This window comes from Rattus norvegicus, chromosome 4 (genome assembly GCF_036323735.1).
Source record: "Rattus norvegicus strain BN/NHsdMcwi chromosome 4, GRCr8, whole genome shotgun sequence".
Classification (NCBI taxonomy): domain Eukaryota; kingdom Metazoa; phylum Chordata; class Mammalia; order Rodentia; family Muridae; genus Rattus; species Rattus norvegicus.
The window spans coordinates 89,163,624-89,235,712 of NC_086022.1; the positions used below are offsets into that span (position 1 = coordinate 89,163,624).

The window sequence follows — 72,089 nt, forward strand, 5'->3', positions numbered from 1 at the left end:
GGTCATACCTGTGGTTCCAAGGCTCAAGTTTGCTCGTGGGGTACTGCCTAAGTCCTCTCCGCTGTGGCAGCAACCGGGAAAATCTGTGCCGCTCCTTCCGGGAGCCTCAGTGCACCAGGGTTTCAGATGACGTTTGGTGTTTTCCTCTGGCGCCTGGATGTGCACAGAGTGCAGTCTCTTCTGGTTTCCCAGGCGTGTCCGCCTGTCTGAAGGTTCAGCTCTCCCTCCCACGGGATTTGGTTGCAGAGAACTGTTTATCCGGTCTGTTTCCTTCAGGTTCCGGCAGTGTCTCAGGCGCAGGGGTCCTGCCGCTCCCGGGCCCTCCCCTATGGGAACCCAGAGGCCTTATACAGTTGCCTCTTGGGCCAGGGATGTGGGCAGGGGTGGGCAGTGTTGGTGGTCTCCTCCGCTCTGCAGCCTCAGGAGTGCCCACCTGATCAGGCGGTGAGGTCTCTCTCCCACGGGGTTTGGGAGCAGGGAGCTGCTGCGGTCCGGGATCCGCCGGTGTGGGACTTCCGGTAAACACAGGAAGTGCCCGGCCTTAGAGGAATTTTGCCTCTGTGTGTCCTGAGTTCACCAGGCAGGTTTCTTGCAGGGGAAAAGTTGGTCCTACCTGCAGTTCCAAGGCTCAAGTTTGCTCGTGGGGTACTGCCTAAGTCCTCTCCGCTGTGGCAGCAACCGGGAAGATCTGCGCCGCTCTTTCCAGGAGCCTCCGTGCACCAGGGTTCCAGATGGCGTTTGGTGTTTTCCTCTGGCGCCTGGATGTGCACAGAGTGCAGTCTCTTCTGGTTTCCCAGGCGTGTCTGCCTCTCTGAAGGTTCAGCTCTCCCTCCCACGGGATTTGGGTGCAGAGAACTGTTTATCCGGTCTGTTTCCTTCAGGTTCCGGCAGTGTCTCAGGCGCAGGGGTCCTGCCGCTCCCGGGCCCTCCCCTACGGGAACCCAGAGGCCTTATACAGTTGCCTCTTGGGCCAGGGATGTGGGCAGGGGTGGGCAGTGTTGGTGGTCTCCTCCGCTCTGCAGCCTCAGGAGTGCCCACTTGATCAGGCGGTGAGGTCTCTCTCCCACGGGGTTTGGGAGCAGAGAGCTGCTGCCATGTCTTAAGTCTTAAAGCAACTACAGGAAAATAACTAAAAATGATTATAATAATTATTAAAGGAGGGGGCTGGTGATATGACTCAGTTGGTGGGGTGCTTCCCTAGCATGCAGAAAGCCATAGGTTTGATTCTCAGCAGCACATGAAGTCAGGTGTGGTGGCCCATATATGCTAACCCAGTACTCAACACATGGTAGTAGGAGAATCAAAAGTGCAAGTCCATCCTAGGCTACAAAGCTGAAAGCTAGCCTGGGTTACAGAATACCATCTCCCCACTACAAAAAATTAACATACTATGCTAGAGCCTTGAATTATGACTAGCTTGATGTAGACAGCTGGTGGGTGGACAGTTTGGGGAAAGGGAATACTTGCTCAACTTTGTTTCTTAAACCATTCTAGCATGCAAGCAAATCCCAAAATATTCTTCCTGTGTAGTTCAACATAAGAAGTGTCATAAATTCAAATGGTGGCCTCTGTAAATGAGCCAAGGGAAACATCGGTCTCTGTATAGGATAGCTTCCCTGGTGGGCTGGCGTCCCTGGGGAGCTTTGGTTATTTACCGAGCACCTACATGTCTGTTGGAAGCTTTTCCTGACTCTTCCTTGCAGCTCTCAAGGTGAGATGTATGAATATTCTGTCTCAAAGAGTTGTTATCATATGTGAACACTGAGGTGGGGCCATCCTTAGCTGGACTGGGATGGATGACAAATCCCCCACCACAAACTTTCTCCAGTTCAAGCTTTCCTTTGTCCTCGCTGTATGTGCTGGAGACACTTTGCAGGAGACAGTGGCCTCTGAGGATCTCTGGAATTATGGGTAGAATGGAGGAATGCTGAGTATGGGGCGGTGGGTGGGACTCAGGGGTAGAGAGCTTTCCTAAGCATGCAAAAGGCACTGGGTTACAGCCCTAGCACTAAATTTGGGCATCTCCAGGCCAGATACCAGACAAGCTTCCAATGGTAATTGCTAAAATTACAGACTGAAAGGCTGGAAACAAGGACTCTGCTACTCTTTCTGACCAGCATGTACATGCCTGTCATTTTCTAGGTTTTCCTCCTTTCTGTCTGTTTTTGTTTCTTTCCCAGTGCACCCTGGGCATGCCCACTTTCATTTTCACTTTCTGGTTCTGTGACATAAACAGTCTTAGGTAAAAGATCATTCTATATTCTCAACATGTGAGTAAGTATGAGTACACGTGACAATTATTCACTCTTGCTGCTTATCATGACTGCTTATATATTTGGGGGAAAGGGTCAAAGGGGATGTTTATTTCAGAGGCTTTTCTGGAGATTAGATAAGCAAGATAAGATTAGGAATTCATTCAGGTCACGGGGTACTAAGAATCACATAAAACAATATTCTGAACTGGCTTCTCCTGTTTTCATGGTTACTGAGGAGAAAGGAGAGGATACAGAATCCATGCCCATCTCAGTAAATCTCTAGTGGACACTCTGAAGAGGGAGACAGAAAATTTGAAACATGTCCCAATATATTTTCTGCTGTCTTATGGACAGGCAGATGTCACTGAAGGTTCCTCTAGACTGTGTCCTCGACAACCTTAAGGAAGAGCTGCCTGCTGTAAATATAAACCGCAGTATTAAAAAAGTGACCTTTAGTGGGAAATATCATAGAGGTAGAATGTCCCCTCCCCTGCTAGCTGATTCTGCCATGGGTTGAGAGTTAAATGGACTGGTTTCTTACTGGTGTGGGTCCCTGTGTTTCCTAAACCCTTGTCAGTCTCTATCAAGTATCATTAATAAGGGAGTCACTCTCAGAGAAGCTCCCAGAGGCAACAAAGTGGGGAGCATTCGGTATAGAAAGTCAGACTGCTGTGTGGTGAACCCCTGGGTGATTCTCCTTTTAGTCTTTCTTCTCATGGTTGGGAGGGAGGGTATGACATCTAGTTCTACAGCTGTTGATTGTTTCAGCCTTAAACCTTCAATCTCGTGGTATTATAGTGAGCTGTAATAGCAAAGATGGATATCAAGATCCAGTTGAAAAATGGGCAGTGTTAGAGGTAACGGTGACATAAATGCAGGTTCATCACATGAAACCTTGCATGAACATGCTTTATCTGGTAACACTAGACTCATATACACAGATCACCGATATGCCAGAAATTATTTCCTCCAAAGGCCTCTAGCTTGCCATCACTCCCTCTAGGCATCAGAGTCTAGGGAATGCAGTGGGCACCAGAGGCAAACCTGTGATGACGAGCCATGCGTGTTAGCTGTGGGTAGTAGTAATGAGCTGGTAGGTCTGGCTGGATTTTTAGAGGTTTAATGGAAAGTTTGAGAGTCTCTTAAAGACTATAGGACCATTCATGTGATCTGTGGTTACGGTCATCTGCGGCTGAAGAATCACCTTTGATTAAGAGACAGAAAATGTGGTACATCTACACAATGGAATATTACTCAGCTATCAAAAACAACGAGTTTATGAAATTCGTAGGCAAATGGTTGGAACTGGAAAATATCATCCTGAGTGAGGTAACCCAATCACAGAAAAACACACATGGTATGCACTCATTGATAAGTGGCTATTAGCTCAAATGCTTGAATTACCCTAGATGCCTAGAACAAATGAAACTCAAGACGGATGATCAAAATGTGAATGCTTCACTCCTTCTTTAAAAGGGGAACAAGAATACCCTTGGCAGGGAAGAGGGAGGCAAAGATTAAAACAGAGACTGAAGGAACACCCATTCAGAGCCTGCCCCACATGTGGCCCATACATATACAGCCACCCAATTAGACAAGATGGATGAAGCAAAGAAGTGCAGACCGACAGGAGCCGGATGTAGATCGCTCCTGAGAGTCACAGCCAGAATACAGCAAATACAGAGGCGAATGCCAGCAGCAAACCACTGAACTGAGAATAGGACCCCCGTTGAAGGAATCAGAGAAAGAACTGGAAGAGCTTGAAGGGGCTCGAGACCCCATATGTACAACAATGCCAAGCAACCAGAGCTTCCAGGGACTAAGCCACTACCTAAAGACTATACATGGACTGACCCTGGACTCTGACCTCATAGGTAGCAATGAATATCCTAGTAAGAGCACCAGTGAAAGGGGAAGCCCTGGGTCCTGCTAAGACTGAACTCCCAGTGAACTAGACTGTTCGGGGGAGGGCGGCAATGGGGGGAGGGTTGGGAGGGGAACACCCATAAGGAAGGGGAGGGGGAGGGGGATGTTTGCCCGGAAACCGGGAAAGGGAATAACACTCGAAATGTATATAAGAAATACTCAAGTTAATAAAGAGAGAGAGAGAGAGAGAGAGAGAGAGAGAGAGAGAGAGAGAGAGAGAGACAGGAGCCACCAAAGTGAAACCTTTGCTTTAGAGGCAATAGGCACTAGTCAATTGGTGCTGAAGAATCAGCTGTGATTGTTAAGGGAGCAACACCATTGAGATGAATTTTCTGGGAGGTATTTCCTAAGAGTCAGCACACAGAGACTATGGTCCAGAGGGGACCATGGACCGCACTTTGTATTGGCAGCTGAAGACCGTAATATATAAAGTTCCCACTTGGCAGTAGTTTGGGTGGCATAAAAGCCAAAGAAAATCCAGGGCTGTGGGATGACTGCCGAGTACATCATCACTTGTGGGGCAGAGCTAACTTGAGTCTATGAGACAAGCTTTGGGTACTGTGGAGGGCAGTGCCAGGGAAATGGAGTTGCCCAAGTCTTTTAGAGCCATAAGACTGTGAGTTAGTCCCCAATATTAAAACTAGGTTTTTGTTGTTGTTGTTGTTGTTGCGGGTTTTTTGTTTTGTTTTGGTTTGGTTTGTTTGTGATCAGATGATTTCTGAAAATGACCACTTCTGAATTAGTAGGCGAATGGGTCCCAGAATGAAGCAGGTAACTCTTGGCTACTGGGCTAACTGGGCATCTAGCCATCTTCTTTCAGCATCTAGCTCTATCTCCAATTCTGTGACTGATTAGTAGATCATCTGAGGCTGGAGCAGAGAAGCACCCCTTCCCCAATAGGTTTGGATTTCTCTCAGAGAGTGTATGATTTAAGATTAACTAACGGAGGGCATTGGGAGTGACAGGGAACTGAACCATCGGTAAGATGTGAAATGCCACTACTCAGTCCAGCTTCTTCTTAGAACTCTTTTCTACTGACAGACTAAAAATGCCCATCTAGTGGACTAGGAGATGAGGGTAAGAAAAGGGCAACCCTGACTTGAAATTTTTCTGTCTTCACTCCTTCATCTTGTGGCAGATGAAACTAACTCATTCTAAGATTATATCCAAGTCACCATGCAGCAGCCTTCAAAGTCAGGGAATTCCTGACTTTCTTTTTTTTGGAGTCAAGGCCTCAGTATCTCCTGGAATACTTCCTTGAAGGAATTTGTACCTACCTGTAGCCACACAGCCTTCTTGTTAGCAGAGCCGAAAGAAAAGAAAACACATTTTTGCCTCCTTTTGCAGGCACATATGTGCTGATTTAGAATACAGGCTACCACATGGTTAGTCACCTCACATCTAGACATAACCTCAGGTTGTACATTAGAAAGACAGAGATATTTGTTGACTTATTCCTCCTTGATCACATGTGCTCACTGCCACTCAGCCATAAACTTATAAAGTTTGGACTCTAAAAGACAAGCATATAGGACCCAGAGGGGTTGAGGACACCACAAGAACAGGACTCACAGAATCAACTAAGCAACACTCATGCTCATAGGTGCTAACAGAGACTGAAGCAGAAAGCATGGACCCTGTATGGGTCTGAGCTAGGTCCTCTGCATATACCTTATGGTTGTATATTATGGTATCCTTGTGGGATTGCCAACAGTAGGAGTGGGGGGTGTCTCTGAATCTTTTCCTTGATCATAGGACCCTTTTTCTCCAACTGGGCTATCTCATCCAGCCTTAATATAAGGGTTGTGTCTAATCTTCCTATAACTTGTTAAGCAAGGTTCAGTTGATATCTCTGGGAGACTTGCTCTATTTCTGGCAGTGGAGAAGAGAAAAGGAGGAGGAGTGGGGGGAGAAAAAGTAAAGGAGTGGATCCTGGATGGAGAGAGAAGGTGGAGAGGAATGGAAGGAGGGAGGGAGGGGAAACTGTTGTTGGGATGTAATGTATGGGAGATTAAAAAAAAAGTATGAACAAAGAAGGAAGAAGGAAGGGGAGGATAGAAGGAAGGAAGGAAGGAAAGAAGGAAGAATAAAAGAAAAAGCTTTGTCATGAGTTGCCAAGTGGGTGCTGGAAATTGAATCCAGGACTCTGGGGGAGCAGCCAATGCTCTTAGGCACTGAGCAATCTCACACTTAAAACTGGTTAAAAGGATACATTTGATTTTATATGGCTATATCATTACATACATATTTGTGTGCTTTGTGTGTATGAAAAGCCAACTCTGCCAGTTTTCAACTCACCAACTGAGATGGTTGGTATATGCTTAGCCCAGGGAGTGGCACTATTAGGAAGTACAACTTTGAAGTAGGCATGTCACAGTAGGCTTGGGCTTTAATATCCTCCTCCTAGCTGCCTGGAAGCCAATCTTTTCTTATTTGCCTTCCAAATAAGATGTAGAACTCAGTTCCTCCTATACCATGCCTGCCTGGATACTGCCATGCTCCACCCTTGATGATAATGTTCTGAACCTCTGAACATGTAAGCCAGCCCCAGTTAAATGTCGTCCTTTAAGAAATAAAGAAAGAGGGGTTGGGGATTTAGCTCAGTGGTAGAGCACTTGCTTAGCAAGCGCAAGGCCCTGGGTTCGGTCCCCAGCTCTGAAAAAAGAAAAGAAAAAAAAGAAATAAATAAATAAATTAAAGACCTCTTAGAATTTAATGAAAATGAAGGTAAAACATACCCAAAATTATGGGACACAATGAAAGCTGTGCTAAGAGGAAAACTCATAGCTCTGACTGCCGGCAGAAAGAAACAGGAGAGGGCATACATCAGCAGTTTAACAGCGCACCTAAAAGCTCTAGAACAAAAAGAAGCAAATACAACCAAGAGGAGTAGAAGGCAGGTAATAATCAAACTCTGGGCTGAAATCAAGCAAGTAGAAACAGAAAGGATGATACAAAAAAATCAACAAAACCTAGAGCGGGTTCTTTGAAAAAATCAACAAGATAGATAAACCCTTAGTCAGACTAACAGAGGGCACAGAGAGTGTGTCCAAATTAACAAAATCAGAAATGAAATGGGACACATAACAACAGAATTTGAGGAAATTAAAAAACTCATCAGATCCTACTACAGAAGCCGATATTCAACAAAACTTGAAAATCTGGAGGAAATGAACAATTTTCTAGACAAATACCAAGTACCAAAATTAAATCAGGAACAGATAAACCATCTAAACAACCCCATAACTCCTAAAGAAATAAAAGCAGTCATTAAAAGTCTCCCAACCAAAAAGAGCCCAGGACTAGTTGGGTTTAGTGCAGAATTCCATCAGACTTCCATAGAAGACCTCATACCAACACTGTCCAAACTATTCCACAAAATAGAAACAGATGGAGCACTAACAAATTCCTTCTACATAGCCACAATTACTCTTATACCTAAACCAGACAAAGACACAACAAAGAAAGAGAAGTTCAGACAAATTTCCCTTATGAATATCAACATAAAAATACTCAATAAAATGCTTGCAAACCCAATCCAAGAACACAGCAAAACGATTATCTATCATGGTCATGTAGGCTTCATCCCAGGGATGCAGGGATGGTTCAATATATGGAAATCCATCAACATAATCCACTATATAAACAAAGTCGAAGATAAAAACCACATGATCATTTCATTAGATGTTGAGAAAGCATGTGACAAAATTCAAAACCTCTTCGTGATAAAAGTCCTGGAAAGAACAGGAATTCAAGACTCATACCTAAAAATAGTAAAAGCCATATACAGCAAACCAGTAGCTAACAATAAACTAAATGGAAAGAAACTTGAAGCAATCGCACTAAAATCAGGGACTAGGCAAGTCTGCCCACTCTCTCCCTACTTATTCAATATAGTTCTTGAAGTCCTAGCCAGAGCAATCAGTCAACAAAAGGAGGTCAAAGGGATACAAATTGGAAAGGAAAAAGTCAAAATATCACTATTTGCAGATGATATGATAGTATACTTAAGTGACCCCAAAAGTTCCACCAGAGAACTACTAAGCCTGATAAACAACATCAAAGTGGCTGAGTATAAAATTAATTCAAACAAATCAGTAACCTTTCTCTACTCAAAGGATAAGCAGGCTGAGAAAGAAATTAGAGAAATGACACCCTTCATAATACTCCAAAATAATATAAAATATCTAGGTATGACTTTAACCAAGCAAGTGAAAGATCTGTATGATAAGAACTTCAACTCTGAAGAAAGAAATTGAAAAAGATCTCAGAATATGGAAAGATCTCCCATGCTCTTGGATTGGCAGGATTAATATAGTAAAAATGGTCATTTTAACAAAAGCAATCTGCAGATTCAATGCAATCTCCATCAAAATTCCAATTTAATTCTTCATAGAGTTAGAAAGAAAAATTTGCAAATTCATTTGGAATAACAAAAAACTCAGGATAGCTAAAACTATCCTCAACAATAAAAGTACTTCTGGGGGAATCACCATCCTTGACCTCATGCAGTATTACAGAGCAATAGTAATAAAAATTGTATGGTATTGGTACAGAGACAGGCATATAGATAAATGGAACAGAATTGAAGACCCAGAAATGAACCCACATACCTATCGTCACTTGATCTTTGACAAAGGAGCCAAAACTGCCCAATGGAAAAAGATAGAATTTTCAACAAACGGCACTGCTTCAATTGGAGAGCAGCATGTAGAAGAGTACAAATCGATCCATTCTTGTTGCCCTACACAAAGCTTAAGTCCAAGTGGATTTGGGACCTCCACATCAAACAAGATACACTCAAACGAATAGAAGAAAAAGTGGGGAAGAGTCTTGAATACATGGGCACAGGGGAAAATTTCCTGAACAAAACATCAATGGCTTATGCTCTAAGATCAAGAATCAACAAATAGGACCTCTTAAAACTACAAAGTTTCTGTAAGGCAAAGGACACTGTTGTTAGGACAAAATGGCAACCAATGGATTGGGAAAAGATCTTTACCAATCCTACAACTGATAGAGGGCTTATATCCAAAATATACAAAGAACTCAAGAAGTTAGACTCCAGAGAGCCAAATAACCCTATTAAAAATGGGGTCCAGAGCTAAACAAAGAATTCACAGCTGAGGAATATCGAATGGCTGAGAAGCACCTAAAGAAATGTTCAAAATCCTTAGTCATCAGAGAAATGCAAATCAAAACAACCCTGAGATTTCACCTCACACCAGTGAGAATGGCTAAGATCAAAACTCAGATGACAGCAGATGCTGGTGAGAATGTGGAGAAGGAGGAACACTCCTCCATAGCTGGTGGTATTTCAAACTAGTACAACCATTCTGGAAATAAGTCTGGAGGTTCCTCAGAAAAATTGGACATTGCACTACCTGAGGACCGAGCTATACCTCTCTTGGGCATATACCCAAAAGATGCTCCAACATACAACCTAGACACATGCTCCACTATGTTCATAGCAGCCTTATTTATAATAGCCAGAAGCTGGAAAGAACCCAGATGCCCTTCAACAGAGGAATGGATACAGAAAATGTGGTACATCTACACAATGGAGTATTACTCAGCTATGAAAAGCAATGACTTCATGAAATTCATAGGCAAATCGATGGACCTAGAAAATATCATCCTGAATGTGGTAACCCAATCACAGAAAAACACACATGGTATGTGCTCGATGATAAGTGGATATTAGCGAAAAATTTCGAATTATCCAAGATGCAGTTCACAGACCACATGAAGCTCAAGAAGAAGGATGACCAAAATGTGGATGCTACACTCTTTCAGAGCCTGCCCCACATGTGGCCCATAAATATATCCAGCCACCAAAAGTAGATAGGATTGACAAAGCTAAAAAGTGCATCTTGACAGGAACCAGATACAGATGTCACCTGAGAGACACAGCCAGAACATGTCAAATAAAGAGGCAAATGCTCACAGCAAACCATTGAACTGAGAAAGGGATCTCCATTGGTGGAATTAGAGAAAGGATTGAAAGAGCTGAAGGGGCTTGCAACCCCATAAGAACAACAAGCCAACCAACCAGCGTTCCCAGGGACTAAACCACTATCCAAAGAATATACATGAACTGACCCGGGGTTCCAACTGCATAAGTAGCAGAGGATAGCCTTGTTGTGGCACCAGTGGAAGGGAAAGCCCTTGGTCCTACCAAGGTTGGATCCCCAGTGCGGGGGAATGTCAGGGGTAGTTATAAGGGAGGTAGTGGGGGACACCCTTATGGGGGAGGGGGAGGGGATAGGGGGCTTATGGACAGGAAATCAGGAAAGGGATTAACATTTGAAATATAAATAAAGAAATATATCCAATAATAAAAAAACAGAGATAGGTGAATTGTAAATATATATGTGCATTGAATATTGATGTACTTGGTTTTATAAAACAAGCACCAGTGAACTGAAAGATAAAATATCAAGACAAACAAACCAATAAATAAACCAGAATACTATTACAGATCGAACAGCCTTAAATATCTACAGCTGCAGTTCTCAACCTGTGGGTTTTTAGGGGTTGAATGACTCTTATCCAGGAGTTTATAGTGCTGTATCTCAAATTCTAAAAAAAGTAACAAGTCAAACTCCAAATTAGTAGAAAAAATAATAAAATATCAAAGATAAAATTAGTGAAATGGAGCCTAAAATATCAATGGACCAATGAAAGATTTAGTTCTTCGAAAAGATAAACAAGATTGAAAAACTCTTAGTCAAATTAACCAAATGAAAGGAACTCTGGCAGGTGGCACAGAACTAAAACCCCATTTCTGTATAGGCTGGAAAGACTGTCATGAATTTGGGTCTGACCTGGGCTACATAGTATCCCAGTAGATCCTCACATAGACACACTAAAAAGTGGATTCCTCATTCTGGAATGGAGAGAGCCTCAGGGCCATGCTGTCTGACCACCTGGTGTACATGCAGGGGCTGGCATGCAGATATCCCAAGGATTTGGTTTAACGTCGTTTTCACTGTTCAGAGTCTACTTGGACTGCTATCTGTTCATCCATCTATTTATCTATCCAGACTTAGCCTTGTACTTTGCCTTCAGTCATTGGATCATATGCCTCACCTTTATGACTTCCAGAGTCCTGCACCTTACCATTCCAGTTTGACTCAACCCTAAAACCAATCACAACCTTGTGACCCTGCAGCCAAGCTCTGTTTTGAAGCTGCTCTCCAAGTGGATTACTTAACATCTTATCTAAACACCACAGTGAGTTTCTGTATCAGTTCTCTATCTCTGCCTTCAATACAACCTGTTTGAAGTGTGATGCAATGCATTTAACCTCTGTAACCATTCTGCATCTCCATGCACACATATTTATATGTCCAATTGCTGTGTAATGTTTAGTGTGTGATCTGAAGGTTAAAATTAATAATTAAGATTGGAACTAAAAGAGCCTGTGGTTGCCAGTGGCTATTTTTTTTCAAGGAAAACTGTAACTACTTTGACCAATTGCAGCCAGGAAAGCCAATGTGGGTGTGAATTTATTTTTAGTCAATCAATTTTGTCATGGCAGATTAACATAAACATGTCCATCTATGATTTTAACATAGCAAACTCATAAAAAGACAAATGAATTATTGTTTTACATGTTCCAATCCAAACACAGATATATATACATATATATATATATATATATATATTGAGAGAGAGAGAGAGAGAGAAAGAAAGAAAGGAAGGAAGAAAGGAAGAAATAAATAAATAAATAAATAAATAAATAAATAAATAAATAAGTTTCTGTAGAGGGACCAGTTCTCCTCCTGCAACATACTCCAGAAAGTCACTGTCTTCCAAAGCAATGTGTCTCTCTCTAAAAGTACTTAGACAAGATCTAGGGTTGTTACCGAGAACTTATCTTTGGAAGTCGGAAGTTCCCAGGGCCTCAGGAAGTGTGGCACTTACCCTGTGAACTCCTGTAGAAATCTGTGAAACTTTAACTTGGCAGCTTCCTGCTTTAGACTCTCCTCGGTGGCAACTACACTATTTTTTTTCTGTTTGTTTTCAGCAAATTTCTATAATTTACTTCCTGGGGAAAATATTTATTCTTCTCTTGAAGTTGTTTTATCTTTTAGACAATAGTAACTAGTGTGCCCAGTCTATTATTATGTGCTAATAAAGGAGTAATGAGCATATCCATTCATGTCCACAAAATTCTAACAAAAAAGCTACATGAAGCCAATGCCTCTTAGCAAGTCAAGACTAAGGTCTTTCTGTTAATATGTGTACTTCAGTTAGGAGACCAAAATAAAACTCAGTATGCATCTTCATAGTTTTATGCCCCAGAATGTGTGTGTGTGTGTGTGTGTGTGTGTGTGTGTGTGTGTGTGTGTTTGTGTTGGGGGAGTGGAACAGTGCTTAAGAATAGAAATGATTGTGCTCCCTTCGGCAGCACATATACTAAAATTGGAATGATACAGAGAAGATTAGTATGGCCCCTGGGCAAGGATGACACACAAATTCGTGAAGCGTTCCATTTTTTTACAGATTCGGAAAAGATCTTTACCAATCCTACAACTGATAAAGGGCTTATATCTAAAATATAAAAAGAAATCACGAAGTTAAACTGCAGGAAGACAAATAACCCTATTAAAAAATGGGATTCAGAGCTAAACAAAGAATTCACAGCTGAGGAATGCCGAATGACTGAGAAACACCTAAAGAAATGTTCAACATCTTTAGTCATAAGGGAAATGCAAATCAAAACAACCCTGAGATTTCACCTCACACCAGTGAGAATGGCTAAGATCAAAAACTCAGGTGACAGCAGATGCTGGCGAGGATATGGAGAAAGAGGAACACTCCTCCATTGCTGGTGGGATTGCAGACTGGTACAACCATTCTGGAAATCAGTATGGAGGTTCCTCAGAAAATTGGACATTGAACTACCTGAGGACCCAGCTATACCTCTCTTGGGCATATACCCAAAAGATGCCCCAACATATAACAGAGACACGTGCTCCACTATGTTCATCGCAGCCTTATTTATAATAGCCAGAAGCTGGAAAGAACCCAGATGCCCTTCAACAGAGGAATGGATACAGAAAATGTGGTACATCTACACAATGGAATATTACTCAGCTATCAAAAACAATGCCTTTATGAAATTCATAGGCAAATGGAGGGAACTGGAAAATATCATCCTGAGTGAGGTAACCCAATCACAGAAAAACACACATGGTATGCACTCATTGATAAGTGGATATTAGCCCAAATGCTCGAATTACCCCCGATCCACAGAACACATGAAACTCAAGAAGGGTGACAAAAACACGAATGCCTCACTCCTTCTTTAAAAGGGGAACAAGAAAACCCTTGGAAGTAAATAGGGAGGCAAAGTTTAGAACAGAGGCAGAAGGAACACCCATTCAGAGCCTGCCCCACATGTGGCCCATACATATACAGCCACCAAACTAGATAAGATGGATGAAGCAAAGAAGTGCAGGCTGACAGGAACCGGATGTAGATCTCTCCCGAGAGACACAGCCAGAATACAGCAAATACATAGGCGAACGCCAGCAGCAAACCACTGAACTAGGAACGGGACCCCTGTTGAAGGAATCAGAGAAAGGACTGGAAGAGCTGAAGGGGCTTGAGACCCCATATGAGCAACAATGCCAATCAAGCAGAGCTTCCAGGGACTAAGCCACTACCCGAAGACTATATATGGACTGACCCTGGGCTCCAACTGCATAGGTAGCAATGAATAGCCTAGTAAGAGCACCAGTGGAAGGGGAAGCCCTTGATCCTGCCAAGGCTGGACCCCCAGTGAACAGGATTGTTGTGGGGAGGGTGGTAATGGGGGGAGGATGGGGAGGGGAACACCCACATAGAAGGGGAGGGGGAGGGGCTAGGGGGATGTTGGCATGGAAACCTGGAAAGGGAATAACATTTGAAAAGTAAATAAGAAATACCCAATTTAATAAAGATGGGGGAAAAAAGGATAGAAATGATTATAAACTACAGATTCATTTTTTATTTTTATATTATCTCATAGTAAGAAATTTCCTTATATATGATAAACATGTAAAAAACAAATCTGTGATATATGAGTGAGAACATTTAACTGAAAAAGTAGAGGCAAGTTTATGGGTCTGTGACATAGTTAACATAGAGTACTTACCAGGAATTTATGAGGCCCTCTATTTATCATAGACACACAAAAGCAAACTAAAGACAGGCTGTATTGCGTGTGTGTTCAAGACAGATAGTGACTCAGCAAGCTATTTCATAAAACTGAACTGAATGACCAACAGGCAATTTTCAAATAATTCCATGACTTTTAAAACATTTTCTTAAAAACATTAAAATGCCATTAGTGTATGTTGTCTTCAGCAATATGGTCTTATCATCACGGTTTAGATGCTAACCAAGAGCAATGACAAGAATTTATAGTATCTGAGGGTTTAATGGAACCTTACTGGTCAACAACTCCAAAAGGGGTAACTCATTCTTAGCACTGGGCTTTTGTCTGTTAGCTTGTAGTGTCTATTAGGGACACTGCTGCTCAGAAGGGGTATTAACCACTTTGAAAACAGCATGAACCTGGAAGAATGAACCCTAAAAATGAAGCAGACTAAAGTCTCATGCAATTAACCACCTTTATTCGAGGCATCGGACAATTTATACTATCAGGGTTAAGAGGAGTCACAGGAGTAAAGTGTGCAATCATATGGACAAGCTGCATCTGACAAAAACATGTTTTTCCATAGATACATATAAACAAACAACAATAGTCACTTGTAATGAATAATCTGAAGTAAACTTACTCCTATCCACTACACTTGGGAGAGCATGGTTCCAATGAGGAACATATTTTAAGAACAATTCCATGTTTTAAAGAAACTGAGGTCACAAGACTCTTGTTTTTTGTTTTTTTTTTTTTTTTTTGGAGTTTTCTCACAAGCACTCAGAATTCTTCCAATATAGCGCTCGCTCTCTCTCTCTCTCTCTCTCTCTCTCTCTCTCTCTCTCTCTCTCTCCCTCCCTCCCTCCCTCTCCCCCCCCCTCTCTCTCTCTGTGTGTATGTGTGTGTGTGTGTGTGTGTGTGTGTGTGTGTGTGTGTTAGAAACTTTAGGCACTCACCCGCAAACTCCCATTCTTACTGGCTGGTGTTAGAAGGTCCCATGCATAGTGTTGTAGGAAAAAAGTATTCATCCATTTTACCCAGCTATGAACCCCAAGAGCTGCAATAATGACTGGCCTGGCAAGACATTGCCAGTCGTGCAATAGTGGACAAAACATGGGAGTAACCAACTACTTTCTAATTGTATTTGAGGCCTGCTCCACAAAATGAAATCCATACCTGACACTATTATCAAGGTCCAGAACCTGTAGCTAGATAGATCTTAGATCTTTGGGGAAAATACACTACTGTTAATCTGCTAAATGGACATAGTATTCAACTTAATTTAAATGAAAGTCTTTTACCCATAGATTAATGCATTTCTCAATCCTTATCAGAGAATCTTTTTTTCTCCCAATAGATGATGATTATCACAAAAACCCACAATTAGTCAAGGTGCAGAGAATAAGAGACTGCAGAATATTTAGCCACACATTGAACATTTAGGTTACTCCTCCCCCTCCCCAGGCTTATGGATTCTTCTGGAAGATAGGGAAGAAAGAGTATAAGAGCCAAAGTTGACTACAAGAAAACAGTGATTTCTGGACATAGGAGGGTAGTTGTACCTATGAATTCACAGTGATTTTTGACAAAATGAGTAAGAACTATGCAAGCTCAAGCCAGACGAAATCCCTGCATCAGAAGAGGTCATCTCCAAATCCCACCCCTAACTGAGGAGCTGTTAGCAGCTGATAGCTGCCTGTATAGAATGAGTCAGTTTTATTGTATGGTCGATCACTCGTGGATCAACCAACCATATACTTCAGTGCAAGGTCATACATCTAAAGGTATATGGGTAGCACACATTGAATTTGATTTTTTTCTTTAAAGGATGCAAATTTAGGTGGGTAGGGAAGGGGAAGTGAATCAAGGAAGAGGTGAATATCAAAACTCACCTCATAAAATACTCAAAAGCTAATAAAGTATCACTAATAGCAGGAAAATTTATAAAGAATTTAAAATATTAGAAGATTAAAAATTAAGGGATGGGTAGTGAGAAAATATTTGGTGAAAGCAGGACCTCCCAGTCTAAGAACAATTTCCCCATTCCTTACAATCTGGACTATATATGTTTTCTATGCTTTGGTGAATTTCTGTGCCCCTTTCTAAATACAGATTATAAAAACTCCCAACATGTTTTTACTGCACACTCATTATAGTGAAATAGGTCTAATCATAGTCATCCTTAAATGAAATTCTTTGCTGGTGGCATTTTTTCAAGAGATGTTTATTCTCTTCATCACAAGCATTTCACTTATTTATGTTGATAAGCTGAGCTTTTTCCTTGGATCTTTCAAATGGTGATAGTGTCCATATTCCCATAATCAGCTATTCTATCAATTCACAATATTTGTTTTAATTCTACTTCCAGAATCATCATCTTTTTTATGTCTTTGCTCTGTTTTCATCTTTGGTAACCAATTTTTTTATTCAATAATTAATTTTTGTTAAATGTCATGTGTTAATTACAGGTACTCAAGGAGGTAACTTCTCACTTTCTGTGAGAATGTTAGATATCCAGTGACAGTCAACAGCACAGAGATAGTAATATTACCACTGGTCCAAGTGAGTAATGATTTGTAAATTATAGAACCAGTGGAGTGTGGAGTTTGCCCTTTGTGCTTTTATTATTGTGCTAATAATCTATGATAAACTCCAAACTGTTGGTGAGGGCAGAGGGACTGAAATGCTTAGCAACTGAGGATGATCCACATATGGTATGTAGTTAATGGTTTATAACTAAAGATCTAGGAATGGAGTTTGTTCTTTGTGCTATTATTCAAAACAAATATATTCTGAGAATTTAGAATTGAGTTCTGTTGTTGTTCGGTTCAATTGTGTTGTGCTTTATATAACTGTTGATACAAAAACAGCCAAAACAGAATAAAATAAAGTTCATTCTAGATGAGTATGAATGATCGTGGCCTGGGAACACAGATTCAGATTACTATGTTCATAGTACTATTCAAGTATTACATTACAGTGTGATTGAAATAATACACTCAAGAAACTTATAGATCACCATGCTTATTAAGCAAATTAACAGTAAACTGAGCTCACTGACCAAGCAGGCTAGCGGCTCAGAAAGGCAAGGTACCATAGGGTTTTTAAAGTCAAAAGTCTGAGATCACATCATGTGGACTTAGGCTGAGGGGTGGTGTTCACAAAGGACCCTTTCCCAGTAGAGAGGGAGGAGACCTTTGATCTATAAAACACTTTACAAGAATCCTTTTGCAGAAGCTAGGAGACCATTTGTTTATATGTAGGATGAGGCTGGGGCTGGGGCTGGGGAATAGGGTTGAGGGTAACGTGACATTTCCTAAGCCACTTTATCTTAACAGTTTCATTAAGTTTTTATAGTAATAGAACACAGAAGGTCATGAATAAAAATACCTTTAAAATACATGAGTTCAATTCTCAGCAACTACATGGTGACTCACAATCATCTATAGTGGGATCCTATACTCTCTTCTGGTATGTCTGAAGACAACTACACTGTACTCATATGAAATAAAGATATTTCAAAAATTCAATGACTTTTTAAAAAATACATGAGTGGAAATGAGGCAAAATTAGAAGATAGGAAATTACAGGGACATAAGAGGAATATTTCCAGAGAGAAGGTCTGGTTTCCCCTGTCCTACTCCAATTTACTGGCTAAAATTGGCTACAGAAGCAATGCGTGCTTTCCAAAACATACCTTTTTTATGTTGTGTAAGATATACTCTTTGAACAATGTTAAAAGGGTGTGTGTTGGAGGGTGAAGGTTGTTTTTAATAACCTTTAGAGATGTAACTTGGGAGTAACCAGTATTCTAGATTATAAAGCCACTTAATAATGTCTCTTCCTGGAGTAGTTTATGACCACCTTGTTGAGATCTCCTTCCTCATTCTTGAAGGGTTGATGACCTAAAAGGTTCAGATGAACTGAAGCTCTAGACAGGAAAATTGACGTCACTGATAATATTTGTGGGTTGATAGGTTCTGGAACACTTCTGACTGGAGGACCAACAAAACCTCTTTGAGTGGTGTCTGCTACTTTCTAGACTGCTGGGTAACTGACTTGCAGGTGGAATCTTCTATCTCAACCCTTTTCAGTCTAATAAATACCTACTCCCTATTTCCCCACTTGATCCATTCTGCTTGGTCTCAACTTCCTTATAGAGACTGCAGTCCCTGCTCCAGCTGTTAGGCTACCGACATGGAGACTGAGCAGTACATCTGCTACATTTGTGCTGGGGGCCTCGGTCCAGCTCCTATGTATGCTCTTTGGTTGGTGGTTCAATCTCTGTTACCTCCCAAGCGTCCAGCGTAGATGAGCAAGTTGGTCTTCCCGTGGAGTTTCTATCTCCTTTGGCCTTTGGGCCTTTGATCTTTCCCCCAGCTCTTCCATAAGAGTGCCCAACCTCTGTCCAATATTCGGCTGTAGATCTCTGTATCTGTTTCAGTCAACTGCTGGGTGGAGCCTCTCAGAAGACAACCATGCCTCCTGTCGCTAGTCCATCATGTCCTCGCATTTCTTTTAGACAGGACAAATTTTGGGTTGAAAACTTTGTTTGTGGGTTGATGTTCTTATTCCTCAACTGGGGGTTCCTGCCTCACTCACTACAGGAGGCGGGCTCTTCAGGTTCCATATCCGCACTAGTATGTGTCTCAGCTAAAGTTACCCAAATTGACTCCTGGAATCCACTTCCATCCCAGGTCTCTGGAACTTCCTAGAGATTCACCACCATCAACTGCAGATTTCGATTCATTCTCCTGGTCCTCCGGTCCTTTCTCCAGCCTCTCCCCACTCCTGATCCTGAAACACACACTCTTTCCCCTTTCCATCCCTTCTTCCACCCAATTCCATCCCTCCCTATGCTCCCTATGAGAATGTGATTACCCCTTCTAAATGAGACTTAAGCATACTCCCTTGGGCCTTCCTTCTTGTTTAGTGTCTTTGGGTCTGTGGACTCTATTGGAGTATCTCACTTTTTATTCTATTAGATTTAGTGTATCTGATTGCATAATGGAGTCCTTGGTCCATTTGGAATTGAGCTTTGTGTAGGGTGATAAAAATGAATGTATTTGCATTCTTGTACATGCAGACATCCAGTTGACCAGCACCATTTGTTGAAGATGCTTTCTTTTATCCATTGTATGGTTTTGGCTTCTTTGTCAAAAATCACCTCTTTGTAGGTGTGTGGGTTTATTTCTGGGTGTTCGATTCAATTCCATTGATCAACCTGTCCGTTTCTATACAAATATCATGCAGTTTTTATCACTCTTGCTTTATAGTACAGCTTGAGATCATAGATGGTGATTTCCCCAGACATTCTTTTATTGTTCAGTATTGTTTTGGCTAATTTGGGCTTTTTGTTTTTCCATATGAAGTTGAGAATTGCTCTTTCAAAGTCTATAAAAAATTGGGTTGGAATTTTGATGGGACTTGTATGGACTCATGATTTTTGGTGAAAAATGGTCATTTTCACTATGTTAATCTTACTGATCCATGACCATGAGAGATCTTTTTTTAAAGATTTGTTTATTATTTTATGTATATAAGTACACGGTAGCTAATTTCAGACACATCAGAAGAGGGCATTGGATCCCATTAGAGATAGTTGTGAGCCACCATATGGTTGCTGGGAATTGAACTCAGGACCTCTGGAAGAGCCTCTTAACCACTGAGCCACCTCTCCAGCCCAACCATGGGAGATCTTTCTCTATTCTGATATCTTTTTCAATTTCTTTCTTCAGGGACTTGAAGTTCTTGCCATACAGGGGTTTTGCTTGCTTTGTTAGAGTTACACCAAGATATTTTATATTAGTTGTAGCTATTGTGAAGGGTGTTGTTTTTTTAATTTCTTTCTCAGTCTGTTTATCATTCGTATAAAGGAGGGCAACTGAGTTCTTTGAATTAATTTTATATCCAGCAATTTTGTTGAAAGTGTTTATCAGCTGTAGGAGTTCTCCAGTAGAATTTTGGGTATCACTTATGTATACTATGACATCATACTCCAATAGTGATACTTTGACTGCTTCCTTTCCAGATTGTATCCTCTTGGTTTCCTTTTGTTGACTTATTGCTTGTTAGAACTTCAAGGACTATACTGAATAGATTGGAAGAGAGTGGACAGCCTTTTCTTGTCCCTGATATAGTAGGATTGCTTTAAGTTTCTCTCTATTTAATTTGATATTGGCTGTTGGTTTGTGGCGGTATATTGCTTTTCTTATGTTTAGGTATGTATTTTATGTCCCTGATTTCGCCGAGGCTTTTAACATGAAGAGGTGTTAGATGTTGCCAAAGGCTTTCTCAGCATCTAAAGAGATGATCTTGCGGGTTTTTTCTCCCACTTTGTTTTTATAACTTGATTATGTTGAGAGATTTTCATATATTGAACTATTCCTTAATTCCTGGGATGAAGCCTACTTGATCTTGGTGAATGTTTTTGATATGTTCTTTTATTTGGTTTGCAACTATTTTATTGAATATTTACTCAATGTTCATAAAATGAATTGGTTTGAAATACTCTTTCTTGAGTTTTTGCATGGTCTAGGTTATCAGGGTTGCGGTGGCTTCATAGAATGAGTTTGGCGGTGTTCCTTCTGTTTCTATTTTGTAGAATTATTTGAGGAATATTGGAATTAGCTGTTCTTTGAAAGTCTGGTAGATTTCTGATTTAAAGCTACCTAGCCCTCGGTTTAGTTTGGTTGTGAGGCATTTAATGGCTGTTGCTATTTCCTTAAGGGTTATAGGACAGTTTAGTTTACCTGACATTGATTTAACTTTGGTAAGTGGTGTCTGTCTAGAAAATCATCCATTTCATTTAGATTTTTCAAATTTTCTGGAGTACAGGCTTTGAAGTAAATAATGGTTTTTTGAATTTCCTCAGTTTCTGTTTTAATGTCTCCCTTTTCATTTGTTAATTTGTATATTTTTCTCTGTGCCTTTTAGTTTGGCTAAAGGTTTGTATGTTTTGTTGATTTTTTCTCAAAGAACTAGCTCTTGGTTATGTTGATTCTTTGTATTGTTCTCTTTGTTTCTAATTGACTTCAGCCCTGAGTTTGACATTATTTCTTGTCATCTACCTCTCCAGTGGACCAGTGGATTTGGTCTTCTTCTTCTTCTTCTTCTTCTTCTTCTTCTTCTTCTTCTTCTTCTTCTTCTTCTTCTTCTTCTTCTTCTTCTTCTCCTTCTTTTTCTTCCTCCTCCTCCTCCTCCTCCTCCTCCTCTTCCTCCTCCTCCTCCTCCTCCTCCTCCTCCTCCTCCTCCTCCTCCTCCTCCTCCTTCTAGAGCTTTTACATGTGCTGCTAAGGTACTAGTATGAGATCTCTCCAATTTCCTTCCTTCCTTCCTTCCTTCCTTCTTTCTATCTTTCTATCTTTCCTTCTTTCTTTCTTTTTTTATTTTGTAACACTTTATTAAGAAGGAACCTATGTCAGCACTGCTATGTAAACAAGAACAAAGATCAAGGAACACATCAGGGATCATGTAGACAGTAATATACATTGTCCTTTATATAATCAATGTATAATAGTTAAGGAAACTTTAATCCTTATTAAGCAAACATTTTTGCAGACATTGCCTTCTCTTTATCTTTCTGTGTCTTTATCATTTATTTGGCTTTAAGCAATTTTGCCTGGATAGCTTTATCTCCTGGGGCATCTCCTGTGCCTTCTTAAGATCAGCCAATGCTTGTTCATATTTTAATCCTTGCCATCCTTGCGCTTTTCAGTATAGTGTTTTACTATTTGAAAGGTCCATTTCAAGAGCCTTCAAGCAACTGTCGATTGCCCCCTGCCAATTTGACATCTTCAATTTACAAGACCAATATTCAGCACACAACTTAAGGTTATGGGTTGCAGTCTGGATAGATCTGCTTTCTCAATAACAGCCTTTGAACTATCCACGTAACTTAAAACCTTCGCAAATTTTTTAATAGTCATCTCCAGTTCTGAGACATGAAAAAGTATTTCCAGTGTTTTTTAAGTCTTCAGATAATAATAAAATTTTATCTACATCTTTTAAATCTATATCTGCATCCTTGGGGAAATCTGGATGATTATTACCAGAGCCATCTTTGGGGACTATTCCCCAGTCATCCCCTTCTTTCAATTCTCTACATTCTGCAATAACACACAGTTTGGCAGGTTTTTCACCATTCACTTCTACATTTTCAAGCATCCTGGCCACACCTAGTCCTTTTATTACTTGACCAAATACCACATGTTTGCCATCCAAATAAGGAGTTGGGACTGTTGTGATAAAGAACTGAGAACCATTTATATTGGGGCCTGCATTTGCCATGCTCTGCAAACCCTCCTGATAATGCTTATAATGAAAATTTTCATCTTCAAATTTTTCACCATAAATACTTTCTCCACCTGTCCCGTTCTGATTTGAGAAGTCTCCACTCTGAATCATAAATTTCTTAATAATTTGGTGGAAAGGACATCCTTTAAAATGGACAGGTTTCCTAGTTGTTGGTCCAGTGCCTTTTATCCTGTAAACAGTGCACGGAACTTTTCTACAGTTTTGGGAATATCAGCAAACAATTCTAAAACAATTCGTCCAACCGGATCCCCACCAATGTCCACGTCCAAGAAGACTCGAGGGTTATTGGAATTGGAGGGTTTGACTGCTGGGGATGGATGGGACATCTTCACTGCAGAAGCTGGAAAGTGGGACACAAATGCCCCATGTGCGAGAGGGGCTCAAACTCTACTGCACCTCTACATTATAGGCTGGTGACACCTCCGATTTCTTTCTGAAGGCATTTAGTGCTATGAACTTTCCTCTTAGCACTGCTTTCCATTTCCATCAACCCCTGTGTTTAAGACCTCTGACAAACATGCTCTTAAACAAACAACAACTCAGTCTAATGGTAGCTCATACTAAAATCCTTTTCTATTGTAAAACAGAAATCTAGCTTTACCTTAGTGGAATTCTTTCATCAGGGATGGGGAGGTGAGGTGGGGGGCAGATTGCTTTTCAGATTGCTGTGTTCCACACTGTGTACAGGTATTTTTTGTTTTTGTTTTTATTTTGTTTTGGTTTTTGGTTTTGTTTTTTTTGTTTTGTTTTTTTTTTTTTTTTTGCTGTGATCTGATTCAACAATAGTGCATTGATTAATTGTAGCCTTGAATAAAGCGGAAGCAAACACTGAGCCTTACCATACACTTTAAATACTGTTGGTGGTTGTGCCCACTTTGGCAGAATAATGACAGCAAGAACAAAAGCCCCAGCCTCCTGGTCCTTCTAGATAACAGTTAAGCACTTCCTGAGAAGAAGAGTAAAGTCTCTGCCTGGGTCCGGGTCCTTGATCCAGGAAATCTTTAGCTACTTCTCAATTGTCCTGGAAGGTTATCTTCAACACTGGGATAAACCAAGAGCTGTACATAGCAAGATAATGTATGTTAGGGATTATCTTGAACAGCCTTGACCAAATCCAGAAGAAGGCTTCTCATGTTTGATATGGGGTTTTTTTTGTTGTTTTTGTTTGTTTGTTTGTTTGTTTTTGTTTTTTTGGTCAAGTGGTCCTTGGCTCTTTGAAGGAGCATTGTTAGCATAATGAGAAGAGTTTATTTAAACTATATATGTATGTTAATACACAGAATTATGCATGTTGTAGAATTTTTATAGGCAAGTAACTATTAGTATGATAGCTTATGACTTTTGCCAAATCCTTATTGTTATTTTATCCCTCTGTCTCTTTTTTCTGTATTTACCTCCCTGACTAAAGGGCCTCTCTTTTCCCATTTCCATATTCGGGTCACTTATACTGTGCTATTCTCCTCTCCACTGCTTCCCTTCCTGCTCCCCTGCAATGGTCCCCTTTGATTTTCCTACTTCTACAGTTACTGAAGCATCCTCACATCTGAAGTCTTGGAATTATGAGCCTCCAGTATGAGACAATATGTGATGCTTGACTTTCTGGATTTGGGTTACCTCATTCAATGTGACCTTTTCAGCCCATTTACCTGATAAATGCATGATTTCACTTTTCTTCACAGCTGAACAGCATTCCATGGTGAACATGTACAACATTTTTATTGTCCATTCGATGATTAAAGGGCATTTCTATTTCCTAGCTATTGTGAATAAAGCAGCATTGAACGTGACTGAGCACTTTGGATAGGATGTCAAGTAAGTCCCTTAGGCATATGTTAAGAAGTGCTTGGGGCTGGAGAGACAGCCCAGTGGTTAAGAGTGCTCACTGCTCTAGCAGAGGACCCAGGTTTCATTCCCAACACCCACACTGTATCTCACAATTGCTGTAACTTCAGTTCCAGGGCATCTGACATTCTCTTCTGGTCTCCACTGGCCACATGCACGAAGTAAATATCAACACACACACACACACACACACACACACACACACACACACACACACTAAATACATCCTTTAAAAAAAAAGAAAGTGCTACCAGTGAGTCATCTGATAGCTTCATTTCTAGACTTTCGGTGATTCTCCACATTGATTTACAGATCTGCAATACCATCAACATGAATGAGGGCTCCCTTTTCCCCTACACCCCTTCCAGCATTTGATGTCAGCTGTTTGGATTATCTTTTTCCATTGTGATAGGGGTAAGATGAAATCTCCAAGGTGTTTTAATTTTCATTTCCTAATTGCTAGGGATGATTGGAAAATTTTTGAGAGCCTTTTCCTCCCGTTGCTTTTGAGAGCTCTCTGATAGGTGCCAGGCCCATTTTCTTAATGAACCACTTGGTTTTTTATTTTTTAATTTATTGTTTGTTTGTTTTATTTGTTTTTAAGCTCTTTATGCATTCTAGCTAATCCTCTGTCAGATAGAGAGCTGACCAAGATTCTGTCCCATTCCGCGGGTTTCCTCTTTATTGGGTTGATTGTTCTTTATCTGTGCAGAACTTTGTAGATTTATGAAGTCCCACTTGTCAATTATTGGCCTTAGATCTTGGGCAAAGGGAGTCCTAGTCAGAAAGCCCATTTCCATGTCTGTATCTGCTTATGATTCCTTTAGTTTCAATGTTTCAGGTTTCACATTTAGGTCTTTGATTTATTTGGAGACTTTGTGCAGTGATAGATACAGATCTAACTTTATTTTTCTGCATATGGATATCCAGTTTCCCCAGCACAATTTGTTAAAGATTTTGTCTGTTTATAGGTTATGTTTAGCAACTTTGTCAGATATTAAACAGCTGACGTTACATGTATTCGTTTTGGGATTTTGATCTTATTCCATTGGTCTACACATCTAGTTTTGTGTACCATATTGTTTTTATTCCTATGGTTGTATAATATATCTTAATATTGGGAATGAGAAACACAGGTGATGGGAGAAACTCAAATCTGTAAGCTGACTCTATCTTGAGCCTGCTTGTCCACCTTTTGAACCCTGATTAATAAAAATACCAGGAAGAAACTGCCCTGAACCCGAGCCAAAGAAAAAGTGCCTAAAATTACAGAGGTTATAGATCTCTTGCTCAAAGTGTCCGAAGTCATCACTGACCAATCCCTGTGCACCCAGGATACCCCTTGCCAAATAAGGTAACTGCTAGGCTAGACATCCTCCCCGCAATTCCCTGCTTAAACTAATATAAATCCCTGCCTATTTGAGGCTTCTGGCTCTCAGCACTGATCTGCTCCATTGGAGGAGTCTGGGGGTCCAGGCTTAAGTTCTTTGCTTTTGCATACATATTTGAACTCCTGGTGGTTTTTGGGAACCATGAAAACTGGGTGCAACAGGAATGGTAAACCTCCAGCATTGTTGTTCTTGTTCAGGATTGTTTTGGCTATCTGAGGTCTTTTGTAACTCTACAGTCAGCCTGTGTCTTTGGATCAGAGAATTGAAGACAATTGTCATAGTTGATGTTCTATTGCTGTGAAGAGACAAGATGGAACTCTCATAAAGGCAAACGTTTAGTTGGGGTGGACTTAGCGGTTCAGAGGTTTAGTCCATTATCATCATGGTGGGAACTGTGGCAGCAGGCAGACAAACATGAGGCTGGAGAAGGAGAGAGAGTTCTAAATCTGGATCAGCAGGCAGCAGGAAGAGAGAGACAGACGTGTTGTGCCTCCTTTGCAAGCCCCCAAAGCCAACCAGGAACCGACTCTGGTACAATCACATTACAGTCTCTTTATTACAGTTACATCAGGGTCAAATTCCACTGACCCACGGGACAGTTTGGTGAAGCTCTCAGCGGAACAAGGTTTTATAAGAAATGGGAGCGAGTGAGAGGGTGTCCATTCTGGCAAGCATCTAATGAATGACTATTGTAAGCCAACCGGTGGGTGCTCTGAAGCAAGATCGTATGTAATCACAAATGGTCTGAAAGTACATCTGGAACGATCAGACTCATCTTTGATTATCTGTTGCTAGGAAGTAGCTAGAGAATAACTCTGGCCAGGGACAAACTCTGAGGTTCTTCCTGATACTTGGGTGCTATTTCGGTTCAGCGGCCAGTTCGTTTATGTTTTTGTTTTTTTTGTTTTTGTTTTTGTTTTTTTTAAATGGAGCGTGGTCCCAAGCTGGAGTAGGTATTTAAAACCTCAGAGCTCACCCTTGTTACAGGATATTTGATTATTGTACATAGAAAACCGAATTGTTAACAAAATATAAAGCTTAAACAGATGAAAGATGCAGTTAAGCATGTCCTGAAGAGAAGCAGTTGAGGTGTGCCTCTAAAAGCCTCCATATATAAGAATGCTAAAGAATGAAACGTTCTGGGCGACTCCCATCTGTAATGAGATCTGTTGCCCTCTTCTGGTGTGAATAATTCTAAAAAAAGAAAGATATCATGTGGATTTCAATTGCATTAAAAAGAATGAAAAGTTCCTGCCCAAGGTAAGGTGCTTGGGAGAAGTCCTGTCTATGATCTAAGGCAAAGTCAGTTGGATAGCCTTGAGCTACCCCACTGTAAACTTGAAATGGTTCATCCTTACTTGGCTTGGAGTCCTGTGCCCCATGATGGTGACATGGTTTAGCCTGCCAAAGGTGTAGGCAAGCTAGAGATTTCTTTGATAAGCAATTAGTTTGGCTTGGAAAAGCCTTCATGGAAGAGATAGGGGTTTTCTCTTTGGGCTTTCAGGAACAATAGAGAAGCAGCTGGCTGGACACAGGTCTAGGAAAGAGAGCTAAGGAGCCCTCTTAGGTTTGGAGGAGCTCAAGGACAATGTGACTAGCTAGCTCAGTAGGACGATAGCTAGCAGTTCAGTTGTAGCATCATCGGGCTTACAGAAGATATTTTATATATAGTTAAGAAAACACGGGGTTGGGGATTTAGCTCAGTGGTGGAGCGCTTGCCTAGGAAGCGCAAGGCCCTGGGTTCAGTCCCCAGCTCTGAAAAAAAGAACCAAAAGAAAAAAGAAAATAAAGTTACCTCACCAAGCTAGCATGTTTTTGCATCAGTCTTTGCCTCCCATGTCTTTATTGGTGTAAATATTAGTCAAAATTTAAAGGGATAAATATTATACACCCCTCAGTGGCATACTTCCCCCAACAAGGCCATACCTTCTAATGGTGCCACTCACTGGTGACCAACCATTCAAATCTATGAGCCTGTGGGGATCATTCCTAATTCAAATATCACACCATTGGTACTTATGACTGAAATGTGTATGTTAATTGTGGTCATGGTGTTGTTGATATTTGGTGGTGTTGGTGGATGGTATTTTGTGTTTTAACAATTATGGCTTTGTATTTCTTTCCAGGGTGTCTCTGTTATGCTCAGTCGCTCTTCAGCCTCAAATACTGCTTTCTTTGTCTCCTTCAGGTCTTGTTGGTTGGATAAACAACTTTAAGGTTGTGTGTATCATGAAAAGTTTTTCTTTCTTCTTTATTTAAGGCAGATGGTTTTGCTGGATATAGTCTAGGTCATCTGCGATTGTCTTCTAAGATTTGGAATGCATTGTTCTAGGCTCCTTTACCCTGCAAAGTTTCCATCAAACTGTTATTCTGATGGGTTTTCTCTTCACATGTGACTTGGGTTATTTCTATTGCCACTTTCAATTTACTTTGTTTATTGTGTATGCTTAGTGTTTTAACTGTGGTATGTCACGGGAAGTTTCTTTTCTGGTCTTGTTTATTTGATGTTCTTTGTGCTTCCTGTTTCTGTATAGGTTTATCTTTCCTTCTACAACCCTTTTGAAGAGCTTGTCTCTACCTTTCACTTGGGACTCTTCTTTCTTATCTAGGCCTATAAATTGTGATAATTTCTCTACTGGTGAGCCAATTCAAGACAGATTACATATACATACATATATACATATATATATATATATATATATATATAGTATATAGTATATAATCACTGGCCCCGAGGAAGAAGGTAAGGGAAGTCACCATGGGAAGAGAGATGAGAGGGATGAGGGAGAGAGAGAGAGAGAGAGAGAGAGAGAGAGAGAGAGAGAGCATAAAGAGGGGAAGAGGAGATAAAAAGAGAGCAAAATATTTGGATATATAGGGAAGCCCGTCTGGGGAAAGGCATCCCTGCCCTTAGCTGGAAAGTTCAGGGTTGGGGCAGGGTATAAGGTAGGGACTGGGAAATGCTGGGAGAACCTGAAGGCCATGTCTGCTTTGGTATGTGAAATATGTCCCAAGGTCTAAAACAAACTAATTGATGTTTTTTCAATTCATTGTGTCCCTTTATATTCCTTTCCTGTTTTTGTTGTTGTTGTTGTTGTTGTTGCTTTTTGTTGGGTTTTTTGTTGGTTTTTTATCTATTTATTTATTTATTTATTTATTTACTTACTTACTTACTTACTTACTTTTTGCTTTTTAACTTTTTATGTTCCTTGCTTATTTGGTCTAGATTTTCCACTTTATCTCCTGATATTCTGTCTTCTGCTCGACTCAACTTGTAAGGCACTCCTTTAAGTTTTCTAGTTGAGTTACTGGATTTTCAATTCTATCTTCAGTTGGGTTTGAGCCGTCGTTCATGTTTCTACCTCTGACTGACTGTCTCCTCAAGTCTTGGGTTTTCTTCACTACTTGCATCAGCTTTATATCTGTGTTCTCCTGGGCATCACACAGAAATGTATCCCTAAGCTTTTTCTTGTTAATTTCACGGAGATGGTTTTATGTATCTTCTTTAAATCCATTGATTTCTTTGATGAAATGTTTGATTGTTCTTTTAAATTCTGTTTCCTAGAGTTCATCTAGGTAATTCTTATTGACAAGACTAGTAGGTGCCCTGAGGCCTTACATGATTGTTGCTTTCTTCTCCATCCAATGCATGGCTCCAAAGAGCCCCTTCCCTTTCCTGCAGTCTCTTTTTTCTCCTAGGACCCAGAAGTTCCTCCTGTCCCTTCCCTCCAGCAATTGGCTCTAGGCCTTCTTTACTGACACAATCAATAACCAATTAGGGAACCAGATTTAATTATTAGCTCCTCCCCTACATCACTATATTTTCATGCAATACACTAAGACAGGAAGTTTCTTTTGCTGTCTATTTGGTGTTTCAATGTCTCTTGTATCTTTAATAGGAATCTCTTCCCTTCCTTTCATTTTGGGAATTTTCTCCTATGATTTTTAAAAAATACCTCTGTGCCTTTGACCTGAATTTCCTTCTCTTCTTCTATACCTGTGATTTCTGTTTGTTCTTTTTTTAATTTTTTTAAATTGCATATTTTTTATTTATATTTCAAACGTTATTCCCTTTCCTGGTTTCATATCCATAGGCCCCATATTGCATCTCCCCTCCCCCTTCTTCTGTGAGGGTGTTCCCCCTCCCCAACCACCTTCCTGCCTCCCACCCTGACATTCCCCTACACTGGGGGTGTCCAGTCTTGACCAAGGGCTTATCCTCCCATTGGTGCCCAACAAGGCCATCCTCTGCTACAGATGAGACTGGAGCCATGGGTCTGTCGATGTATAGTCTTTGGGCAGAAGTTTATGGGAGCACTGGTTGCTTGATACTGTTCTAATGGGATTGCAAGCCCTTTAGAGCTCCTTCAATCCTTTCTCTAACTCCTCCAATGGGGACCCTATTGTCAGTTCAACGGTTTGCTGCTGGCATTTCCCTCTGTATTTGTCATGCTCTGGCTGAGCCTCTCAGGAGACAGCTATATCAGCCTCCTGTCAGCATGCACTGCTTGGCTTCATGAATATTGTCTATGCTAATACTGCCAATTCATCAGCATGGGAGATCTTTCCATCTTCTGAGGTTATTGTCAATTTCTTTCTCCAGAAAGAAGGAGTTCTTGTCATACAGATCTTTCACTTGCTTGGTTAGAGTCACCCCAAGATATTTTATATTATTTGTGACTATTGGGAAGGGTATCATTTCCCTAATTTCTTTCTCAGCCTGTTTATCCTTTGAGTAGAGGAAGGCAGCTGATTTGTTTGAGTTAATTTTATACCCAGCCACTTTGCTGAAGTTGTTTATTAGGCTTAGTAGTTCTCTGGTGGAACGTTTTGGGGTCAGTTTAGTATACTATCATATCATCTGCAAATAGTGATTTTTTTTTTTTACTTCTTCCTTTACAATTTGTATCCCTTTGATCTCCTTTTGTTTTCTGATTGCTCTGGCTAGGACTTTGAGTACTATATTGATTATGTAGGGAGAGAGTGGGCAGCCTTGTGTGTCCCTGATTTTAGTGGGATTGCTTCAAGTTTCTCTCCATTTTGTTTGATGTTGGCTGTCTATTTGTTTGTTGTTTGTTTGCTGTCTATTGCTTTTACTATGTTTAGGTATGGGCCTTGAAATCCTGATCTTTTGAAGACTTTTAACATGAAGGGGTATTGAATTTTGTCAAATCCTTTTTCAGAATCTAGTGAGATTATAATGTGTTTTTTTCTTTGAATTGTTTACATAGTGAATTACTTTGATGGATTTTCACATTAAACTATCCCTGCATTCCTGGGATGACACCTAATTGATCATGATGGATGATCGTTTTGATGTGTTCTTGGATTCAGTTTGCAAGAATTTTCTTGAGTATTTTTACATCAATATTCATAAGGGAAATTGGTCTGAAGTTCTATTTCTTTGTTGGATCTTTGTGTGGCTTAGCACACAAAGTTATAAGCACAATTGGTATATTCCTTCTGTTTCTGTTTTGTGGAATATTTTGGACCATATTGGTATTAGGTATTTGAAATTCTGATAGAATTCAGTACTAAATTCATCTGGTCCTGGCCGCCTCCTCCTCCTCCTCCTCCTCCTCCTCCTCCTCCTCCTCCTCCTCCTCCTCCTCCTCCTCCTCCTTCTTTTTGGTTGGGAGACTTTCAATAACTGCTTTTATTTCTTTAGGAGTTATGGGATTGTTTAGATGGTTTATCTGACCTTGATTTAACTTTGGTACCTGGTATCTGTTTAGAAAATGTCCATTTCATCCAGATTGTCCAGTTTTGATGAACAAAGGCTTTTGTAGTAGGATCTAAAGTAGGATCTAAAGATTTTTTTTTTTAATTTCCTCAGATTCTGTTGTTATGTCTCCCTTTTCATTTCTGATTTTTTAATTTGGATACACTCACTGTGACCTCTGGTTAGTCTGTCTAGGGGTTTATCTTTCTTATTGTTTTTCTCAAAGAACGAGCTTCTCATTTTGTTGATTCTTTGTATAGTCCTTTTTGTTTCTACTTGGTCAATTTCAGCCCTTGAGTTTGATTATTTCCTGCCTTCTCCTCCTCTTTGGTGTATTTGCTTCTTTTTGTTCTGGAGCTTTTAGGTGTGCTGTCAAGCCATCTCTCCAGTTTCTTTTTGGAGGCACTCAGGGCTATGAGTTTTCCTCTTAGCACTTTTGTTCACTGTATCTCATAAGTTTGGGTATGTTGTGCCTTCATTTTCATTACATTCTAAAAAGTCTTTAATTTCTTTCTTTATTCCTTCCCTCACCAAATTATCATTGATTAAGTATTGGTCATTTTTCATGTGTTTGTGGGCTTTCTGTCATTTCTGTTGTTATTGAATACCAGCCTTAGTCTGTGGTTATCTGATAGGATGCACGGGAGTATTTCAACCTTCTTGTATCTGTTGAAGCCTATTTTGGGACCAATTATATGGTCAATTTTGAAGAAGGTACCATGAGGTGCTGAGAAAAAAGATATATTCTTCTGTTTTAGGATGAAATGTTCTATCAATATTTGTTAAATCCGTTTAGTTCATAACTTTTGTTAGTTTCTCTATGTTTCTGTTTAGTTTCTGTTTCCATGATCTGTCCATTGATGAGAATGGGGTGTCGAAATCTCCTACTATTATTGTGTGAGGTGCAATGTGTGCTTTGAGCTTTAGTAAGGTTTCTTTTATGTATGTAGATACCCTTGCATTTGGAGCATAGATATTCAGTATTGAGAGTTCATCTTGGTGGGTTTTTTCTTTGGTGAATATAAAGTGTCCTTCATTATCTTTTTTGATAAGTTTTGGTTGCAAGTTGATTTTGTTCAATGTTAGAATGGCTACTCCAGCTTGTTTCTTGGGAACATTTGCTTGGAAAGTTGTTTTCCGGCCTTCTATCAGAGATACTGTCTGTCTTTGTCGCTATGTTTTCTGTAGGCAACAAAATGCTGGGTCCTCTTTATGTATCCAGTCTGTTACTCTTTATCTTTTTATTGTGTAATTGAGTCCATTGATATTAACAGATATTAAGGAATATTGATTGTTGTTTCCTGTTATTTTTGTTGTTAGAGGTGGAATTATGTTTGTGTGGCTCTCTTCTTTAGGGTTTGTTGCAAGGAGATTACTTTCTTGTTTTCTCTAGGGTGTAGTTTCCCTCCTTGTGTTGTTTACCATCTATTATCCTTTGTAGCACTGGGTTTGTGGAAACATATTGTATAAATTTGGTTTTGTCATGGAATATCTTGGTTTCTCCGTCTATGTTAATTGAGAGTTTTGCTGGATATAGTAGCCTGAACTGGCATTTGTGTTCTCTTAGAGTCTGTATTGACATCTCTCCAGGATCTTCTGGCTTTCATAGTCTCTGGTGAGAAGTCTGATGTAATTCTGATAGGTTCACCATTATATATTACTTGACTTTTCCCCTTACTACTTTTAACATTCTTTCTTTGTTTAGTGCATTTGATGTTTTGAAAATTATGTGATGGGAGAAATTTCTTTTCTGGTCCAATATATTTGGGGTTCTGTAGGCTTCTTGTGTGCTTATGGGCATCTCTTTCCTTAGGTTAGGGAAGTTTTCTTCTATAATATTGTTGAAGATATTTACGGCCCTTTAAGTTGGAAATCTTCGCTCTCTTCTATACCTATTATCCTTAGGTTTGATCTTCCCATTGTGTCCTGGATTTCCTGGATGTTTTTGGGGGTTAGGAGCTTTTTGTATTTTGCATTTTCTTGAACTGTTGTGCCAATGTTTTCTATGCTTTCTTCTGCTCCTGAGATTCTTTCTTCTATCTCTTGTATTCTGATAGTGATGCTTGCATCTATGACTCCTGATCTCTTTCCTAGGTTTTCTATCTCCAAAGTTGTGTTTACTGTTTGTTCTTTACTGTTTCTATTTCCATTTTTAAATCCTAGATTGTTTTGTTCATATCCTTCACCTGTTTGGTTGTGTCTTCCTGTAATTCTTTAAGTGATTTTTCTCTTTTCTCTTTAAAGGCTTCTACTTGTTTACCTATGTTGTCCTATATTTCTTTAAGGGAGTTATTTATGTCCTTATTAAAGTCCTCTATAATCATCATGAGATATCATTTTAAATCCAAATCTTTCTTTTCTGCTGTGTTTGGATATCCAGTATTTGCTTTGGTGGGAGAACTAGTCTCTGATGATGCCAAGTAGTCTTGGTCTCTGTTGCTTTGGTTCCTGTTGTTTGCCTCTTTCCATCAGGTTGTCTCTAGTGTTAGCTTGTCTTTTCGTCTCTGACAGTGGTTTGACCCTCCTGTAAGCCTGTGTCAGCACTCCTGTAAACCTGTTTTCTTTTAGCCGGGTCTGGGAATGAAAAGCTGTGGGACTTGTTCAGCTCTGGGCATAGGCAGACACCAGAACGGTCCTGTCCCAGAGTGCTCCTGGGTTTGTGTGTCCTGAGGCCTCCAGGCAGGTTGCTCAGAGCCGAAGAGTTGGTCTAACTTCTGCTCTCAGTTGTGTCAGTGCTCCTGGTGACTGGCTTTCAGCTGTGGGTGCAGGCAGAAACTGAAGGGTTCTGCCCCTGACTGCTCCTAGGTCCCTGTGCCCAGAGGGCACTAGGTGAGTTTCTCTTGGGCCAGGAATGTAAGTAGAAGTAGTTGTGTCCTCTGAGCCCTCAGGATTGTCTGAACTTCCGAGAGTCTAGCTCTCTCTCCCATGGGATTTGGGTACAGAAAGTTGTGGGACTGGGTCCGCTCGGGCTCAGGCAGAAACTGGAATCTTGTTCTTTCTATAGTTTTCCAGATTCCCTGCACAGCCATTCCTGTGTGCATGTATGTGTATAGTTAACATTTGTTTTTACTAAGTGATCTGTATTCTTACCTTCTCTTTGAGACCTGATCTCCTCTCTTCTACTTAATCTCATATGTCGGTGACACTTTCCTCAGAGCTCTTTGTTTGACTTCCTAAGTTTTTCATTTCATTTTGGATATTCTTTAGAGAGCCTATCTTTTTATTAAAAAAAAATTTCAAATCTTGAATTGCTTTCAAAGATTAATTTAACTGTGCGTTTTCATGGTTCTCATTCAGGCATTTGTTCATGTCTTCTTTGAATTCCTTGAATATATTTATTATTGCTGTTTTGAAATTACTGCCTGCAATGGTGGTACATGCCTTTAATCCCAGCATCAAGAAGCAAAAGCAAGCAGATCTCTCTGAGTTCAAGGCCACCCTAGTCTACATAGCAAGTTCACGGTCAGGACTACATAGAGTTACCCTATCTCAAACAAACAAACAAACAAACAAACAAACAAACAAAATAAACATAAAAGAAAAAAGCAATTACTGCCTTGTACATGAACTAGGTTGCTTTACTCAAAGAACAGTACAGTTGGAGGGATAATTTCCAAAGGAGATATATTTCTTATTCATGTTTTTTGTGTTTTGGATATTTAGCCTAGGCATGAATTTATATTTTTTCTAGTGTTTCTTGGTGTAGTATCTAGTATTCTCTTTGTTGGATTGTTTGGATTCTTTTTCGCTATTACCCTAACTTGTCAGGTTGTGTACAGCAGAATGTTGCTTGGTGTTCAGTCTTGGAATAACTCCTTGGTGTGTGTGTGTTGGGTATCAGAACTAGGCTTAGCTTGGCTACAAATGGGTGCTCCTCCTGAGTTGGGAGTAAAATCTTCTCTCTGTGATCTTCAGGTATTTTTAGGGGACTCACTGGATTTGCAAGGGATCCTGGCATTCAGGCTTGTATTCCCTGAGGTGTTGGCACTAGGTAGGATCATGGACAGGGTGACAGAGAGACAGTCTGTTAGGGGAGTGGGTTCAGACAACTGTAGATAGCTCTGAGTATCATTCCACATGGTGTCTGTGTCAGGCATGGTGAGAGAAGGGCCAATGACAGGCAGGAGGAAGGGAGAATGAATCTAAACAGTAGTTGCGAGTTGGACTCCGCATAGTGCCAGTGCTGCCTGGGTGGTGAATGTTGCTACTATACTTTTTGAAAAAAAAATTGTTTCCTATGAACAATGACAATGGAAAATAAAATGTATATATTTACTCACAAAACTATATGTTATAATATAAAATATAAAAATACAAAATAAAATATAAGACATTTTTACATTGATCTATGAACAAAGGAATAATTTATTTGCTTACTCAGGTACTCTACATTTATTTATTTATTTATTTATTTATTTATTTATTTATTTATTTATTTATTTATAGAACTTTCAAAAAATGAAATCTTCAAATTTCAACAGCCAACACAAGAAAGGAGAATCTGCTCATTCCAAATTTTGTTGTACAATCATATTTTAAATTTATAGAGCATATTTTAAAACTATGATGAAAAGAGAATAAAGTTTGTAAAAGAGAGGAAAAATGTTGAAACAAGTGATCTTAGGTTTTGGGTTTTGGACCTGCCAACATTGCTGTTCAACTTTTTATGATTCTGTGTGGGTGTGCTCTCACAGGTGACTGCCAAGGTGTTTTGCAGAATATTTGATCCCATCATGAACTCCAAGATTGTGTTATTTACTGCAAAAACCTGTTTCTAGTTGTGGTGTGGCTCAGTTCTAGCACACACCTTTCATGCAAGAGCTCTCTGCTTGAACATTAAAAACAGGATTAAATAAAGTCAACTACGGGTAAAGAGGTAGAACAAGCAATCATTTGAGGAGATGAACATAGGATTATTAAGAAAAGAAACCCAGGGGTTGGGGATTTAGCTCAGTGGTAGAGCGCTTGCCTAGCAAGCGCAAGGCCCTGGGTTCAGTCCCCAGCTCCAAAAAAGGAAAAAAGAAAAGAAAAGAAACCCAGAGAGTAAGTTAGGAGGACAGACAGAGACTCACGGGAAGTAGAGGGGAGGGACATTTAGTTTTTGAGGTTTTTGAGACAGTGTAGGAGGAGAGATTCCTTCTGAGACATTGGAGGGGGGCTGGGGATTTAGCTCAGTGGTAGAGCGCTTACCTAGGAAGCGCAAGGCCCTGGGTTCGGTCCCCAGCTCCGGAAAAAAAAAAAAAAAAGAACCAAAAAAGAAAGAGACATTGGAGGATGTTCAGCTGGGTAATTTCTCTGCCTCTCTGAGCTGGCAGGTTTCCACTCCCAGGATCTGGCTCCTGAGCCTTTAGTGGTAAAATTGAACAACTGAATGAAATTTAAGTTACCTTGGAGACTCCTAGAAATTAGAGGTGACAGAGCAGTGGGACACCTGCTAGGGAAATCTGCTAACAGGAACTGTTAACAGTCTAAGAGAAAGAATTGTGTTTCAGTCAATAAAGCTGAAAGGAGTTGGACATCAGACATGGAGATGCAGAGTTTGGAGTTTGCCCAGCTGGCTTTTGGTCACTTTTGGTCCAGTGTTTCCTCACTATGACACTTTAGGATGGTAATGTATATCCTGTGATTTTGGAAATATATAATGTATATTTTAATTTTGATTTTATAGGGGATTACAGTCACGAGATTGCGTGAAGCTCATCAGAGACATTTACTTGGAAATTTTAAATATTGTTGAGACTGTGTTAGACTGTGGGGACTGTGGGAAGTATTAAATGCATTTTGCATCATGTTTTGGCTACAAACCTCTGGGGGCCAGAGAGCTGAATGTATAGGTATGGCCCCATAGATTCATTTGTTTGAATACTTGGCCCCTAGGGAGTGGCATTATTAGGAGTTGTGGCATGTTTGGAGGTCAGAGGACAACCTGGAGGGATCAATTCTCTCCCTACATAATATCCTTCCTGAGGATCAAAGTCGAGTTGCTGAATGGAATCTGACTGCTAGTGCTTGTGTCCACAGAATTATTTTGTCATCCTAGTTAAATGTTATAAGTTAATTTTAGGATTTGTTTTGCATTAATAAAATAGAAAAACTTATAGTACCTCCTTACATATTGGTTCTATATGTGATAATAGAATGATCTATGAAGAGTGCTCAGGAAAGGTCCTAAGGCTAGGGCTCATCCAAAGTAACTGCTGTCGCTCATTGACTATGAGTCACTTCCTTTTTCTGACTTCTCCTTCCCTGGTGGTAAGAGGTTGAGTTTCCAACAACAGAGCTCCCCAACCCCCCCCCCCCATTTTGTTCCTTTTTAGTACATAACTCTGACCTGTAACTTGTTAATATATTTTTCCCACAATTCATTAGGACAAGATCAGACTGTATTTTTTTACCATGTCCCCTCTGTATTTAACATACAGTGTACAGCATACATGTAAACTATGTAAAGTATACATAATTTATGCTGGGATTTAGTAGACCAATAAACATTTGTTAAATGACTAATGAATCAATAACCGAATCATATGTATTTTATAAATTAATGAATCACTCTTATTTTAATAGGTTACAAAATCTTTATCAAGAAGATGTCGTAACAAATAATAGAACATAAAGTACTTGCAAACCTGCTGACTAAAAGTTTCATTTCAGGGCCTAGTGACTTCAGTCAGAATAAGGACCTTCAACTCCATCTCCTCCTGAAGCATCTATTCTTCTAAAGTCTATGTTTGCTTCTAAATAGCAAATAGATACTTGCAAATATCTTATTTGAGTTGTCTTAAAATATGAATTCTCTGTGGACAATTTGAAAAGCAGACAATGACTGGGCGGCTCTGGAGGGTGAGGAGAGAAAGGTCACTATAAGGTTAGTTTTCTACTTCCCTTTTCCCAGAGCTGTCTTATCAGACTTTGTGCATTGTCAGAAGGGCCTCTATATAGGGAAGTCTCTCTGGTGTGTGTGTATGTGTGTTTGTGTCCATATGTCATGTGTGTCATACTCTATACTCTACACACACACACACACACACACACACACACACACACACACACACACACACATTCTGTTTCTTGTTCCACAAGTCATTTAACACCACTGTAGATTATTTTTAAGTAGATGCCAATTATACTTCATTACTTTTCTATTGCTGTGATAGAATACCATGACCAAGGCTATTTATAGAAGAGTTTATCTGAGCTATGGTTCTAGAGGGATAAGAGTCCATGTTAGCAGAGTGGAAGAATCACAACTGGAACAGGAACCTGAATGTTAACTTCTTGAACGTCAAGCACTAAACAGAGAGAGCAAACTAGGAATGGTTTTCTTCTTCTCCAAGCCTGTCTAAGTTACATACTTTCTCCAGATGGCCAAACCTCCTGAAATTCTCCTAAAGGACTAACCAAAATGGAGCTAAGTGTTCAAATACATGAGCCTGTGGGGACATTTTCATTCAAACTGCCACAACATCATATAGCCAGCTCAGCAAAGTCGCCACTCTGCAGCTCCTTGCCCTGCCTTCATAAAATACCTATTTAAGGTTGCTTTCCTTCTCCATCCATCCATTCATCCATCTGTCCATTCATCTATTCATCCATCCATCTGTTTATCCATCCATCCATCCATCCATCCATCCATCCATCCATCTATCACATATCTACCTTCCTACTTGTGTTAGTCATTTCTCTCTCTCTTTTTTAAAGATTTATTTATTATTTATAAGTACACTGTCACTGTCTTCAGACACACCAGAAGAGGGCATCAGATCCCATTATAGATGGTTGTGAGTCACAATGTGGTTGCTGGGATTTTGAACTCAGGACCTCAGGAAGAGCAGTCAGTGATCTTAATCACTGAGCTATCCCTCCAGCCTGCCATTTTGTCATGACAACACACCTTATAGAAACAAGTTGAGGAATGATTCATTTTAACTAATGTTTTTCAGAGCATGCTAGTGTAAATAGCATTGTAGAATTTTTGGCAATAGGAATGTATGCACCAGAAAGCATGAACAGGACAAAGCATGACCAGGTGATAAACCTCAAGGCCTTCCAAGTGCCCAACATTTGCCAGTCAGACTTTCATGTCTTAAAAGTTTCATAAACTCCCAACACTGGGCTGCCATATTTGAAGTAAGTGTTCAGAAACATGCAAAAGTATCTATCTATCTTCTTGCATTTGAGGAATAAGAGTAGGCCAGTCATTTTGGTACAGTTGTATACACATATTTTACAATAAAATAAACTGAGAAAATTCCTCTGGGTTTCAGTGATTAATCTGACAAAATGAATGAATAGTCAAAAATGAAGCAAGCCTTCACTTGACCTTTTCAATTTGCCACAGATGCATCTAAGGAGCAGCCTGACACACTGAGAAAACCAGGTGGCCTGAAGTCAACTGAAGAATCCATTATGGGACATTGTCTTCTTAGTAGACATTCAGGTCAGGAGCCAAGGTACTACCCCAGTTAGAGGACAACAAAGGTTTTGTTGATTCTTGTCATTCTTTAACATGACAGGGGGATTGGGGATTTATCTCAGTGGTAGAGCACTTGCCTAGCAAGTGCAAGGCCCTGGGTTTGGTCCCCAGCTCTGAACAAAAGAAAAAAATGACAGGAAGAGGACATTTATGAGGACTAAGTTACAGACCAGCTCTGATATACACATATAGCAAGAATAGACTTGAATAGTGCTGATTTCCTTTGTCAGTTTTGTTTAGGGACATCTTGTAGCCCAGTAGAAAACATCATTAGCTGAAGCATGAATACTTAGCTGATTTGGTGATGGAATACTAAATTGCTGAAAATATGATTAATCATTCCACGTTTTCAAAATTTTCTGGAAATAAAAACTCGGCATGGAGTCAGGTAATAGATATACATATCTTTAGTCCCAGTACTCAGGAGGATCTCTGAATTCAAGGCCACTCTACCTTCCACCTCTGAAAAAAAGAAATACCCCCCCCCTGTGTGTGTGTGTGTGTGTGTGTGTGTGTGTGTGTGTGTCTTATGGTGGTGTGGTGGTGGTGGGATGCTGAGGACCAATCACAGGACTCTATGAGTACAGCAGCAATTACTCTGAGACACATTCATATTTCCAGATCACTCTTATGTTTTTACAGTGATTCAAGTAAGAAGATGCTGACACGGCAACGTTCAGATGAAATATGCCCCCTGCCTAAGTAAGATAAACTGACTTAAGTTTATACTTCTGGTGGTCAAGTGAAGGTACAAATGTTAAGAGCATGAACAAAGCACATCTAAATATATTAACTTAGGGCAAAGTCTTTAAAAGTTTCTTTTTTACCAAATGAAGACTAAAAACATATTTTGTGATAATTTTTATAAAAGTTATTATTTTAAAAATGCAAAAAGTCAGACTCACACAAAATTAACCAGACCCAAAATCTATATATCATCTATATATTAGTTTCAAAATCCTGACTCCATGGAGTTTTGCATTGGAGTTTACGCATTCAATATTGAATTTATTTATATACTTATAATAACTTAGAAAGCAGCTTTCAATCACTGTGAAGAGTGCTTTTAAACTTAATATAAGCAGATTCTTTTGGACAGTTTTTAAGTGTGTGGTATGTTAGTAAGTTGTGCACTCACAGAGATATACATATCACACACACACACACACACACACACACACACACACACACACGCACACGTCTTAACCCTGCACCCAGCTCTGGCTTTTGTTTTCCCAGTCGTTCTTTTGTAAAGAGCAGGAAAGACATGTGCATGTAATCAGAAAGCACACGTTGAAGCAGGCTGTGCTTCAGGGAGAAAGCACCGTTATAAATAACATTCTAAATTGCACTTGTTCTGCTATATTAAAGGACACGTACATAGAGATAAATAAAAGACTCGAGAAAAGATGCTAGATTGCATTATAAATTTTGAACCAATTATAGATAAAAGTTTTAAATTCAACATGTTTTTCTGATTTCTGGCTTTCTTTAAAGGGACAGAGAACAGCTTGAAAGACTAGGGAACATGGTCGATGAATATGAAGGCTAAGTCAACTGCTATAACGAGGTCTGTGCATATAAAGAGAGTGGTGAGCAACACAAAGGTGGTGAAAGGCAGGCACTGCCTCAGCTCTCCACATGAATTAGAGCTGAATTAGAGCTCAATGGTGCTGTAGGAACTGAGCCCAGAATGGCATACCACCAACAACACCAACAAGAAAATTGTCAAAGACTTCCATAACACTTCTTCAGGATAAATTCATGCATTCTATTTTCCTTTGTACAGAAAATGGTCTGTCCCTTTGGAAAGTCTTGCCACTTAATTTAGCAGTTGAAGCCTTCTGGATTAGGCTGTGCTTTCATATGGTATATTATTATTATTTCTACATGATCAAAATTAATTATAATTATCATCTGAACTGCATTGCAGTTTGGCTGTAAAAATCAAAATGGGTTATACATAGTGTCCTGATTAGTTTTATGTCAACTTGACATAAGCTAAAATCATTTGGGAGGCAGGACCCTTAATTAAGAAAATGCTTCCATAAGATCCAGCTGTACACAAGCCAGCAGGGCATTTTCTTAATTGTTGATTGATGGAGGAGAGCCCAGGCTATTGTATATGGGGCTATTCTTGGGCTGGTGGTCCTGATTTCTGTAAGAAAGCAGGATGAGCATGCCACGAGGAATAAGTCAGTACATATCAATCTTCTATGGCCTGTGCATCAGCTCCTGTTTAAGTTTGTCCCCTTCGAGTTCCTGTTCTGGTTTCCTTCAGTAATAAACTATCATGTCAAATTGTGAACCAAATAAATCCTTTCTTCCCCAACTTTTTTTTTTGTCACGGTGTCTCATTGCAGCAATAGAAGCCCTAACTAAGACACACAGTAACTCTAAGCCTTTAACAGGTTATCAGATGTCTGAAGATAAAGTATTTTAAATGAAGAAAGCAGTTTTTTGAAAGTCAGAACTGTAATGTTTCAGGAGCCACCATCCTCTCATATGCACTGTGAGCAATGTCAGAGTTCCTGGGTGTTGTTAGCACTCGGTCTTGGTGAGACAGCTTCTGTTCTAGATTTTCAAGCAGCACAACAAATTCCACTTTCAGATATGAAGCCTTATCAAAGTCTGTAAATATGATCATTTTATTTCCTAACTACTAACCTCCCTATAAATGACACAGATATTTGATATCAAGTTTATTTGTTTGTTCGCTTGCTAAATGTTTGCCAACTTTGAATAAGGAGTGAAAATTTCATTCCTCCTGCTACGGTTGTTTTGAAATACTAGAAACACTTTTTCTATCCCTTATGAAATAGCTCAACATGCAGAGTATAACTCTTAAAAACATTCAAAGAAGAGGAAACTCTACTCAATGACTTTGCGAAGCTCCCACCTGCACAGTGTGTGTATGACGTGTTGGTCTTTGGAGTACTGCTGTCTTCTGCATTGCAGTTCACCACAGGAGTGGTGTCTGCTCTTCCTGCGTCGACATTTGTTCATGGATTATATTTCTTGCCTTGGTGGGGTAATGCTTGTAAAAAAGTTAATTGATTTCTACTTTAAATAATAACAACGATTTATTTCTCTTTAAGAAAGCAATAATAGATCTCTTTAAACTTTTCCTTCCTGGAAAATATTGAAGTCATTCGCTTTCATGCCAAAGACAAGTTACACCAACTGACAAGGTGCCAGGAAAACAATAAGGAACACAACAGTGAATCCAGCTGAGCCTCTGGCACACAAAGACATAATTGTGGAAAGCTGTTTCATTGTCCTCTAAAAGTTATGAATTTGAAGAACTGTAAAAGAGGAGACATGAACAGGTGAATTGATACATGCAATGTGGCATAAACATACAATGGAATATTATCTGGCATTCAAAGGAATGAACGTTTGGTATTTGCTATGATATGAACTTGAAAACACCATGCCATGTGAATTAGGCCAAATTTAGCCAAATAAATACTTAGAGCAGTCAAACAAATAGGAGAGTGGCAGTCACTGTGTTCTGGGGAGATGGAAACTAGAAAGTTCTAATGAGTGCAGTGTGTCATTTTAGGATCACAGAAATGTAGAAATGCACAGTGATACTTTCACAGCACTGTAAGCAAGCTTCAGGTCACTGACTTCACACTAGAAAAGGATGAAGTGGTAGATTCCATAATATATTTACCTCAGTAAAGAGAGAGAGGGAGATTGGAGATGTGGCATATAAGAGCACACCATTACCCAGCATGAAATCCATCATGTATGGTGTTACACACCTGAAGTCCCTCTGTTTAGGAGGTAGAGGCAAGACGATTTGGAGTTCAGCTACACAGGAAGTTCAAGTCCAACCAGGAATACAAGAGACCCCATCTCAAAAAAGAAACAAATAAAAAAAATTAAAAGTTGCAGAAAAAAGAAGGGAAACATCACCCCAAGACAGTGGTTAGAAAGAAATTATGCAATTTCTTTCCCTGTCTCAAAGATTGTTCTTGTCCACAGTAAATCTTCTTTTTAGGGCTGTGATATTGAGATATTACCAACAGCTATTTGCTTTCTATTTGTTTTAGCAATTTTATTTTATCATTTAAATGTAAGACAAAGAGTTGCTGTGTTTATGACAAAACTCAGGCTTGAAAATGACACGAGCCTGTGAAAATCAGATTGATGGTGAAGACCAGTCATCTTTTTATTCATTAGAGAACTGTAATCATAACTTCATTAATTAAAATATGATAAAAAGAAAGTATTCATTAGATGGTTTTTATATGTAGTAAATTTTTTAAATCCTATAGGAATTAGCACTATAATTTTAAAAGTTTCCCTTCTGAGAAAGTCCAGTATCTCTTTCCTTCTTTTTATGTCTATCTATTTTTTCTTATATTTTTGAGAAATTAATATAATCACATCATTTTTACTATTTTGTGATAGAGGCTTGGTTCTCTTCGAATGCTTCTCTTTGGACAAGGCTGCATATAAATAAGCACCATGAGGTACAAGATGTGGTCCCTGCTCTGTGGATAATTTCGTGATTTTCAAACTGTTTAGGAAACAGAGCAGTTGGCAAGTGTAGTCTATAACAACAGATCCAGACACCTTTCTATGACGGTTATACTCATCTATTGTCTTCATCCTGTGATGCAAAAGACACAAAGATCATTTAAAATGCAGTCAGTGGGACTGAAGAACTGAATTTCCAGTTTTGTTCCACTTTTATTTAAATATAAATGGGCACATCACATGTGACCAACAGTCAGAACCTGAGCTGGTGAAAGGCTGGTGGCTGCTTCAGAGTGGCTGGATTTCCTGCATCTCCAGAGAGGTCACTGCCAGTCTGTGAGATTCTCCCATTCTTTTTCACACCTGGAACTTCACAGCAAACCTTGGAACAAGGAGAAAGCAAATGGGTAGCATGACTCAAGAGTTTTTGATATGATCTCAGTTTTGGGTAGTACTTCCTTTGGCCTCCTTCTGGAAAACTGAGGTCCTTCCGGTCAGTTCCTGGTATAGCGCCCCATTTTCTCTTCCTTGGAGTTATTTTTACTCATCTGATCGCCTCATATCAAGTGCAAATGGGATTAGGCCTAGAACAAGACTAGGGGGTCTTACTAAAAAGGCTTCTTATTTTGGCTCAGGAATGTGGATGTCAAGAGAAGCATCATTATTCATCAGTAGGGTAGTATTCAGACAAACTTACTCCCTTCCTTAAGCTCAGCTATGAAATAGCTTCAGCTAGCCACTTGAACTTGGCCATGAAGGAAAATGCACATCCTCTAATGTTTTGCATGACTTGGGTTAATGAAAAGAAATGCCAGAAAGTGGCATTGTATAAACCAACTTATTCCAGGTTAAAACACCATGAACAACTATGTTATTTGCCAATGTGCCAAATGCTCAAAGTTCAAGCAACTATTTAGACTTTTCAGAATCTATAGTAGCCCTCCTTATTCGCTATAGATTGCAGACCTTTTAAACACAGTTCCCCCTTTTTCCCATTTCAGACTGCTATTGGTGCAGTCTTTCCAACCTTTTCCTCTCTTTACCAAATACATACTATCTACGTTCACAGCCCTAGTGGAAATAAACAGAAATAAAATTTTGCATACAATTTGCTCTTAAGAAACTCACACTTTGGTTCAGGATCTCACAAAGAAAAATACCAAAATAACAACAACAACCCCTCCCAAAAAAACCCCACAAAACCAAAAACAAAAACGAACTGAGGAGTAGTTGTGTCATACAAAATAAGAAGAGATGAAACCAGGTATATTAAAAGGAAATACTTATAAAAGGAAGAAAGGAATGAGCATGGTCCTAAATCGTGGTATTTTGGTGGTACAAACAGGTAATCATTAATCTTAAATAAGTAAAGCAGGGCCAAGAAAGTTTGCAAAAACAGTATGGAAGTCAAGTGTCTCCCATGTGTTCATCTCTGATTTCTGAATCATTAACTTGTGAACAAATGTTTTTCATTTCTGACTTGAGTTTTGGAAATCACATTAGGTATCATGCATCTGTCTCCATGAATCCATGTGAGGATGTGGATAACTTTGCCCTCAGGTGAGCCTACAGTAAATGGGCTGTGGCAAGTGCTGAGTCCTTTGCGGTCTGTCTTCTCTCTTCTTGAGTATAATGATCAAAGATGCTTCCATTGGCCCCCTCTTGAGAGAGCTATTGACAGCACAGCCCAGATAAGTATTCACACCAAGACCTATCTTCCTGTTAATGAGAGCTAAAAAGGCAAACCCAGTTTGTGGAGTTCAGAGGCAGTCTTTCCAAGCAGAGCAATCCAGTCAGGAGCCAATTTGAATGAGTCAGCTTGGAGAGGAGTTTGAATCAGAACATCTGAGTTGAGTCAGCCAGAAAGAGCTAGAAAGGGTGAGCTTATTCATCAGTAAGTAGCCAAGAAAACAATTACATCTGGCAAATAAAAATTACTTTTACATTAAACCTATATTAAATTATTTACAAATGAAGTACTGCTTTGCAAGACTCTCACTTAGACCGCCTTCTTTAACTTTCAACATCATAGAAGATAAACCTAAAGTTGTCAAAGGGAAGAGGTAAATGGCAGTTTATCCAAAGCTGTCAATTAAACAACACTCATACTTAGTACACACGACTTGAGGGTAATGTATCAAGAGCAATATGAATAATTTCTCCTCATCTGTCATGCCATCACTCAAAATAGTTAAGCTCCAGCCTCCTAGTTTAACAACTGCTGCCTTTGATCTGCCACTGCAGACTCTAAACCTCTGAAAACATAAGCACAGCTACCCTTTTCTCTCTTTTCTAAGTCTTCTTGGTCATGGTGTTTTATCACAGCAATGGAAAATAACCATCACAGATGGACATAGAAAGTCTTCTAGAGAGACCTTTTGTGGAGCCAGAGTTAATAGCAGACAAAACTGACATGGGAGAATGTAGAGTGAAGTGGCCTCTAAGCCAAACTACATGTTTAAGTTGATTGTTTTAAACTAGACTGAAATCAGGATGGCTTTGGAGTGGAGGAATTAATAAAGAGGATCCCAAATGTTTTTTGCTGTTGTTCTTTACAGTTGGAAGAAATAGACATAAAATATTTAAAATTTGGATTTCTCAGTTTATAAGAACATAAGTATTTTAGTCCCTGAGAGAAAAATACAGGAGCATGCCTGCAATTCCAGCACTCAGGGGCTGAGACATGAGAATTGCACATTCTAGGATAGCCTGGGGTGGGGTGGGGGGAAAATATCCTTCATTTTCTTGTTCTTTTAAGAATTAGTCTTCTCTTCTGGTTTCCCTCTGAGCCAGGAGCTGACCTGTACCACTACTGTCTGTACCTGGATCCCACAGGTAAAGAGCTGAACTCCAAGGAGTGCTGAAACAAAAGCTTACAGGATGGTCAAGCCACTGTCAGAGACAGCAAAACAAGCTAGCACCAGAGATAACCACATGTCTAGAGGCAAGTACAAGAATCTAAGCAACAAAAACCAAGGCCACTTGGTATCATCAGTACCCAGTTCTCCCAACAGAGCAATTCCAGGATACCTCAACACACCAGAAAAGCAAGATTCTGATTTAAAATCATATCTCATGATGACGTTAGATGACTTTAAGAAGGACATAAGCACAGCTACGCTTTTTCTCTTTTCTAAGTTTTCTTGGTCATGGTGTTTTATCACAGCAATGGAAAATAGCCATTACAGATGGACATAGAAAGTCTTAAAGAGCTCCCAGACACCGTGGGAGACAGACCCGACCGCCTGGTCAGGTGGGCACTCCTGAGGCTGCAGAGCAGAAGAGACCACCAACACTGCCCACCCCTGCCCACATCCCTGGCCCAAGAGGAAACTGTATAAGGCCTCTGGGCTCCCATGGGGGAGGGCCCAGGAGCGGCAGGACCCCTGCCTGAGACACCGCCGGAACCTGAAGGAAACAGACTGGATAAACAGTCCTCTGCACCCAAATCCCATGGGAGGGAGAGCTAAACCTTCAGAGAGGCAGACAAGCCTGGGAAACCAGAAGAGACTGCTCTCTGTACATACATCTCGGACGCCAGAGGAAAACACCAAAGGCCATCTGGAACCCTGGTGCACTGAAGCTCCCGGAAGGGCGGCACAGGTCTTCCTGGTTGCTGCCGCCGCACAGAGCCCATGGGCAGCACCCCACGAGCGAACTTGAGCCTCGGGACCACAGGTAAGACCAACTTTTCTGCTGCAAGAAAGCTGCCTGGTGAAATCGGGACACACAGAGGCAGAATTCCTCTAGAACCTGGCACGTCCTGTGTTTACCGGAAGTCCCACACTCGCGGATCCCGGCCCGCAGCAGCTCTCTGCTCCCAGACCCCGTGGGAAAGAGACCTCTCCGCCTGGTCAGGTGGGCAGTCCTGAGGCTGCATAAGCTCCCGGAAGGGGCGGCACAAGTCTTCCTGGTTGCTGCCCCCACAAAGAGCCCGTGGGCAGCACCCCGCGAGCGAACTTGAGCCTCGGGACCACAGGTAAGACCAACTTTTCTGCTGCAAGAAAGCTGCCTGGTGAACTCAAGACACAGGCCCACAGGAACAGCTGAAGACCTGTAGAGAGGAAAAACTACACGCCCGAAAGCAGAACACTCTGTCCCCATAACTGACTGAAAGAGAGGAAAACAGGTCTACAGCACTCCTGACACACAGGCTTATAGGACAGTCTAGCCACTGTCAGAAATAGCAGAACAAAGTAACACTAGAGATAATCTGATGGCGAGAGGCAAGCACAGGAACACAAGCAACAGAAACCAAGACTACATGGCATCATCGGAGCCCAATTCTCCCACCAAAACAAACATGGACTATCCAAACACACCAGAAAAGCAAGATCTAGTTTCAAAATCATATTTGATCATGATGCTGGAGGACTTCAAGAAAGACGTGAAGAACTCCCTTAGGGAAACACAGGAAAACATTAATAAACAAGTAGAAGCCTACAGAGAGGAATCGCAAAAATCCCTGAAAGAATCGCAAAAATCCCTGAAAGAATTCCAGGAAAACACAATCAAACAGTTGAAGGAATTAAAAATGGAAATAGAAGCAATCAAGAAAGAACACATGGAAACAACCCTCGATATAGAAAACCAAAAGAAGAGACAAGGAGCTGTAGATACAAGCTTCACCAACAGAATACAAGAGATGGAAGAGAGAATCTCAGGAGCAGAAGATTCCATAGAAATCATTGACTCAACTGTCAAAGATAATGTAAAGCAGAAAAAGCTACTGGTCCAAAACATACAGGAAATCCAGGACTCAATGAGAAGATCAAACCTAAGGATAATAGGTATAGAAGAGAGTGAAGACTCCCAGCTCAAAGGACCAGTAAATATCTTCAAAAAAATCATAGAAGAAAACTTCCCTAACCTAAAAAAAGAGATGCCCATAGACATACAAGAAGCCTACAGAACTCCAAATAGATTGGACCAGAAAAGAAACACCTCCCGTCACATAATTGTCAAAACACCAAACGCACAAAATAAAGAAAATATTAAAAGCAGTAAGGGAAAAAGGTCAAGTAACATATAAAGGGAGACCTATCAGAATCACACCAGACTTCTCGCCAGAAACTATGAAGGCCAGAAGATCCTGGACTGATGTCATACAGACCCTAAGAGAGCACAAATGCCAGCCCAGGTTACTGTATCCTGCAAAACTCTCAATTAACATAGATGGAGAAACCAAGATATTCCATGACAAAACCAAATTTACACAATATCTTTCTACAAATCCAGCACTACAAAGGATAATAAATGGTAAAGCCCAACATAAGGAGGCAAGCTATACCCTAGAAGAAGCAAGAAACTAATCGTCTTGGCAACAAAACAAAGAGAGTGAAAGCACACAAACATAACCTCACATCCAAATATGAATATAACGGGAAGCAATAATCACTATTCCTTAATATCTCTCAACATCAATGGCCTCAACTCCCCAATAAAAAGAAATAGATTAACAAACTGGATACGCAATGAGGACCCTGCTTCTGCTGCCTACAGGAAACACACCCCAGAGACAAAGACAGACACTACCTCAGAGTGAAAGGCTGGAAAACAACTTTCCAAGCAAATGGTCAGAAGAAGCAAGCTGGAGTAGCCATTCTAATATCAAATAAAATCAATTTTCAAATAAAAGTCATCAAAAAAGATAAGGAAGGACACTTCATATTCATCAAAGGAAAAATCCACCAAGATGAACTCTCAATCCTAAATATCTATGCCCCAAATACAAGGGCACCTACATACGTAAAAGAAACCTTACTAAAGCTCAAAACACACATTGCACCTCATACAATAATAGTGGGAGATTTCAACACTCCACTCTCATCAATGGACAGATCATGGAAACAGAAATTAAACAGTGATGTCGACAGACTAAGAGAAGTCATGAGCCAAATGGACTTAACGGATATTTATAGAACATTCTATCCTAAAGCAAAAGGATATACCTTCTTCTCAGCTCCTCATGGTACTTTCTCCAAAATTGACCATATAATTGGTCAAAAAACGGGCCTCAACAGGTACAGAAAGATAGACATAATACCATGCGTGCTAGATGTAGATCGCTCCTGAGAGACACAGCCAGAATACAGCAAATACAGAGGCGAATGCCAGCAGCAAACCACCGAACTGAGAATAGGACCCCCGTTGAAGGAATCAGAGAAAGAACTGGAAGAGCTTGAAGGGGCTCGAGACCCCATATGTACAACAATGCCAAGCAACCAGAGCTTCCAGGGACTAAGCCACTACCTAAAGACTATACATGGACTGACCCTGGACTCTGACCTCATAGGTAGCAATGAATATTCTAGTAAGATCACCAGTGTAAGAGAAAGACTCTAGAATTTAATGAAAATGAAGGCACAACATACCCAAACTTATGGGACACAATGAAAGAGGTGCTAAGAGGAAAACTCATAGCTCTGAGTGCCTTCTAAAAGAAACCGAGAGAGCATACACCAGCAGCTTGATGGCATACCTGAAAGCTCTAGAATCCAAAAGAAGCAAATTCACACAAGAGGAGTAGATGTCAGGAAATAATCAAACTTAGGTCTGAAATCAACCAAGCAGAAACAAAAAGAACTATACAAAGAATCAACATAACCAAAAGCTGGTTCTTTGAAAAAATCAACAAGATAGATAAACCCTTAGCCAGACTAACCAGAGGACACAGAAAGTGTGTCCAAATTAACAAAATCAGAAATGAAAAGGGAGACGTAGCAACAGAATCAGAGGAAATTAAAAAAAATCATCAGATCCTACTACAAAGCCTATATTCAACAAAACTTGAAAATCTGCAGGAAATGGACAATTTCCTAGACAGATACCAGGTACCAAAGTTAAATCAGGAACAGATAAACCATTTAAACAAGCCCATAACTCCTAAAGAAATAGAAGCAGTCATTAAAAATCTCCCAACCAAAAAGAGCCCAGGTCCAGACGGGTTCAGTGCAGAATTCTATCAGACCTTCATAGAAGACCTCATACCAATATTATCCAAACTATTCCACAAAATTGAAACAGATGGAGCACTACCGAATTCCTTCTATGAAGCCACAATTATTCTTATATCTAAACCACACAAAGACCCAACAAGAAAGAGAATTCAGACCAATTTCCCTTATGAATATCGACGCAAAAATACTCAATAAAATTCTTGCAAACCAAATCCAAGAACACATCAAAACAATCATCCATCATGATCAAGTAGGCTTCATCCAGGTATTCAGGGATGGTTTAATATATGGAAAACCATCAACGTAATTCACTATATAAACAAAGTCAAAGATAAAAACCACATGATCATTTCATTAGATGTTGAGAAAGCATGTGACAAAATTCAACACCCCTTCATGATAAAAGTCCTGGAAAGAATAGGAATTCAAGGCCCTAAACATAGTACCTAAACATAGTAAAAGCCTTATACAGCAAACCAGTAGCCAACATTAAACTAAATGGAAAGAAACTTGAAGCAATCCCACTAAAATCAGGGACTAGACAAGGCTGCCCATTCTCTCCCTACTTATTCAATATAGTTCTCGAAGTCCTAGCCAGAGCAATCAGTCAGCAAAAGAAGGTCAAAGGAATACAAATTGGAAAGGAAAAAGTCAAAATATCACTATTTGTAGATGATATGATAGTATACTTAAGTGACTCCAAAAATTCCACCAGAGAATTCCTACAGCTAATAAACAATTTCAGCAAAGTGGCTGGATATAAAATTAACTCAAACTAATCACTAGCCTCCCTCTACTCAAAGGATAAACAGGCTGAGAAAGAAATTGGGAAAAGGACATCCTTCCCAATAGTGACAAATAATATAAAATAGCTTGGTGTGACTCTAACCAAGCAAGTGAAAGATCTGTATGACAAGAACTTCAAGTCTCTGAAGAAAGAAATTGAAGAAGACCTCAGAAGATGGAAAGATCTCCCATGCTCATGGATTGGCAGGATTAATATAGTAAAAATGGTCATCTTGCCGAATGGTCATCTACAGATTCAATGTAATCCTCATCAAAATTCCAACTCAATTCTTCACAGAGTTAGAAAGAGCAATTTGCAAATTCATATAGAATGACAAAAAACATAGGATAGCAAAAATTATTCTCAACAATAAAAGAATTTCTGGGGAAATCACCATCCCTAACCTCAAGTTATATTACATAGAAATAGTGATAAAATGTATGGTATTGGTACAGAGACAGGCAGGTAGATCAATGGAATAGAATTGAAGAGCCAGAAATGAACCCACACACCTATGGTCACTTGATCTTTGACAAAAAAGCTAAAACCATCCAATTTAAAAAAGACAGCATTTTCAACATATGGTGTTTGTTCAACTGGAGGTCACCATGTAGAAGAATACAGAACAATCCATTCTTATATATCTGTGTACAAAGCCAAGTGGATCAAAGACATCCACAGAAAACCAGATACACTCAAACTAATAGAAGAGAAAGTGGGAAAGAGCCTCAAATACATTGACACATGGAAAATTTTCCTGAACAGAACACCAAATATGTTCTGAGATCAAGAACTGACAAATGGGACCTCATAAAATTGCAAAGCTTCTGTAAGACAAAGGACACTGCTGTTTGGACAAAATGGCAACCAACAGATTGGGAAAAGATCTTTACCAATCCTACATCTGATAGAGGGCTAATATCCAAAATATACAAGAACTCAAGAAGTTAGACTCCAGAGAGGCAAATAACCCTTTTTAAAAAATGGGGTACATGATTGTTGGGGGGAGGGTGGCAATGGGGGGAGGGTGGGGAGGGGAACACCCATAAAGAAGGGGAGAGGGAGGGATTAGGGGGATGATTGCCTGGAAACCGGGAAAGGGAATAACACTCGAAATGTAAATAAGAAATACTCAAGTTAATAAAAAAAGGGGGGGGGTACAGAGCTAAACAAAGAATTCTCAATTGAGGAATACTGAATGACTGAGAAGCACCTAAAGAAATATTCAACATCCTTAATCATCAGGGAAATGCAAATCAAAACAACTCTGGTATTCTACCTCACATCAGTCAGAATGGCTAAGATCAAAAACTCAGGTGAGTTGCTGGAGAGAATGTGGAGAAAGAGGAACACGTCTCCATTATTGGTCAGATTGCAAGCTGGTTCAACCACTCTGGAAATCAGTCTGGTGGTTCCCCAGATAATTGGACATAATACTACCTGAGGACCAAACTATACCACTCCTGGGCATACACCCAACAGATGCTCCAACATACAACAAAGACACAGGCTCCACTATGTTCATAGCAGCCTTATTTATAATAGTCAAAAGCTGGAAACAACTCAGATGTCCTTCAACACAGAAATGAATACATAAAATGTACATTTACACAATGGACTACTACTCAGCTATTAAAAACAATGACTTCACAAAATTTTTAGGCAAGTGGATGGAACTTGAAAATACCATCCTCAGTGAGGTAACCCAATCTCACATACATACATACACACACACACACACACACACACACACACACACACAACACACACACACACACAACACACACACACACAACACACACACACACACACACACACACACACACACACACACACACAACCCACAGATTTTATGCATTCACTGATAAGCGGATATTAGCCCAAAAGCTCGGAATACCCAGATTCAGTTCACAATCCACAGGAAGCTCAAGAAGAAGGAAGACCAAAGTGTGGATGCTTCAGACCTTCTTAGAAGGGGAAACAAGGGCTGGAGCGATGGCTCAGTGGTTAAGAGCACCAATTGCTCTTCCAGAGGTTCTAAGTTCAAATACCAGCAACCACATGGTGGCCCACAAACATCTGTAATGAGATCTGATGCCCTCTTCTGGTGTGTCTGAAGACATCTATAGTACATATATAATAAATAAATCTAAAAAAGGGAGGGAGGACAAAAATACGAGGAAATACAGAGATAAAGTGTGGAACAGAGACTGAAAGGCCATCCAGAGACTGCTCCAACTTGGAATGTAACCCATATGCAGCCTCCACACCCAGACAATATTGTGGATGCTAAGAAGTGCATGCTGAAAGGAGCCTGATATAGCTGTCTGCTAAGAGGCTCTGCGAGAGCCCTACAAATACAGAGATAGATGCTTGCAGACAACCACTGAACTGAGAACAGGGTCTCCAATGGAGGAGTTAGAGAAAGGACTGAAGGAGCTGAAGGGGTTTGCAACTCCATAGGAAGAACAATATCAATCAACTAGACACCCCAGAGCTCCCAAGGACGAAAACACCATCATCCCAAGAGAACGTGGCTCCAGCCCCATATGTAGCAGAGGATGACTTTGTTCGGTATCAATAGGAGGAGAGGTCCTTGTAGGGGAATGTCAGGAAGAGGAGGTGTGATGTTAGATGGGAGGGTAGGGTAGCACCCTCATAGAAGCAGGGGGAAATAGTGGGTTTCTGGAGGGGAAACTCGGAAAGGGGAAAACATTTGAAATGTAAATTAAAAATCAAATAAAAATAAATTAGCAAAAAGAAAAAAAACCAAAATATCCAATAAAAATTATCAAAAGAAAAAGTCTGATCTAAACACACATGAAGACAATTCCAAGTCAACAGATGTGCAGACTGTGAATCAGCTTCTGTGTGGATCAACTCTACAGGGTGAACTGAGTGAGCAAAAAGAAGGGTTATTGGGAAAAAAAGAGTTAGTCTGACTTCTGATGCTGAAATCCTTATGGCATACATATTCTGGTGTTCACTGCTTTATGAAAAAAAAAAAAGCCAGGAACAGATTCCCTTTATTACACAGCACCCTCTGCTGGACAATGAGGGAAACATCGCTTCTAGTTTTGAAAGATGGTCATTTGCGAGAAACTTTAGATCAGCAAGAATGAATGCAGTCCTCCCTGAAGCCAAGGTACCGACTATCTCGATGAGTGACAGCTCTACAAACACCAGGAGTCTCTGCCCAGGAGGCTGTGCCGATGGTAGGTCAGCTGCCAAGATCTGAACCCCAGTCCTCTAACCTGACTCCGTTTCCAGCGTTTGTGATTGTATGTCTTAAGATCCTGGGGAACTACTATTAAACCTCCATAGGATTGAAGTTTACTGTTTAGAACGTGAAGATGTTTGACCTCTATAAAATGCCATGGAAACATGACCAGCCTATCACTTGTCTGACGGAGACAGCCAACCTGGAAGGTAGTGCACATTCTCTTGAAACAAATTGTAAGGACAAAGCAGGGATGTGTAACAGACAGCCATAACTGAGGACCAGAAAACCTTTCCTGCATTAAGTGAGAGTCTATGTACGTGCTCAGTGTACATATAATCTTCTGCTATTTATGTTTTTGTTAAACTGCATTTCTATTTTTGAAACAAAACAAAGTACATCTTAAAAACCCACTAGTAAGTAGCATGAAATCTAATAAAAGCTGCCATCAAAACATGGATTATATCTTTAAAAGGGTTAAGGCATACTATTTAATTCTTTATATTAATGAAAAATATAGATTTCATTATCAAAAGCATAAATAGTATATTACAGTATATATAATGGAAGCATAACTGCTGTATAAATTTCAGACACTAGAATAAGAAATCAAGTCAAACATCTTTGACTGAACAAAATAGAAGTAAAAGAATACAATAAGAAAATTTTACAAGGAGGGAAAAATTTGACGATAGAACTTTTAAAAACATGAACTTTGAATGGGTTAAACTCTTATGAAATAATAAGATTTTAAGTAATTGGATAAAAAGAAAAACTACATCTCTATTATTCTTAAGAGAAAACCACTCTAAAAGAGGTAGAAAACATATGAGAGACAAAGCTTTCTAGATAAAGTAGGAAGTGGTGTTCTACTCATGACTAAGGCTTGATGTGAAGCCAATACAATGTTAATTGACAAATGATACCATATGCAATGATTTGCTCTGAATTCTATATAGTAAATAACACATAAATTCATTTTACAGTAGCAGAGCATCAAAATATATAAATCACATCTGCTAAAAGGAGAATTAGCAACATTGCAAATGAAACTCTCCTGGTGATGCAGCACGACTTGTGTGGTTTTCATGCTTTTCATGTTTTCTGGCACCATCTAGTGTTTGATAAAAGCCACTGCTCTATGAATGGGCATTTCCTAAAGAACAATCAATCCAGGGAACTTGAGATATCTCAACAAGGTCAGTAAAAAATGATGAAGGGACTTCACTGTTGCTCATGTAACCTTGGAGCAGAATCATTATCCACCTTAGTCACTCATGATGATGGAAAAGAAGTCTACAATCCAAACAGTTGCCAGGGCCTGTGTTCTCTGTTCTTGCAATAACCCAGGAGGTAGAAGTAAAACACAGAACTACTGTAAAGGCCATTCTGGTAGAAACCATCTTTTCCTAGCCCAATTAAACAGCTCTTCCTCCAGAGTTATTTGGCCCAGCTCCAGCCATACAGCTCCTGCACTGGACCTATGTAAGGCAGGACAAACACTCAACCCAAAAAAAGTAAGTCCATAGGCCAGGTCAAACCACAAAGAATGCAAATAACCAAGAAGCACATCTCCCATCAAACTCACCTGTCCTGTAGAAATATTCTTTAATATTATTTACACAGACGAAGCCAAAAATGCAGAATTTAAAAGAACATTAATAAACATTATTTAAAAATTCAAGGAAGTTAAAGAAGACATGAACAAACATTTCATTGATCTCCTAGAATGTACAGAACCAATAAAGGATATTGGAAGGAGCAAGCAAGAAGGGTCAAGTCACATACAAGGGCAGTGCTCTCAGAAAAACACCACAAAGCCAGCTCTACAAAAGATATTAGATTAAATATATTGGTCTCAAGGGAATATAAGAATACCCAAAATAATACAAATAATATATACTTGTCAAGCAAAAGACATCAAAGAAAATGGCACTACAACAAAATTACAGAAATTAGTAAACATTATAATAGTATAATTAGTAATAATTCTCAAAATTAATAGTCTTAGTTCCCCAGTAAAAAACAGAAACTAAAAGATTGGATTTAAAAAGTTAGATTTTTTTTCTCCAAGAAACATATTTTACCATCAAGGACAGACACCAAGTTCGGTTAAAAGGATAGAAAATGTAAGCAAAGTAAATGGGACGAGGAAGCAAGCAGGCATAACTATTCTAATCTCTGACAAAATAGACTTCAAAGTAAAACTAATCAGAAGAGATAAGAAAGAACATTTTATAATCATTAGTTGAAAAGTCCATCAAGAAAATATTACAATTTTAACCATCTACACACCAAACATAGGAGCACCCAATTTCACAAAAGATCTATTAGATAGATCTAAAATTAGAGGTTGACCTCAATGCAGTAATTGTGGGTGTTTTCTGCAAATATTGTTTTTATTTCATCAGATGAAATGATGAGATGAGAGATGAGAGCTTGGGCTGAGTCCAGAGCATTTCCTTCTCTGTTCTAATTATCCTTAGGCCTGCACCTGGAAGCTTCAGGCCTCCATACAATCTATTCTTCCAAGCTTTTCTTGGCTGCTGACTGAATTGCTCTGCCTGGCCTCATACTAACTTTGGCAATAATCTGTTCTAATCTTCTGGCTTCTTCTCATTCTCTGGCTCATTCTGTCTTCACCTGTGTCTAGTCTGTTCTCTCTATAACCTGTCTCTGTAAAACTGACCTGTTAAAATTGTCATACACATATACAACCCATTTTTTTTCACTTCTCTTAATTAGCCTCTTCCAGTGTTCTCATGTGAATTGGGCGTATTCTATCTCTGACTCATTCTGTCAAATCTTTCTCTGATTCATCACTTTGTCTGCCCCTCAATTACATGTCACAAACTGTTTCCTTCTACAAACTAACATTACCTTCATCGATAAGGATTAAAGGTATGTACGAAAGGAGTGTTGACATTCCAGCTGGACCACATCCTTGGATATGATCCCTTGCCAGAGCATCCATGTTGCTGGGTTAAAGTTCCTCTTCAGACTCCAACAACTCTCACTAGACCAAAATTATAAAGAGAAAGAAACTCAGGAATGAAATGACATCATGAATCAAATGGATATAGCAGATATCTACTGAGTGTCCACCTAAACACCAAAAGAGAAAAACAAACAAACAACAACAAAAACCCTCTTTTTTCAGTAGTCCATGGAACTTTCTCCAAAACTGACCATATACTAAGACACAAAGGGAGTCTCAACAACATTATAAAAATTGTAATAACATCTTACACACTAAATAACCACTAAAGGAATAAAAGTAGATATTAACAATAGAAATAAAAGAAAGTACAAAAACTCATAGAAGCTAAATAACACACTATTAAAGGAAAATTGGGTCAAGTGAAAAAATCCAGGAGAAAAATTTAAATTTCCTAAAAGGAAATGAAAACAAAAATACTACACACCAAAATCTGTGGATCACAATAAAGGCAGTGCTGAGAGGAAAGTTTATTTTCCACTGAAGTTAATGATATAATATGAGAAGGTAGAGAGTCAATGAAACAGAGTTGGTTCCTTGAAAAGATTAACAAGAATAGCAAACATTTAGTCAAATTAGTCAAAAGAGAAAAAAGACTTTAATAAAGTCAGATCTGAAAAGGGAGTCATTATTGTTAATACTGAAGACATTCACAGAACAATAAAGGCATACTTTAAAAATCTACACTCCATAAATTGCCTAATACCTATCAATTAAGAATTAATAAATTCTATCAAACAAAAAAGCATTCCCTTCTGCAAATTTTATGAATGTTGTTTCTAAAAGTTTGAATGATCCCATTTCCAGTAACCTAAGGACATATCTCCAAAGTTGGGTGTGGTTATTCTTAGGTTGATGGATGGTAACTGATATATGAATTTAGTAAAGGAAGCATCAGAATCCTTCCAGTGCATCATGTATCTCAGTTTTTGGAACTATCATGGCTGGATTTTAACTTACCTGTCTTAAGTGTCCTTTCCCTGCTCAAGTCTTATTATCCTCTTATTGAGGTTATACTTTGGATTCTAGGTACCTACATGTCTACTAGAAAGATAAAACCTGGGAACCCAAGAGTCAAAAGGGGAGTTATTCAGTTAGCCTTAGGCTACCTAGCTCTCTTACTGTATTAATATCTGCCCATGAGAGGCATAATTGTGACAATATGTAGAACTCAGAGAACTTGTCTGAATGTTGGTTTGGTATGTGACATCTTCTAGACTAGTGGTCTCAGCCTTCCTAATGCTGCAACCCTTTAAAGACAATTTCTCATATTATGGTGACCCCCAACCGTAAAATTATATTGGTGCTACTTCATAACAGTAGTTCTGGTACTTTTATGAGTCATAATGTAAATACTTTTGGAGATAGAGATTGGCTCATGGGGTTGAGACCCACAGGTTGAGAACCACTGTTCTAGATAATTCAGGCAATTTTTCAGGTAAACTAATCTATAGCTTTCATCTTTACATTAAAATATTTTTATTCAATCATTTGCAGGCAAATTTCTCTTCTTTGATCTTCAGATGCAGATTACTATCAGTAGGTGCATCGACAGTTGCATAAATGGTGCTTTTCAGTACATACCTTTTATAAATGTAATCACAATATATATTATTACACACACATACTCACATACTTGGAACTTTATAGTAAATCTGTTTACTAAAAAAGTTGTGCTTGTAAGTTAACTTCTCATTGTTGAATGAATCATCAAATTTATGTGGCAGATTACTTCCTTCTTTGGTAGAAGATCGTAGCAATGCATGAATAAAAAGATCTGCACCAAAATGTTCCATTTAACCATTGCAGCCAATGTTTGACACAGTTTGTATTCTTGTAATAATTTCTGATGTCAATTTTAGGCAACTATGTAGCTTATTTAAAATTACTTCTATATTTTGAATTCTAAGACTTTGAGGTAAGATTGAGTCTTGGTTTATAAGAGACTCTAGAAAAGAATTCATTGAAAGTTCAGGGTGACCTTCACCAAGTTCTCATTCATTCTTTTCATTCTCATCCATCCCCAAGAGATCACATTAAAAGTATAAATAACTTTAAAAGTCCTCCAGTCTTGGCAAATTCAAACACACAGAAAGTTCCATCTCTCTAAACTAGTCAATCTCTTTTAAATCTAAAGTCTCTCAACTGTGGGCTCTGGTAAAATCAAAAATAAATTTAATCCTTTCTTACTTTAAGAGGGAAGAACCAGGCACAGTCACAATCATATCAAAGAAATACAAAACTTAAAAAGTGTAAATAACTCACATCCAATATCTGAGATCCAGAAAGAATATTCTGGACTCCTCCAAGGGTTTGGGTCACTTCTTTGGCTCTGTCCTCTGCAATATGTGTAGCTTGTCTTCTGTGCTCTGACTGGCTTCATCCCAAGGCTGCTGCTGTTCCTGGTGATTGTCTCATGGTCCTGGCATCTCCAAAATGCTGGAGTCTATTGCTCCAGCTAGGATTAATTTTCACCAATAGACTCTCCTGTGCTCTTTTCATGGTGCCAAGCCTCAACCTCTCTGCATGTCCCATTACCCCTGGGTCTTCAACTTCTACTGAGGCTGCACCTTCACCAATGGCTTTCCATGACTTCTCACAGTGCCAAGCCTCAGTTGCTTGCCATAATCCCTTCATCCTTCAAAATCAGTACCACCTGGGGGACTCTTACACTATCAGCTTGGGCTACCAGTGTGTGGTACAACCTTGGCCACCTCTGGAACATAGCTTCTGTGTACTGAACTCTAAGGAAACACTTTCAAAAACTTTTCACCTCAGGATGCTGGTCTTTCTTTCACTGCTAATTTCTTCACTTCTGTAGACCAGAATCCAATATCCTAGCAAAGCGAAGGCTTCCCTTTAGTAGTTCTTGTATCTTGTTAACCACAGCTAATTCTTCAGCCTCAGCTAACCAGAACCACGAAATCTTAATTTAAAACAGCAAATGGTCCTGATAGAGTCTTCGAACTTCCCTCTGAAACTCGATAAGCCAGGTCTTCATTGTCTGCACTGACCTCAACATTCTTACCTTCCAAGCTCTCACAGAATAGCTCACAAATTACTGAATACCCAATGGCTTTTCTTGCTTAAAGTTCCAAAGTAACATAGCTGGGCCTATCACAGAAATATCCCATGACTCTAGTTCCAACTTGTCTTAGGGTTTCTATTGCTGTGATGAAACGTCATGACCAAGACAAAATTTGGGGAGAAGAGGGTTTTGCTTGCATTTCCTAGCACTGATCAGCAAAGGAAGTCAGGATAGTAACTCATATGGAGCAGGAACCTTCAGGCAGAATCTGATATAGAGGGTATGGAAGACTGCTGCTTACTGGCTTGCTCCTCCCAGCTTGCTTAGCTTTCTATTTATAGAAACCAGGACTGTCAGCCTAGGGGTGGCACCACCCACAATGGGGCTGGGCCCTCTCCTGTTAATAATTTAAAAAAATGTCTTACAGTTTTATATACAACCTAATGTTCTGAAGGCATTTTCTTAATTGAGATTCTATCCTCTCCAGTGACTACTAGCTTATGCCAAGTTGAATAAAACTATCCAGCACACCTAGTTTAAAAACAAACAAACAAAAAAACAAAAGCAAAAAACTTTTGCTAGGAAGCCATTATGAAATGTCCAAAATTCAAATATCCAAAATTCAGTTGGATAAAAAAATAATAATATTGTGCACAAATCTCAATACATGCTTTTAAAACATGACAAGTTGAGGGCTGCATACAGCCCATGGCCCGGTGTTCATGGACTGTCTCTGTTTACAGTGAACCCACAAGGGTGTGATATGGCTCCTGAACCCAGCTCTTTCAGTCTTCCAATGTGATTTGGGAACCTGTGGCTCTCCTGGAATCCTCTGCACCTTCAGAACCAAATTGGAAGTAGAGAGTCATCTGGCCTCTGGACTGAGCAATTATAGTTTTCAGCCTCTCCAGAGGAAAGACAGCATTGTTATTCTACATGGTGTATCAGACCATATTATGTTATCCAATCTAACGAGTCTTTTAAAAAGTAATTTAAATTTCATTATTTTTTTCCCATATGGTTTTCTTTTGTCCTTATGAAGGCAGTTCTTTACTTGGGCTTTGGTGGAAGTTGTGGGGCAGCACCAGCAAGTCTAAATCATGGTGGGGATGTTTAGTCCTTCTGGGTTTTCTGAGATATATACCTGACTACCTTGCTATGAATGACACAGCTCACTCAGTAATGCAGCTTGATATAGAGCTTGGAGAGCACATAAACATTGGAGACTCTTACTTCAGAAATATGACAGATAGCAGTGGGTTCTGAAACTCTCCAAATGATGACGAACCTATTGATACCCTTGCCCTTGGCAAGTACAATTTGGTACATCTTGGAACCAGGACTGGAAAAAGGTAGATCTTTTTAAAATGTATCTAACTGTTCTATTGGTTGTGTTTTTTCAGAAAACCCTACTATAGGTATGTGGTTACCTTTCAAACTTTGTGACAAGATTTAGGGAAAAGATCATCTGTTATCACTTTAGAAAAATTTATAAAAATTCATTTTCACACTGATGCCTCTGGAAGGAAATGACTGGGACAATGCTTAAAAGGTTAAATAATTCAGTTCAAGAAGACAAAATGAACAAGCACCAGAAGTTCCAACAGAGTAGAGCCAGTCACAGAATCTGAAAAGTTCCAGTAAAGCAAGGGCAGGCAAGCAACCTGTGGGTCATGACCCCTGTAGGTCAAATATCAGATATCCTGCAATTAGATATTTACATTACAATGCCTAACAGTAGCAAAATTATAGTTGTGAAGTAGCAACAGAATAATTTTATGGTTGGGGGGCGGTCCCCGCAACATGAGGTATTATACAGAGTCACAGCATTGGGAAGGTTGAGAACCACTAAAAGCAGTGCAGTGCTAGTAAAAACTACTGTAGAAATCTAGGCTTACCACCCAACCAGGACTCTGCAGCCTTGGGGAGGCTGGAGGAGACAGTCAAATGCTAGGCCCAGCCCTGAGGCAGGTGCCACTACAATGAATGGAGATGTGATGGGAAAGAGACAGTACATGATAGAAGGATGGGAGAGAAAGTTAAGTCAGGTTATTCATCCACTGTGGAGAGAGGTAGAACTGGAGATGCAACTGTGTGAGGAACAGGCAGGCATGAGAAGCCTGCAGAATCACTTGGGGCCACGGTGATGTCCAGGTCTGGGTTGCAAACAAGGGCCATGTCTGTACTGATGTCTGTGGCCCATGTTGCCACTGAAGGCCATCTGGATATTAGTGGTCTGGGCTGATGCTTGAGACCATGTTGATGTCCAGGGCTGTACTGATGCCAGAGGTCTGAATGACCTGTGCTGCCACTGAAAGGTATGGTGATATTCTAGCCCCGAGAGCCACTGAGGGCCATGTCTGTGTCTATAGTCCAGCTGCAGCGGGGGTCTGTGTCAATGTCCTGGTCCAGGTTACCACCAAAGGCTATGCAGATGTCAATGGTCTGAGATGGCACCTGAGATCATGTGGATGTCTAGGGTCCATGCAGCCAGCAGGGGACATACTGTTTTGAGTGGCCTGTGCTGCCACCTGAGGCTATGGTGACATTCAGGCCCAGGCTGCCATTGGTGGTTATGTCTGGGTCTATGGTCCTATAATAGCCAGGGTTTATGATGATGTCTGAGGCCCATGTTACCACCAAAGTCCATGTTGATGTCCCTAGGCTGGGCTACCACCTGAGGCCCATTATTAGTGTCCAAGCACTGTGCCCATTTGGGCCTGCTCATTGCTAGTCATCACACTCAGAAGAGCAGGTCCTACCCACCCCCACTACCTCAACACGGTAGCATAATAGAGTTGGCCCTGGTGAGTCTGAGGAAAAGTGAGTGAAGCCAGCAGGGGAGATGGCACCAAGGGCAGGACAGCAGGAGAACTGGCTCCACTCCTCAGAGACTGTAGGACTTGGTAAAGCAGGTCCCATACCTCGCCTAGGCAGCACAGTAGAGCTGTCTCTCTGGTTGCAGGGATGCAGGTAAGCTATCTCTAAGGACATGAGCTCAGGAAAGCTGTCCCTGCCCTTTGTCTACTGTGTGGTGGCATGGGCACAGGAAAGATGCCACAGGTGGCATCCCCTGACTCATATAACCTGTGACAGACAGGTAGGCTGGTCCTGAGAGCAGGAAAGCTAGCCTTTCCCCTCACAGGCTGCAGCACTTGGGAGAGCTGACCTTGTCCCTTGCCTGGGCAAAGCAAGAAAGCTTGCCCTGCTGGTTCAGGCTCATAAAAACTGGTAGGCTGACCAACTCGGTTTCTAATTAGGTCCAGATCCAGGGCTTTGAATTGTCCAACCCAACATCAACTCCAACTATGAACTGCTAGAGAATGTGAAGGGGCCAGTTCTTCAGAACCAAAGTTGCAGGATCTCCGTGACACAGGGCAACAACAGGATGAGCCCCAGTGAGGTTCCATTATTGATAGTGTAGCAGAAGCCATTGGCTTCAAACTAGACCAATGACTCCCTGCAATGAACATTTGCAAGTAAAACTGTTTGGACAAAAGGGTATATTGTGTGACACACTAGAGCTTCCATGACAAAAAAGTTGTTTTGTTGTTTGTTTTTTATTTTTTTCTATTGGGGGGGGTTGCAAGGGTAGAGGGAAGATATGAAGGGCTAGAGACATAAATGGCACCGGGATACATGATCTGAAATTCATAAAGAATCAATAAAAGTAAAAATAAAATAAATCTAGGCGTATATATCTTCTGTCTAGTGAGGGAAGTCAAAGTGAGAACTCAAAGCAGGAGACTGGAGGGAGGAACTGAATCAGAGATCATGGAGAAATGATGCTTACTGGCTTGTTCCTTGACGTTCATCTCAACCTGATTTTTATAACATTACCCACAATGAACTTTTCAGGTTGTCTGTACCATCTTCACACACACACACACACACACACACACACACACACACACACACACACACACACACACGCGCGCGCGTGCATGCACATATGCACTACAATACCTACTATATTGCCACAATTCGTATATATGAATATATGTGTGTATATTTATGTATATGTGTATACAGTGGCACCTTTGCAGATTAAATGAACCTCTTTTTTATGAACTATGCAGTTTCAGATCCTTGGTATAGCAATGCAAATTGGACTACTAATATTGTGTACTTTAGAAATATGCCAGGAATTTAGTGACCAACAAAAAGAATGGCAAAATGAATTTGAATTTCCATTTCAAGACTTTGTTTCCAGTTTCAGTTAAATTCTGGGCATTATACAGCAGAGGTAGTAGAACTGTAATAGATCTTCCATCTAAGTTCTTTCATGTCTGAGAACAAACGATATGCTTTTTTGTTTGTCTGCTTGTTTGCTTGGGCTTTTTTCAAGACCAGGTCTTGATATATAACCCTAGCTTTGAGCCAATGATCCTCTCTAGTACTCAGATTATAGGAGTACCTATTGAATTCTTTTAAAGACCCATATTAAAGCTACAAAAATACAACAAATATTTATATATTTACTCCTATATTCCATAAGCCAACAGTTCTCTGCAGCTACACTTTAAAAACGAATTGAGAACAACTTGCAAACATGAGATCCATGTGGACTTCACCACAAAAGGCGCTTGCTTATGTCAGCATAGTATAATAATCAGTCAGGAAGTTAATACCAATACACTATTCTTACATTATTAGTACACTTTAATTTTACCAGTGCTCTCATTAATCATTTTCCTCTTTCCTTCTTTCTTTAATAACCTCCTTCCTTCTTGCATTTCTTTTCTGTGTTGGGATAGAACCCAGGGTTTCCTGCATGCTAAACAAGTGTACCCCTGAATAATTCTCTACTATAATATATTTCTTTAACAGCACAATGCCATTTCTGAGATGGGTGTGGTAGCTGATAGCAATAAACATAGCTCTTAGGAGGCTAAGATGGGGGAGGGGTTGAGTTTGAGGCCGCCATGGGTACATAATGATAACTTGCTTTTTCTTAAAAAAAAAAAAAAAGAAAAAGAAAAAGAAAACAAAGAATTTATCAGAACTGAATGTAAGATAAAACACGACATTTAATTATAAAATCTTATCTATCTTTCTTAATCTGAAGTGTTTATTATCTCTCTTTCATGACCTTGACATTTTGAAGCACAAGGAAGTCTACTACTTCTTAAGATCAGATTGAAGTCATATGCTTTCTTACCAGGAATTACACAGAAATGGCCCATGTCTTTCTGAATGCATTCTATCATGAAGCATCACTAGGCACACAAACTCTGATCATCTCGTAAAAGTTTTGTGTACAACTCATGTGTACTTTAAATTACTGTTTTCCTATATGTAATGGGGCTTGGGTTATTCTTAAAGTTAAAGGAAAGGGAGTTTCTGTGTGCAAGAGAAATGGGTGAGCTCTGCTACTTCATCAATTCGGAAAGTACATATAACAGAAAAAAATGTTTAAATAGAAATCTGAAAAGGTTGGCGCTTCAGCTACAAAACTGTTTATCAAGAAACCTGTAGCTCTGAGATTTCTGGAGACAAATCGTAAAGCCTTAGAGAAACAGCTATTCTCCTGTTGACAGCAGCTTCTGGTGAGCTAAAATACCAGAAAATGAGAGTTTCTATGATGTTTTGTGTACATGCTCACTGCTGGCTCACTCTTCAGAAACTCTCTGACAGGATGACAATGTCCTGTGCTATTAGTCATACTTTACAATCAAAAGAACAAATATGCCTGTGTTAAAAGTATGAGTCTTGGCTTCAAGCTACTTTGATCTTCGAGGGGAAAGTCTATTGAAATTGTACAGGTTTTTTGATATATGTTTGTTTGTTTTCCAGAGTTATAAATGTAGTGCAATGGTCCTATCTTGTAGAAGATGGTACAATATTCCTCCTTCCTAGTGCAGTTACAGGAAGACACTGTTCATATTGTGATGGCATTTGCGCTGGCTATTCTTGTCAGCTTGACTCCATCTGGAGTTAGTTAAAACCTAAGGAAATCGGGTACACCTGTGAGGGATTTCTTTCTAAATTAAATCATTTGAAAAGGAAAGACTCACTTTTCATCCATATTTTTGAAGTAGGAAAATACACCTTTAATGCAGATCTTTCAAGCTGGGAAGATCTACCTTCAATCTGGGCCACACTTTGTCCTGGCAGCTAATATAAAAAACACGAAAGAGGGAAGCTCTCACTTTGCGTACTTGCTCTCACTCTTGCTAGCAAGTCCATTCCTTCACTGGCATTAGAGATGACTTCTTTAGAATTCTAACTTACAATGAAGACTAGCTAAGATATATAGCCTTGTGGACTGAACAACTACTGGATTCTTGGACTTTTCCTTCATAGACAGCCATTGTTGGACTAGCTGGACCACAGCCTGTAAGTCATTCTAATTAATCTCATATATATAGTAAATCCCATGTATATTCTTTATATATCTATATAGATATATTCATTCTGTAAGTTTTGTTCCTTTAGAGAACCCTGATAATACTGTAGTGGGTCAATCTGATTCTGCTTGTATTCTAATGCTAAAACTGGTTCCTCAAGATGTGGTTGCCTACCCTCCTTGATCAAGCAGACTCTCACGTGATCAACTGATGCTATGTGAACCTTCTCCCCATTTTAATTGGTCAATAAAAGGCCTGTAATTGGGCAGTGGAGGGAGTAAGGTGGGACTGGAGGTTTGAGAGGAGGTTGCAGGTAGACAAGGAGAGGAGGAACCCAGAGATCTCAGAATGGAGAACAGAAACTGTGTTGCTCTGGGGGAGAGGTTGTGTCTATATTTTCACAGGAAAAGAAAAGCTATGGGTTCCTTCCAAGTTGATAAAAATCAAACATGACAAATCTGAATATCTTGGCTATGGACAAGAAGGAGATTGACAAGATGAACAAGATAGGTAATGTATACACTGATCTCTGTGTAGAGGGACAGCTCTGGGACTGGTTGAGATTTAAACGTTTATATTCAGCTGTGATGGTTTGTATATGCTTGGCCCAGGGAATGGAACTATTAAGAGGTATATGTAGCCTTGTTGGAAGAGGTGTGTAACTGTGGGTGTGGGTTTTAATACCCTCATCCTAGCTGCTTGGATGCCAGTATTCTGCTAGCTGCCTACGGAACAAGAGGTGGAACTCTCAGTTCCTCCAGCCCCATGTCAGCCTGGACACTGCCATGCTCCTTGTCTTAATGATAATGGACTGAATCTCTGAACCTTTAAGCTAGCCCCAATTAAATGTCATCCTTCTAAGAGTTGCCTTGGTCATGGTTTCTGTTCATAGTAGTAAAACCATAACTAAGACAGCAGTCAATAAATGTTATTAGCTACAAAATTCTCATAATTTATTATTACATATCAACCTTTCAGATGGCATAAGTGGAAATTTATATTGCAGTTTGATTATTTGATCAAATTGACTTCTAAGGAAAGACAGTCGTCTTTCTTTATTGTTCTTCTTTAATCTATGCACCCTGCAGGTTCCCTATAAATGTCTTTACCGAACTAAGTATTGCTTGTAAGGCTTGTTGTATATTGCAGAATGAGAGGCCAGAAAGACACCTCTGACAGGATTCACTGTTTTGAATGCTGAGATGCTGGGACTTGCTGTTTCAGCTCTCTGCTTGATTCTAATCTAACTGCATCAAAACTTTTTCCTCTAAAGACTTGCTCCTAGGGCATTCTCAGATCAGCTAGCTCATTCATCCAGCCTTTCAGACTGTTATAGTCAGGACTTTGGCTAAGCCATGAACTTTCTCAGCACATGGAGACCAAGCAACAAATGATGCCAGCTAGCTTTCTTTTGACAAAACCCCTTTTCTAATTTTCTTTGGGACCCCCAAAAGAAATTATTTGTCCAGACTAAGCAGGAAGCAATCATAAGAGGACTGTTGCCTCTGTCCCTTGAGTTGAAGTGGATGGTTTTGGTCATTTTCTGAGTTGAAGATATGTTGTAATTTTAGTGAATGATTTACAAATTAGTAGGGTCTTGGACAGGGAGGAAAAGAAATAGGAAACTTAGACTCAGGAATTTCTGTCTTTCCTCTTCTCTATCCTTCTTTCTTTCTTAGGTAAGAAAAAGGGGGTTGAGAAGAAAAAGGAGATATAGAAATATTATAAAAAGTTAGACAAATAGGGGTAGATTATTGGATCTACCAAACAACATTTTATAGCCATAATCTTACATTGATAGAGATCTTATATTTTGATACAAAATTGAAGTTATATTTTGTTATATTGATATAGAATTTTGTTTATTGATATAGGTTTAAGGTCTTCATTGGTATAAATCTTTGTATATTGATACAAAATTTAATATTAATTTTGTTACAACATAATATAGGTATGTTTCAATTCTTAAGATAGGCATTGTGCCTATGCAACTCATTTAAATATACAAGGTTTGGTCCCAATCCTTTTAATAGCCACTATTAGAAACTGTTTAGGATGATTAAATAATACAAGCCAATAGTCAGTCAATCAAACATATTAGTTAGATATTAGTCTGGATTATGGCAAAAATATACATCTTGGGTTGTACAGATAATATGTAATTTGTTTGTTGTTCAGATATGCTATGAATAGAACATCAGAGATCTGCAGAATATGGCATTTAAAGTTATTTCATTATTAAAAGGTATTTTGACTATGAAACAGGTCTTCTCCTGACAGTACCCCAATTTTACTTCAAAGAAAATGAACATCAATAACCTCTATATGGAGTTGCCTCAGTTGTGGCAAGCTATCCACTGAGCAAGAAATGTTTTAACTTCATCTGCAGACAAAATGCTGTCCTAAAAGGACAAACAGATCCAGGGTAGCTGACTGCTGAGCTCTGCCAAAACTGTGTAAACTAGTCCTTCATTATTCCTGCTTTACTTAAGTCTGTCAGATGCTCTGGGACAGAAGGTTGAAGATAGTTGCTCCAATATTATAAAGACTGTTGGGGACTGTCTAGGCAGTCAGCTGTCTCTGTCAATTTATTTAATTTTTGGAAGCTGTATTTGTGCTTTCTGTATACTCAAGTAATATTTATCACTTCTCAGGTCTCTGATGGGGTTGAAGATTAGATAGTTATAATCTCACAATTGAAATTAAGTTGTTTAGCATTTAAAAAGATGCTTTAGATTTGAAAAGATGTTCTTATGATGGTAATATGAGTTAAAATAAAAATCCATTTATACAGATTATGTATACTTTTATACAGAACTACAAACTCATTAAGATAGTTAGTTAAGTACCTTATCTAAGTTATAAAGTTCAAACCTTTTAATGTAATTTATACCTAATAATTTTCATAATTGCTTCATAATAGTTCCTACTATAACTATTGTTTATTACTATAAGAGAAAGAGCCTTTTAAATTGGACAAAGGGGGGGATGTAGTGGGTCTGTCTGATCTTACTTGTATTCTAATGCTAAAACTGGTTCCTTAAGATGTGGTTGCTCCAAACTAAGCAGATGCTCACATGCACAAGTAATGTCATGTGAACCTTCTCCCCAATTTAATTGGTCAATAAAAGAAAATAGCCTATGAGTGGGCAGTGAAGAGAGTAAGGTGAGATTGGAGGTTTGAGAGAAGATTGCAGGTAGAGAGGGAGAAGAGAAAAATGGAGAGGAAGAAGCTGCCATGGATCAAAACCTCCATGGCTTGGAGAAATGACAAGTAATAAGGAGCTTTATAGCTGGGGAATAAGTTAGAATGGTCCCAGATCTGCCCAATCTAGGCATTTGCCTTATATACAAAATATCTGAATTTGTGTCTTTTATATGGGATTACTAGGACAATAATTCCAACAACATAATACACCCACAGAAAAACACTGCCCAACAAGGGAAAGTGTGTTGAGATCTGTTTGCTAGGGCCTTGAACAGTGGTAACTGATTTTTCTCCCAGAGCTAGGTGGGGGTGGGGAGCAACCAAACTAAGGATGTATGAAAAAAAAAAAACACAAAGAACTCTACTGTTAGGAACTAACTAAAAGTATGTTTTAAAAAAAATAAAAGAAGCTTAAGTAGAGCTATTCCCCATGGTATTGCTACTAGAAGCTAGCTGAACTTTTTAAACCAACATGTCAGTGTTAGGTGTGGGATACTGCTCTTTAATTGTTGATCAGGAAACAACCCCTAGAGACTGCCAGAACCATACAGGCTGTTGCCATTGTCTTTGGTTTCCCATCAAAACTAGATGGTAAGATTCTTTTACTGAAGACAACACACATTTTAGATGTAAGATTAAAAAAAGGAAAAGAAAAAAGAGGAAGAAGAAACTGGAACTGAACTGAAAGCTTCTTCCTTGTTAGCTAGAATTCCGTGTTGGGAGGTGTTATTCTGGCTATTGTGAAAGAAAGCCACCAATAATCTAACCACGCTATGAACCCTGTGTCTATAAACTAACCTGCTACACTGCCCACACATGCAATAGTGGCAGGACTATTCCAGGGATAAGCAGCTACTTCCTGATTAGGTTGGAGTCCTACTCCATGAGATAGAATCATGCCTTGCACTGTACACAGGCCAAAAATCTATTCTGAGAAATGTCGTGGGCTCTATTAGAAATTCTACTG

General features: G+C 39.6%; 1 long non-coding RNA gene, 1 other non-coding gene and 1 pseudogene across 2 annotated transcripts; 2 read left to right on the forward strand and 1 right to left on the reverse strand.

Annotated features, from left to right (window-relative positions):
* Positions 1-12,581: 12,581 nt before the first annotated feature.
* Positions 12,582-12,688, forward strand: LOC120102567 (U6 spliceosomal RNA). Its single transcript, XR_005504203.1, has one exon. It is a non-coding gene; the product is annotated as a U6 spliceosomal RNA (small nuclear RNA).
* Positions 12,689-20,371: 7,683 nt separating this feature from the next.
* Positions 20,372-27,669, forward strand: LOC134486585 (uncharacterized). Its single transcript, XR_010065807.1, has 2 exons — positions 20,372-20,555; positions 24,330-27,669. It is a non-coding gene; the product is annotated as an uncharacterized LOC134486585 (long non-coding RNA).
* Ppid-ps16 (peptidylprolyl isomerase D, pseudogene 16) lies at positions 21,804-23,376 on the reverse strand (annotated as a pseudogene).
* Positions 27,670-72,089: the final 44,420 nt, after the last annotated feature.